This window comes from Oppia nitens, unplaced genomic scaffold, assembly GCF_028296485.1.
Source record: "Oppia nitens isolate AA-2021 unplaced genomic scaffold, nextdenovo-longstitch-racon4-pilon3 scaffold7_pilon_pilon_pilon, whole genome shotgun sequence".
NCBI classification, from domain to species: Eukaryota; Metazoa; Arthropoda; class Arachnida; order Sarcoptiformes; family Oppiidae; genus Oppia; species Oppia nitens.
Genome location: NW_026533251.1, coordinates 4,147,524 through 4,202,332, shown reverse-complemented (window position 1 = coordinate 4,202,332; position 54,809 = coordinate 4,147,524). Strand labels below are relative to the sequence as shown.

Genomic DNA, 54,809 nt, shown 5'->3' with positions numbered 1-54,809 from the left:
ACTAGCCAATCACCAAGTAATTCAACTTTTTTGCCTAGTTTTATACGAAAGTTAGATAACTTATCGTATTTATTAACATTGCTAATTAACGTTATGTAATCACTCATTATTCACAAAGTTTAATGCCTGTAATATTGTCAGTATAACAGGTCCAAATTAACTTTTCTTTATCTCTCAAAATAAATAATGTTATTATAAATATAAATAACAAAATAAAACAATATCTGTATTAATAAACAACTCATTAAAATAAAAAATGTTTTCTTTTATAAAATTTTAAACTACAATATTGTCTTTTATTAATTTATTACAGATTTTTAACTTTGGATTAGGCATTATGTAACCTAAAGTGCTGGTAAGTATAATTGTCCATAAATTACTATCACCAATCATTAATGTTAAGTTAACTAAACTTATTATTATGACTAAACTAACTGCCGTTATTTGTGTAATAAATAAAATTAAATCTGATTTACATATATTTTTAATTGTAGACATTTTGTATATCAGTTACCCAGCTATTGTATGTATCTGGATAGTTTAACCATTTTACATAATATTCTCTAATACCATTTCTATAGCGAGTTTTAATTACTCGTTCAATTCGATAGAGGTCATCATTTATTTTTTGTATTTCTTCTGGATAAAATCTTTGTTCAACAACATTACCTTTACCGTCTTTTAATCTAAATATATATTGTTTATCTCCTTTTATAGTTTTTTCAACAGTGAATACTTGATCTGTCCAATTAGGATAATAGCCACGATCCATTTTATTGAAATCATATGCACGACGTACTTTATCACCAATTTTTAATTTAGGTAGAGGTATATTTTTGACTTTATTATATAGGTTATCATACACTATCTTAGTATTGTCATGAGTGACGTCAATAGGTTTCATTTTTATTGATCTATGATGTGATGAATTGTATGCAGAGATGAAGTTTTGTAGCACATCTATGTATTTCCGAGAACCACGAGAAGTAAAATACTTAAACATACGTGATTTTAATGTCCTATTGAAACGCTCAACAATAGCACACTTTATTTTTTGATCGTTTGAGTGAAAGTAATTGATACGATTATGTTTTAAGTATTGTTGAAAATCTTTATTTAAAAATTCTTTACCCTTATCAGTTCTTAAAGATAGAGGGCGACGCTCATTAACAATAGTTTTAAATGCATTAGTTATACTAATACCAGTTTTAACCTTTAAGGGTACGGCAAATGCATACTTTGAAAAACAGTCGACAACTGTAAGTATATAATTATAGTTATTATTTTTAGATGAAAATTCTCTCATATCGACCAAATCAGCTTCCCATTGTTCATTGATATTAGAAACAATAATAGGATTTCTTTTAAAAATCTTACGTACAGGTTTATGTAATGTGTATGTTAATTGAGATGATAGCCAATCTTTAACATTATCTAATGTAATATTACTATCGATATCTTTAGCTTTATCATATAAATTTTTTATACTGCTAAATGAAGCGTTATTGATAGGGTCATAATATATATCTGATAATAATTTGTTTATATTTTCGTCCATTTTATTTTTTGTTTTTTAGTAAGGTTTTTATTTTTAGCTTTTTTAATTGCTTTATTTTTTGTAATCTTATTTTTAACTATAGGTTTAATTTTTTTATTTTTATATTTTGCTAAAGATTGTGACAATATTTTATTAGATTTAAAATAATTATTTTTTACAAGTATTTTATTAACTATATCTTCTATTATTTTAAGAAAATTTTCATTTAAATTGTTGTCTAATAGTAGATTCTGTTTAACATTATTGTTATATACAATGTCATTCTTATCTCTTATAGACTTAGTAAGCATAGTTGAACTCTGAAGTTGTTTAACTGGTGTATTACTAACCCCATCTGTTGTTTCTGTATCGCTATCTACAGACATTAATTCAATTTTTCTATAAGACATTATGTAATCAGGTCATACACTGTTTTTAATAACGGTACTAACCAAAACCAACCACCTTTTTGAATAACTTTTTTACAGTCACTTAGTGATTTTTTAGACTTAAATTTGTTTAACAAAGTCTTTTGCTTTTTAGACAATATTACATTAGAAATGTTTCCTTCTATAATATTAATACCTATTTCTTTTAAAGCTAAATATACATTAGGGTCTTTGGATAAATACTTTAACAATTGATTTTGTGTTTTTTTACATTTAATTTGTGACACAAATTCTAAGTCACGAAAATATCTTTTTAGGTTATCAGACATTATTTAGGAATGTATGCTATTGGTCTTAAGTTATTATTATTATTAGGTAATATATTTGTTTGTACTCTATATTTTTCAGGTGTATCTTGTTTTAAATCAACTCTTATATAACCATATTGTATGGAAGTTGCATCATTATAGGCTTCTATAAAATATTTACTATTATTAGGGAAAATCTGTGATGCTAATGATATTATTTGTCTTTTATCTCTAGGATTTTTTAATAATAATAAATAATGACAATTAATGCTTATAGTTCTCATCTGTGATCCCTGATGAAAAATGTTTTGTGAAACAAATATTACACTTATATTCATATGATGACTACCTTTTGTAAATAGATTAGCTAATGTTACATTATTACCGAGTTCAGTCATTAGGTCATCAATAACTATCAAATGTGGTGTTATCTCTTTAACCTCCTCTTCATTGGGTAAACCTTCTATATATTGTATATCACAATCAACAATGTTTACTTTATACAGGTCTTGCCATTGACCATAAGCCCATATTACTTTTAATTTATTAGGTATATCTTTAAAATAAATTGTTTGTTTATAATTATCTAATATTTTTCTTAATAATACTGTTTTTCCACTAGATGTCGGACCAGCCACCATACAGGTAAATGGATGTTTGAAACATAAATGTTTTTTATCTACACGTGACACTTGCATCATTAATCATGTGAGTTAATATTGTCAAAACAAACTGGATAGATCTGGTTATATCTGGTTATATGTAGTTACCTTAGTTAATCCTTTAATCCCTTTTATAACATTTGTGTATTAGGGATTGACAATTCTTGGAAAATGCTAAGATTAAAAACAAACATTGAACACTAATCCTTTAATCCTTTTATGTTGACTCAATAAACTGGATTGACTGCTTAGCTGTCAAATGCTATAAAAGCAGTAGACCATGAGTTACTCTGGTTAGTCTGCTTATGCTTACCTTTGTGTCAGTAAGAGCTCTGCTTAGTATTTGCTATTGCTTTGTGATTTAATTATTATTATTATTGCGTTTATAATTATTATTAATATTATTTAATAGTTTTGTTATTAGTGTTTTTTATTTTATTAATTATTGGTAAGTGTTATATATTATTGTATATTAATTTAACTTTATGTTATTATTTTAGGTTTTTATATTTAATTATGTATTATATTTTGTTATTTATTTTAACATCATTTTTAATTTTATTATTTTATTATTTTGATTTTATTAATTTGATTTTTTAAAATTTAATAGTGTTAGTGAAATAATGGATAACTACGACAACGCACGCCCCGAATTTGTTGATGATGACATCCAACCAAACAACAGCCAACAGGAGATTGTTGATGACGTCTCTCAAAACTTCAACGACCATCAGCCGGAAATAATTGACAACTCACAGCCCGACAACAACAATGCTCAACCGGAATACCCCAACATTGGCAATCACACGGACAATCAAATTTGGAGACCATGGCTTACGACTTCGGACAGTGATCAGACAAATGGCTTCAATAACAATGACGACGAGTTTAATGAACTGTTTTATTTAGTTCATGGACTTTACCCCAACCAAAATGGTGGTAATAATGAAGTCACTGCTCCAGATGATGACAATGAGACAGATCAGTTGAATGGAGATCTGTCTGAACCGTTATCTCAAGATAACAATGGTTCAAATCAGATGGATATTGATCCGTCTGATAATTCAGTCATCAAATATCACGTGTTGAGCAGATCTGATCACGTGTATCCAGAATTTCACAGAGATCTTGTCCGACAAAATATAAGATTTCATCACAATTTGAAATCAATAAAGGATTTGGATCAATTGGATGATGAAATCGCTGACTTGTATAACTCATTAGTAAGTCCTGTGTTTAACGGTTGTCGAAGCGAGGATTACTATTGCGTCATCATTCGGGCAAACGGATTAAGTAATGCTCTATATTTAGGTAAGTTTATTTATTATTTTTACTTAATTTATTATTATTAATTACTTTTATATTTAATTTGCTTTATTAATATAACTATTTTATTCATTATAGGTGGGCGTAAAATATCAGAGTTTAACAAATATGAGTTTGGCAAAAAGTTGTTCAAAATTACGCAATCAAATCAGGAATTTTTAATGTCAACATTCGAGTTAAGTGTTTATATAACACGTGCAGTCACCGGAAGCGGTTATAAGCGCAAACGCGCACCTGAAACAAAAGATGAGAAAAGTAAACGTAAGCGATGTGTTGTGACAGTAAAAAATAAAGGTAAGATTAATTATTATTTAATAAAATGTCCTATAATTATTAATTTTTTATGTAGACTGGGACAACAGTCTATTTCTAACAACAAATTTTATCTTTAATGTGTAAAATGTATTACTTGCTCAGATAATACTATAATTAATTACTAATAAACAATAATTATTACTAAATATATGCAATGACGGTCTGAAATTTATTTATAACACATTTCCATCACCATATGGATACACTAAAAACTATTGATCACAATTAACTTACATTAATTATTGTTACCATATCTAGCAAAACTAATTATTACTTCATAAATTTCTAACACAACAGTCTATTTCTAATAACAATGTGTATAATGTATTACTTGCTCAGATTATGTTATAATTAATTACTAATAAGCAATAATTATTACTAAATATATGCAATGACGGACTGAAATTTATTTATAACAGATTTCCATCACCATATGAATACACTAAAAACTATAGATTACAGAAGTAACATAATTATTGTTACCATATCTACCAAAAAACCAAAATTACCAAAATTATTACTTCATAAATTTGTAAATATTCTATGTTATTTATGTGTAATATCAACGACAAGTAATTTTTATCAATCATTTTTATTGTATAACATTTTTTACACAAATAACAAAAATAAACAGTTACATAGTTAATTAGTTTACTAAAACACTAAAAAATAACAATATTATTTTATACTCATACATAAACATTGTAAAACAATTTAACAATTCAGAAAAATTATATTAAAAGTAAGAGCACAATTAATCAAATTAAGTATACTTGCAGTAAATATAGTTAACTTTAGTTAAACTTACAGTTATATGTGTGTACGTGTAATGTCTTTAACATAGTTATATTGATATCTAGTTTAAAAGTTATTTATTAAATTAAAAAACATTGTTATCTGTAATATTGTTAACATCATAGTCTAAGTTTATCGTAATATAGTGTTATTACTACAATATAGCATATTGAAACTGTTAGAAATTTTAAGTATTGGGGAACATAGAAAGGTTATACTGTCATATAGTATAATGGTAGTGCTATATATAATAATTATATTTTAAATTTGTCTAAGTTTACTGAAATATATAGTGTAGTTATAGTGCTTGATGATGTAATAAAAAATTTACATTGTTTGTTAAATAAATGTAGTACAGTATAGTAAATTAATATTAATTATATAGTAATGTTTAGTAAAGTAAATGATGTACAATGTATAGTATTTATAGTGTATATTAGTTTGAAGGTAGTATAAAAATTATAATGTTAAGTTTAAAGTATATTTTAAATATCAAATTAGCATAAGTTTAGTAAAATTTAACGTAGTTATACCACAAGCTAGTTACAATAATAGTAATCTAATATAATGTAATTATCTTATTAGTTAATATAGGTATCACAATATAAAACAATTATAGACTTAATCAGTGTAAATGCACTGAGTTTAGATTGATACATTATAAATTAATCTAGACGTAAAATATAATAACTATATAGTAATTTAGTGTAAATTTATTATAATAAAAAATTAAGTTTTAATAATTTGCATTAATATAGTTTTATAGAACAGTTATACTGTTAACTAATGTATGACTTGTGATGTATAAAATAATTTTATTGTAAAATAGTTTATTTCTATTGCAATTTATTTTAATATTACTGTTAAAAAGTGTATAAATTATTAATTAGACATAAAAAACCTTATTATGTAGCGTAATTTTAATGAATATAACATAGAAATATAGTATAATATTGTAATGAATGTATATGAATTGTGTAATAATCCATTATTTCACTGTCAGCTAATGAAAAGTTAAAGTAATATATTATAATTAATTGTAATAATAGGTAATAATAGTAATGTATAATATTTTTAATATAAATTAATAAAAATATAGTTGAATATCATTTAGTTATATTAATAATTAATATGATCATAGTGTAGTATAATATACTTATACTGTATATGAGTTAAATAATGTAAGTATATATTATATTTATATAATTGTTTAGTTAAATAGTGTAAAAGTAGTTAAATATAACAAAATTATATAATAAATTAATGTAAATGTAGTAGAATATATTAGTTATAGTATATATTTGTGTAGTAAAATAAAGTTGTACTATTATCTAGAGTTGGTAATTGTAATGTACTATAATGTCACGATAATGCAATCTAGTGTGAGTGTAAAGTAGTATAATAATGTTATACTGTTTAAAAATCTAAATGTAATACATCATACATAATGTTAAGATATTTTTAACTAATATAGTGCAGAATAGATTACTATTTTTGTTAACAAGTGTATAGAGAATTGATTATAATAACATTTTTAATTAGTATAGATATAGTTATATATAATAAAGTTATATTATATGATACAATATAACGTATTATAAAGAAATATTTCATTGCTATGTCGTAAATTATTGTAAAGATACTTTTAAATATACATAGTTATAAAGTAAAATATAATAATATTTATTATAAATATTGTGCTATAACCTATAATTATATTAAAAATTAGTTGACTATAGTGTAGGATAATAAAGTTATACTGTTTAAATGGTGTAAGTATACTACATAATTGTGTTTAAGCTAGTTAGTTATAGATCAAATAATTTAGATGTGTAATAGGATTAAACATATTTTTTTTATTAATTATAGTATTATTAATTAATATAAATTAGTTTGTTGAGTATATTTCAAATATTTTATATTATTATCAAATGCAAACCCAATAAATTATAACGTTATATTAATAATTACTGCTTTAATTAAATATGGCATGGTCATACTGTTTAATGGTATAATGTAATACAGTATAACATAAATATAAAAATAACATTAGATCTTTAAACTGTATTATCTGTTTGTGTAATTGTATAGGTAAATGTAATTAAACAGTGTTATATAGAATAGTCAAAATATAAATTAATATAGAAATAGTGTAAAATAAGACAGTATTATTAAAAAACAATATAAAATCGTTATTTATTTTAGTTATTGAATATAAAAGATATTATGTATAAGATTATTAATAGTATATAATTATTTATATATTATAATATGTTAAAACAGTCATAATGTAAATTAATGTTTTAGTTTTCGTTGATCATAATAAAGAAATATTATTTAATATTTAAAAATATATCATAATGTTTAATTAATATGCTAATAATATATCATAGAAATATAGTAAAATATATTGTAATAGTTTAATATATTATAATTATTTGTAAAATATCATACTAGTATAATATAAAATCACTAAAATGTAAAATAGTGTATTTGTAATATAATTTATTATATTTTTTATAATAAATTTTAACTTCTGTAATTGTAATATACCAATAATTTTTAAAATAATGTTTTAAAAATGAATTTGTTATATATAATAAAAAATTTATTTTTTTAATTATATTGAATAAACAATAATAAAATATAAATAAATTAGTGTTTAATAATTTTAATGTATTAATATAATAATATAAGCTTAGTATAGTCAAATAATACAGTAATAGTGTAATATAATTTAGTTATATAACTTAATAATACGAATTGTAATATGAAAAAAGTAATACTGAAAAAAAAGATTTAAATAAATTAAATAAAATAGTATTATTTAAAAAAAAATTATGGTAATAAAATTAATTATGAAGTAAATATATATAATTGTACTAAATAGTCTATTAGTATATAATCAAATATAGAGATTAATTATTCCAATGCTACTATATTACAACAATAATAGTTAAAAATAATAGTACAATACAATGTATATTATGACATAATAGGGTATTATAATGTATAACTAGTAAAATTATAAAAATTAGTATAATATATGCTAGAGTACAAAAAATAATAGATATATTTTAGTAAAATGTACAAATATTTAAAATTAATGTAGAAATATAAATATATAACATAATAGTAATGTATCTTTATAAATTTATAGTACAATATTATTTATTTATAATACAAAATAAAATAGTTTTCTTTTAAAATAATTTTTATGTGTGTAATATGTTTTAATATGTTAATAAAATGCATTGTGTATTATTAATTTTAAGTTAATATATTATAAAATAAAATAATATTAGTATTTGACGGTTTAGTCTGTCATATAGCCTTAAAGTGAATTATAAGTAAAATTTACAAAACAATAAGTAAAGTAAAATTAAAGTAAAGTAAAGTAAAGTAAAGTAATGTAAAATATATTTTATAAGGAACTGTAACGTAATTTATGAATTAAAAGATTACTTATAAAAGATTAAGGGGTATTGTCAATTTTTATAGCTTACCTATTACGTCACAGTGTATATGAATGACCCATTTGAAGTTCTGTTTATTGATAGCTGCGTTATATATAACTAATATTATTTTGAAGTCTTGTATCTGTCTCGGAGATGGATTACTGATCCGAAGATCCGGAATAATGACCAAACGTTCTTACATAGTTAATGTAATTAAAAGTTGACGTAGTATAATATTTCAAAAATAGTATATGTTTTGGTACAATATATCATAGATATATATTACTAAAATGTAAAAATAATAGAATATAATGCAGTAATATTAATATTGTACTCAGTATGATATTATTATAACATTATAGATAAATTAATAGGTATTTTTTATAGTACAATATTTATAATTAATAAAAATTAAGATATTATTAATAACAAATTAAGTAGTAGTTTAATTATCACTTATATACAGTACATAGATTTAATATAACCAAGTTACTCTTTATTTTATATACTTTACAAGTTACTATACAGTATAATATACTTAATATTTGAACAAAACACTATTATATTTTTAATATATAACTCAATAAGAAATTTTTTATCAAAACTGTCTAAACACAAATATATATATATATATATATATATATTAAAAACCACTAGAGAATACCTGCCATACGTCAATATATTATTAATCCGTATTATAAACAATATCTAATACATACCTTATTAAACTTATAGCTACGATATATATATTTATATATAATGACAATAACTAGGTTTAGCAATTTATTATTTTTATCTATATTTTTTAAACCAGTAATAACCTGTTCTTTAATCATGTGATTGCGTCAACATTAATAAACCGGTTTGAAGCAGTTATATTGCATCAACATTTAATAACCGGTTTTTGCGCAGACGTAATACAAAGCTCAACTCATTGCAAGTATTGCATACAAACTATCATACTTAATATTTAGTATTATTCTATTAGATTGTATTAACGGATGCACTTAAGTTATATATATTAATTAATATATAACTAATTGTTAAACTTGTAATAAACAATTTTAATTCACAGTATATTATAATTATTTATAATAATAGTCTTTAGTGTAATAATAAGAACTACTGAATTTTGTATACATCATTTTTTATTTTAAATAATTTTATCAAAACTTACTTCAATTGTAACAAAAAAATAATTTTATTACTTATTATACTAAGTTATAATAAGAGTTAACTACTATTCTAGTGTTATGATTATTTTAAGTAAAAGAAATAATAGTAATATATTAGTGTTAATAATAATATCAAGAAACTTATTGCATCATCTATAATTATATATATTTTTTGATAAACATATGATTGCATCAACATTTATGCATTAACAGCATTTACACTTTGTGCGCAGGCTTAATACATAACACCACATATTGCAAGCATTGCATAGCAGTTAACGCATTTCATTAGCTTTGCATAGCTTTAAACGTTCACTTCATTTAATTTATCTTATTATACATGTTATAAACAGGTAATATTATAAGTATTTTAATGTTTTAAAGTACTTTATTATTAAATTATTGTTAGTTGATATATAACTAATACTAAAATTAATAGTATGTTAATAATTTTATTATAATTTGTTATTTTAAATAATATAATATATAAATATATTATTTATTTTAGATATATAATAATTATAACAATATCTAATTGTGTTATAAATATTAATAAGCATTGCATCATAAATAATTATTTTATTTATACGCAGGCGCTTAATATAGCGCACAATAAATTGCAAGCAATATATACTTCAATCTCAATAGATTATATATTATAGTGTTATTAAAACGTATTTTTTATTTATTTTTACGTGTTTGTAGTCTTAGAATATCATTAAAATATGAATTTTAACACCGGCGACTCAAAAAAATTAAATCACAATCAATTGAAATAATACCTGTTGTGAATAATCAAAAAGAGCAGTTAATAAAAAGTTTTAAAAAGCGAAGTGTTATCACAATTAATTGCAAATCTTATTCATCTGGATATCATGCTATTTGGATAGGAAGCGTCTGGCATTATTATGGCTTTGATAAACAAAAACTATCCAATAATCTTCATTGGTTTAAAATTATTGCTGCAAAGGGATATAGTCCAAAAACTCAAACTCGTGGTACACAAAAGTTATGTCGCTTAGCTTGGGTCAATTATAGTGAACAATTAGGGTCACACAATTGGGATATAATGCAAGACTATCTATTAACTGTAAATATAAAAGGTAATCTAGGGTTACAGTTGATTATTATAAACTCGGATAATAATGAGTATATTTATCAACGAGAATGTTTAAATAATTTATCATTGAAAATATATTTAGAATTTATACCTAATAAATCAAAATATAATTTTATTAAAAATAAAAACAAATACTTTTTTGTTAAAAAATAATACTGAATAATTATTATGAGTAATAATTATAATTACCAAATTAAATTATTATATTAATTATATTATACTTAATTGTAATTAATTTTTATTTAATTGTATTTAACTATTTAATTGTATTTAACTATTTAATTGTATTTAACAATCTAATAGTATTTAACTTGAAATATGATAAATAAATAAATTTAATTAATTAATCAAAAAATAGAAGCATAATTAAAAAACATTTTTTATTTCATGTGATGCAATATGTCATGTGACATATTGCATAACATCATTTTTACACATTTACATAATTTATGAATGGTCAATAGTACTACTACTACATGTAGTAGTACTATTTCATTCATAACTTTTACGCACGGACTGATCGGATTAACTGATAAGAGGATTAGTAGGGGATTAAAGGATTAAAACTATAGGAGGATTAAATCGCGCCTATAACCCTATATATACTACTATGCATTTATAGTATAGTTTTGTTGTTTATTTGTTTGTTCAATAAAACTAAATGTATTGATTTAAAAACAACTAAACATTATTAGTTTAGTTTATAAATTTGTTGAGCAATACTTTACTATTACTGTACAATTGTACTGTAAATTTCGTCAAGCATTATATAAATTTATATTTATCAATTTTACAATTGGGGGGATGCAAGCAATCTTGAAATTATAGTTTTGTGTTACAAAAAAAGTCAAACAACAATATAAAAGTAATGTCAAAAATGATATCTAATAAATGTCTATATATTTTATTATTTTAATTTTCACGAACTCCTGCAAGGAGTACGTATCTGGATTCTATATGTTCGTCCGTCCGTCCGTCTGCATTTGATTAAATTTTTAAATTTTGACTTCAGATTCGGAAAAAGCATCAAAATAACGTATAGGGGATCAGCATTAAAATTTTGATATCTCTTCGGTAACATAGAAAAAATGGCGACAAAAGTAAAAAAATTTTAGGTAAAAATTCTAAAGATAAGTATTTTATAGAATATTAAAAATAAGGTATAATAAATCGATTATTTTTTGAAAAAATAAATGCAAAAGTATACAATAAAATTAATTTTTATTTTGACATACTGAATCATTTAATACCCCACATAACAATAGTTGAATTTATTTAGTCATACTGATCATTTGATACCCCAAATGACCTCAATTTTTAATTCGGATTAGGAGTTCTGATGGAAATGCTTTCTAGCATTCTCAACTGGTATTAATTAATAATCGAATACTCATGTTGACTATACATTATTAGTCACATTGTATCAATTTATATATCTATTTATGATATATCATATAAAATCAAATTTATTTATTAGTATTAATATTTTTTAAATAAAATAGAAAATAATTTAATAAAAATATTTTTTTTTTAAATTTATAATAAAGTAAATATATTAATTATATTTTTATTTTTTGTTAAAAATGCTTATAAATAGTTTAAATTATTTATGCATTTATAGTATAGTTTTGTTGTTTATTTGTTTGTTCAATAAAACTAAATGTATTGATTTAAATCTAATATATGAAAACCATTATTTTGTAAATCAATTATATTTACATTTTATTGAATCCAATGTAAGCCATGAATGTAAACAAATTGTTGATTATTTGGTTAAACATCCCAACGACAGGACAACACTTAAAAGTATTTCTATTAAAAAATTAATTATTTATTTATATAAATATTATTTTATCAGTGATTGATTCGAGTGCTGTCATCGGCTCCGGTATTATTGAAGGAAACTTTCAATATATGGGTCAATACAGTGAATGTATTGGCAATAGTGCCGACATTATGATTGACAAACAATTACACAGATTTAATGGACAGTATTGTACTTTGAATATGAATATTGATTATATATTTGATAAAATAATATCAAACAAAACGGTTAATATTATTTTATTATATTTATTAAATTTACTTTTTTTAAATATTTATTAATTATTAAAAACTATATTTTTATGTATTATTTGCAGAAACTGTATAAATATTATAGAAATAATTATAAATCAAAGATTGGTATATGTTTTCCAGATTCATGTAATGAACACGATTTTAACACAGTTTTTCAATTATGTAAATATATTTTGATTTTGAAATTTAAAAATATTGAAAAATTATATAAACCAAAAACTATGTGATTTATATAATATTTTAATAAACAAAAAAAGTTAATTATTTTCACAATAGACAAAGTAAGTCTCTGAAAACATATATATAAAATCCATATAAATTATATGTTATCTATATTATAGATACAGTATTATAGCAAACAGTTTACTGTTCACTAAATACATTAGTTTTTTTATGATTAACGATGTTTTTGTGATAATTGGTTTTTAATTATATGTTGAAACAACAATAAATTATTGAAATTAAATATATTTTATTTTTGTTTTTCTTAATTTTAGTTTACAATAAATCTGCTATCAAATTACTTATTGATAATTGTGATAGTGTTAATCATAATTACAAACTAATGTGGTATCACATACTTATTATGTAAGTTACAAAATATTTTATTTAACCTATTAAACATAACTGATAGTAATATAATAAATACAATGTTTAAATCTAATTAAAATTATTTAATTTTATTTATAAAAAGTTGTTGTTTTACTTTAACTGGTATTTTAATAATTATCGGAACATTTATTGATTGCAATTGTAAATTCAAATTAAGTATTTTTTTAATTAATAGCTTAAAAAACAATGTTAATTAATATTTTTTATATTATCTTTTATAACCAGTATTAAATTCATCCAACAAATTGATTAAATCTTTGGTTGCATTTTCATTGTACACAAATACCAGACAATTAGTAACAGTTGGAAACCAATCGATAAATACAATCAATTGTTTTCATGGTTTACGTGTTTTCAGTTTGTTTTTTATAATATGTAGTCATATTAATGATTTTTTTGTTGATAATAGTAAGTTTATTTTTTAAAACACTTTTTAAAAATAATTTTAATTTATAAATAATATGCTCACTAAAATATAAGTTTAGATTAAAATAAAAATATTATTATATAGATATTTAATAATAACTTTTTTAATATAAAATTTTGACATTTTATTTATCACAAATAGTATTTTATTATAATATAAATGTAGATTATTTATTTATTGATAAATCACCATTTTATCACTAATACCATAGCTTATTATTTACTAAAAACTATTTTTAATATATATATTGTGTTAACAGCTGGCGCTCAACACAACATCATAAGCGGCAGCATTGCATTATTTCAACGACTCTACCGTTTCCGCAACAGTAGTAGTCGTTTAGCTTTCACAGCGTTTAGTCGCATATTTTATATTTAATAAAATCGTTTGCTTTCATATAAAAACGTGTACTTATTTCGTATACTTAACCGAACCCGAGTTATTTGCCGCCTGATCAACGGCCACTCAACTCAATTGGCGCAGTCGACTGAGATACTTACCTCGCGGATATCGAAAGTAAATCGACTTCGACGACCTACTCACCGAAGACTTTTGAATTCAAAAAACAACGGTTTTTTGTCGCCTTAACGGCTCTCATCGATTCAACGGTTTTTCGTTAATAAAGCGTTTTAAAGAAACGATACGAAGACAACGATGTCTCAACAATTACGTAGTGGCCGAACACTACCGCCATTCAGTAACGAACTTAATGTACCGACGGGTCCGAACGGGTCCGAACGGACTCAACCCGACTTCCGAAGACACGAATGAAGACTTGTCGTCAATCGCTTCAGACTTAGAAGCATTGTCGCGCGATATGGCCGACGACCCGACACAGGATGGATTAGCACAACGTTTGGCAACGCTGACCAGAGCTGCTCAAGTGGCCGCCGCCGCACGAAATGTGATTAACAATCGCAATACGGCATCGAGTTTATCGACTACAAGCGTACAGAGATTGGACTCCGATGCCGATACCTTAACAACACGACCGCATAGTACCGTAAAACACGCATCTAAATTATGTGAACCATTTATAGGCGGTTCCTCCGTAACTCCTATCGACGAATGGCTCGATGGCTTCACCGCTTTGACATACGATTATAACGACTACGAGAGGCTGCTTGCGCTCGCCAAACACTTGACCGGCGATGCCTTCAGCTGGTATTGTCGTGAAGTCGCCCGAAAACTTCCAAACCTAGCCTGGGCCGAGTGCCGATCTCTTATGATTGCGCGTTTTGGTCGTATGGTTGGTCACGGTCTTGTCGAAGCCTCCGACCGAAAACTCAAAGCTAATGAGAGCGTACTCACGTATTATCACGAAATGCGCCGCCTTCTGGACGAAGCGCGCGCCTCCGACGAACAACAGATAGGTCTACTCACGAAGGGTATGCCCGACTACTACAGGCCGCTGATTGCCTGTCAACGACCGACAACGCCTCAAGAATGGCTACAAATAGCGCTTCTCGTCGAAGAGACACGAAAAAGAAATAAAAGTTTTAACGTTAACGCTATCGACGACGAAGACGGCCAACCCAAACGTAATCGTTGGAAAAAGCGACAGAATGGTAACAATGATAGGCCACCGACTCCATGTCCACGATGCCGACGACACGGCATAACCGAATATCACTGGATGCGCGTCTGTACGAGAACAGAACCGAAAAATCCGGATCCAGTGGTTAACGCTGTCTCGCATACTGAACGATATCGAGACATACGAATTAATGACAAACCCGTACGAGCTTTCATAGATAATGGCGCCGACATTACTATCTTATCGAAGGATGTCGCAAAACAAATGAAACTCCGACCGGACGCGCGACATAAGACCAAAGTAGGTACCATCGCCGGCGATAAGTATACACTCGGTGTCGTCAACGTTAAGATTCAAATGGACGGACACACCGAATACGTAACGATTCACGTAATGGACATCGCGTACGATGTTCTCGTTGGACTCGACATCGCAGAAATGAAGACAACTGTGCGCCTGCGAAGTCAACGACATATCTCGAATAAACCGAAAGTCGCACATATGACAGTCAAAAAAGTCGGTATTGTCACCGAAAATAATCGCATTAATCGTAAAGACAATCGTAAGTATGACATACCGCCGACTCCTTGTCCTCGATGTCTTCGACACGGTTTCACCGAATATCATTGGAAACGTCAATGTCGACGACAGGAGCCGATCAAATCGCATAACAAATCGTTTAGGTGTTCCGGCAGTAGTCCGCGAATACCTCAAATTGGTTTGTTTACCGTTAAGCGTGATATCACAAATTACAGCGAAAAGAAACATCCACTAATACGACCACCTGCGACACCGATTGGACGTCTACCACAAGACAAACACCGACGGTTTGATGATAAACAAGACCGTAATCACCGAAACACATCACCGATTGATGTACGTGATCGCATTACCCGAAGGTCGCAAAATTCGGACAATATACGCAGTTTCGCGGCCGGGGAGTGTGTTAACAGCTGGCGCTCAACACAACATCATAAGCGGCAGCATTGCATTATTTCAACGACTCTACCGTTTCCGCAACAGTAGTAGTCGTTTAGCTTTCACAGCGTTTAGTCGCATATTTTATATTTAATAAAATCGTTTGCTTTCATATAAAAACGTGTACTTATTTCGTATACTTAACCGAACCCGAGTTATTGGCCGCCTGATCAACGGCCACTCAACTCAATATATATTTAGAAACTTAAATTTAAATATTTAAAAATTTAATTAATAACTATTTATTTATTTACTTACTTATTAAATATAATTAGCAACAAATTTAAATGACGTAATACAGTTGCGTTCATCATTTATGATGCAAATTATAACAAACGCTATGCTATGGGTGGATATATTTTTCCTGTTATCGGGATTCCTGTGTGCGTACAGTGTTTTACGTGAAGTCAAACAAACATCTGTTCGTAAATATGCCGGAAATATCTTATGGAAAATAATTCATCGCTATATTAGACTCACGCCATCATTGATGGCAATGATCGGATTTTCCATAATATTGGAAGTGATGTCTTCGGGTCCGCATTGGTATCAATACATAGATTTATCTCAACAATCGTGTCATAAGAAGTGGTGGATTAATATACTTTATGTAACAAATATACCGTCTGTTTATACATCACTTACAGAAATAGTAAAAAACCATCAATTATTTGCTAATCTATTTATTTTTTAGTTTGAAATTTTAAATACTATATTTTTAGTCAAGTTTATATACTATTTAAAATTTTCAACAAATACATAAGATATTTTTTATTAGTTTATCATTTTTCTAATTACTATAATATATATATATATATATATATATATATATATATATATCAGTGTTTGGTTCATACGTGGTATTTGTCAGCCGATATGCAAATGTTTATAGTGTCACCCATTTTTATAATACTATTGACGTGCAATGATATTAGGTATTATACCGTATAATTATTTTTCATGTATTTTAATTTTATTTTTCTAAACCTTAGAAAACAATATTTAGGTATAGCAATAAATATAGTTGTAATATTAGCATCATGGACAATTATTGCTATAAATTTGGTTAACAATCATGCTGTACCTGCTGATCTTAAATTTTTATTGTATGAGTATTCAAATTCAAATCAATTAAATACAAAAAAATAAAAGAAAACAATTTTTTATGTTTGAACAAAATAATAAAATATATTAGACTAATATACACTGTCTATACATTATAATATATAACAATTTTTTATATACAATTTATTAATAATTTAGTAATTAAAAATTAAACTAATAATAATTATTGTTTTTTTATAGCAATGATGTACATAATGTTTTATATCTTTTAACATCCTATTGTCGTATACCTGCCTATTGTATTGGTATATTAATGGCGTATATCTATAATAAATTTGGCAAATTAAACATCAATTGGGTTTAAATGATTTTGTTATTTAAATTTTCGTTATTTATTATTTAATTTTTCTAATATTTAGATAACTAATATACTATTATGTATATTATGTATTGGCATAAATGTGGTCATTATTTACTCAACATATTTCTGGTTTTTGGGTTATAGTTATCACAACTTTGGTAGTGTATTGTATGGTACTATTCATCGTACCGTTTGGTCAATTTGTTGGTCATATATACTATATGCCTGTGCCAGTGGACGGGGAGGTATTATCAATCGGATACTCTCGTGGTCAGCATTGGTGCCGTTAAGTCGACTGTCTTTTCAAATTTATTTGTTTCATTTTGTTTTAGTATTAGCAATAAAAGCAGCTCTACGTCAACCATTATATTTTAATTCTTTAACAATGGTAATTTTTAAATATTTATATTTTACTATTGTATTAACTAAAAATTAATAATATTGTTAATTGTCCTAGGTAATGTTGTATTTTTCAATAACTGTGTTGAGTTTATTTGTCAGTTTCTTGGCTTATGTAATGTTTGAAATACCAATCGCTAAAATCGAGAATATTATTAAAAAGAAATAAATATAATTATAACAATTATAACAATATATTTATATATATTATACTTTTATTGTTTATATATCTAATAAATAAAACAATATTTATTGCTTTGAATCTAATATATGAAAATCACTATTATTATAAACAGCATGATGTATTTGTCTATATGTATAATATTATATGTATTTTAATATAATAATAATGAATTATTTACAATTAAAATGAAATAAGTTTTAATTTTGTATTATTAACAATGAATCTTTTTATGAAACTTATTATTATTATTATGTACTATTATTAACTTATAATTTTATTCAATGTATTTATTTTTTAATCTAAATAGTTTATTAGATATATTAATAGTTTGTAATTTTTATTTTTTTTAACTTTTTACAATAATTTTGGTTGATTTTAGTTTATGAGGTGACCCTTGTGTTATTATTTTGACGTTTAAAATATGACTTAATTTATTACTACTATAGCATATATACAGTTTATACTGTATATATAGTAGCAATTTTGTCTTATATAATAATTTATTTATTTTTGCCGGCTTTTACTGTACAATACTTTTAACTAAAGGCAACATAAACGTAATTGTACTTAAGTTAACCTTGATGGATATTTAACTAAATATTTTATGTAGTACTGTATAAAATTTACTGTTTGCTATGTATTTAACCAATTTCTATATAGTCATACAGTATTTACAATATATACTGTATATATAATAAATAATATTAATACAAATCTACAACTAAGTGATACTTATTTTCAAATATATTAATATTATCAAGGTTGATTATTAGATGTGCACTTAAATAATATACAGTAAGATATATAAAAATACTTTAGTGCAATGTAGTACTAATAATAAAGTAACATTTTTATACTTTATATAAGTAAATTTTTAAAATAATTTTTTTTATAAAAGTAATAAACAATATATATTTTGATTTAATAAACAACAACAAAATAGTCAAATGTTTTTTATATATTAGTTATGTTTAAATATCTACATTAAATTTATGACTACATGTAGTCAACTATATTGTATTAATACAATAAAATAAAATAATAATATTGTATAATAATAATAATTCAAAATATGAATATAAAATTATTAGTATTGTGTTATTTAGTTCATAACATTGTGTGCACCGATAATAGCAAACAGTCTTTGGATGTAACCACCAGTTCGGGTGTAGTGCGAGGACAGACACTTCATATACTTAATAAAAATGTTAACCAATACTTGAACATACCGTTTGCCGAACCACCGGTCGGTAGATTAAGGTTTGCCAAACCCGTACCATTAAAAGTAGCTAAAAATGTAAGTATATATATAAGATATCATAAAAATGTTTTTTTTTAAATATTTCATTATAATAAAAAAAATAATCAATTAATGATTAATTATAAAAAATATATTGTATTTAGGATATAATTGACGGTAAAAATCCAGGCTATAGTTGCATACAAAACTTGCCTCCGGGTTATGAGGAATTGTTTGCCGGACTCAATCAAAACGAGGACTGTCTCGTGCTTAACGTTTGGTCGCCAGACCATAGTTTGACAGATAATACCGGTAATAATAATCAACTTAAACCGGTAATGTTTTGGATATATGGCGGCGGACTATCAATGGGATCCATATTTCAAGACATGTATAATGGATCCGTGTTGGCGGCCACCGGTGATGTGGTAATAGTTGCGGCCAACTATCGAGTCGGTGCTCTCGGCTTTCTGTACGGTGCCGATAATAGTGCACCGGGAAATGTAGGACTATATGACCAACTGTTGGCACTCAAATGGGTTAGAGATAATGCTCAGGCATTCGGTGGTGACAGGGATAGGATAACCATATTTGGTGAATCGGCTGGCAGTATGTCCGTATCGGCACATGTACTGTCACCGCTATCGAGTGGACAGTTTCGTAGAGCTATTATGTTTAGCGGTTCCGTTATGTATAACAAAGACCGGCCTATTATTGATACAATAGAAGCACTGGAAAAGTCAAAACAAAAAGCCAAAGAACTGGGATGCGATCCATACGACTATCATTGGTTGGACTGTTTGCGAGATATTAGTGATCCGAAACTATTTAAAGATCCGCCCGTCAGTAACGGTCTTTCTTCGAGTATTTTTCCCGTAATTGGTACTGAATTTTTGCCACAATTACCGCAAAAAGCATTTGAACTGGGTCAGGTTAATACAGGTATAGTTTTATTTATTTATAATCTCTCTCTCAAATATAATCTCTCTCTCTCTCTTAGTGAGAGTTGGATTATATTTTTCTCTACAGTTAATACCATTACTATACTATTTATAATTACTTTGTTTTGTAATTACTATTTTTAAAAATAAATGTAATTTTAATGTATTTTATTAAATATTTATTATTTTAATTATTATTATTTAATTTTATACAGATATAGATATACTGTCGGGTACGACAACACACGAGGGACTATCAATGGCATTGATGTTGTTTCCGGAAACAATGGGTTCACAGTTAACAGTTGAACAGTTTACCACAATTTTAGCTAAAGTTGATCAATCGTTTCATAACTTGGATATTGCAAATATAACAAAATATTATCTCAATAATGTGGACACCACTAGTGTACATGACATGCGTATGGCACTGGGAGATCTAATGGGTGATCTATTTATGGTGTGTCCAACGTTTAAGTTTGCAAAAACATTTGCTCAAAATAGTCGAAATAATAATGTCTACTATTATCAATTACAATATAAAGCTGAAAATAGTTTATCAGCACCGTTAGATAAAGCACTGGGATTAGATGCCAGTGTTGTACATCATGGATCGGATATTGAATTTATATTTGGCATACCTCTACTCAAACCGGAAGGTTATAGCGAACTGGACTATGATTTTAGTCTACATGTAATGCAATTGATTAGTAATTTTGCTAAATATGGGTATGTATAATATATTTGTATTTAAATTATAATTGTTTTAATTAAATTGTTTTTATAAAAATCTAAATATATTATTATTATTAAACTAATTAGTAAACCAGATAATGATTGGCCAAAATTATTGGACACTAACAGTAAAGATAGCATAATTGTGACCAAAATACGTGCGCTAACACCGCACGACTTGACAAGTATTATAGATAACCCATTTGATAGCACGTGTGGCGATGTTTGGAAATATTATTTTTAAAGTAAATTTGTTATTTAAAAAAATAAATAAATAATAATTATACAAATTAATATTTTTTAAGTCAAATTTATTTGCATTAAATATTATATAAAAATAATTATAATTATAATTATAGGATATTAAACTAAGGTTTAAAGTATTTTTAAAAATTAATAGATATATATATTTATATAAACTTATTATAATAATTGATTTATATGTTAATAAAATGTTTACTTCATTTAAGTTATTATTTATCCGTACCCTCCAGTCTAGTCTCTCTCTCTCTGCACAGTTAGATGTATGACCTGTTGATCACTTGTAATGTTATCCAAAGCACCCGTCAATTGATTCAAATCTGTCAGTTGTGTCTCGTTTACTGTAGTTATAATATCATTCAATTGTTATGTTTATTGTATGTATTAATAAATATAATATAATAATAAAGTTTATACTGTATTTAAAATTATATACTGTAATTAGTTAACTGATTTAATTAAAAAAAAAGAAAATCAATTCAAATTGAATATCAGTTTAATATAAATATCTAACTCATCTAACTATCGTATTGTTAATAGATTTAATTAACTAAACTCTTTGAGTACACTGTTTGATTAATAGTAAATTCATTTATAATATAATATATTTTATTTATTATAGTACTATGGGGAACTACCTAGTTATATAAAAAATAAACAATAAATCTATATAAGGCTGTTCTATAGTATAGCTCCCACTTGTTGAGCACGCGATTATTATTTCCATATATTTATATGTATTTTAATTTAGTTTAGGTTAGGTTAGGTCACGTGCGATTCATAAATTTAACGTTAAAACTGTATTAAATAATAATCGCGTGCCAACAAGTGGGAGCTATACTATAGAATCCCCCTATATAATATAAAGTTTACCGGTTATGCAAATATATATATAAAGGAAATTACAATTATTTCTATAAATTTTATTAATAATTTTGATATTTATTATTATCATTAAATATAGGAATGGATTTCAAACTTATAAATCTTGAGGAAATAGAAAAATATATAAATTTACAAAAGACATCAATAAATTGATGATATTATTCGAAAGCATTACTAAAATAAAATTATATCGTAAAATAAGTAAATTAGGCTAATTTAAAAAAAATTAAAATAAAGTAATTATAAATATAACAATTCAAAATCAAATAATTAAAAAAATCAGATTTACTAACGGTATTGAAAAATCCCAATTACCTAAACTTAAACCTGTTTTTCAAATTAATTAATTATATTTTTAATAAAAATTAATAAATAAAAAATAATTAATAAAAAATTTTTATTTTTAATTAATTGTTAGTATCTATTTATTTATTTATCTATACTACTATATAATTTTGAAATGTTTGTAGCAAATATCTGTGACGCAAACAATTACTTTTGATGTGTCGCGCGATTATTAATAATTTTAATTTATTAAATACAAAATAAATTAAATCTACTTTTTATAATACACTGTATATTAGATAGCGCGTGAAAGCATTGTTTAGTAAAGAGATAGATTGAGAGATAGAGAGAGAGAGAGAGAGTGAGAGAGAGAGAGAGAGAGAGAGACAGAGACAGAGAGAGAGAGTATTGTTGCACGTGTTAACTATTGATACACATTTTATTACATGGATCTAGTATTATAGATTACTAGTATTTTTAAAAATTTAATTTTATACATTATTTATTATTGTTTATTATTTTTTTATGTATTATAATACGCGCGCTTATAATTTGTATATTGCCTTAAATTCTTTATATGTTATGTAACTTTATGTTAGATAATCTCGATTAACAATAAATAATCTTTTAATTTCTCTCTCTCTCTCATTTTTGTTGTAATTATTATTTATAATTTCTATAAAGTTATGAGATTTTTATATCGAGACCTAATAATAAAAAATATTTATTATTAAGAAATATATTTTGAAATTTATGAAATAATATTTTTGTAAATATTTGTTGTCCACTAGAATTTGTTTATTATTATTATTATTATTTTTTGTGTGAATATTAATACAGCAAAATAAAAACTTGTCAGTGATTTTTATATTATGAATCGATTGACACATAAATATCAATTGAAAACATTTGTAAACTGGTTAGTGATTTAATTTGTCTTAAAAATAAAAACAATTTTATATAAATACATACATTTGTTTCAGTATATATAGCTTACTATCATCGGTTGGACCAACTGATAAATATCATAGAAGTTATGGTCAATTGTGGTCATCAGTAATATCAAAACCATTGCAATCATCAGCACCGGTACTATGTCTGCTTCGAACGGTTTGCATGGATACTAGTGTCAAAAATTTAGATAAACTTATCAATGATTGCAGTCAAGGGATTTTCAAACTATATGTACCAAATAATCTGTTGACAAAGTGTAGGGAAGGCACTGGCTTTATAGTGGACAGTCAGTTGGGACTGGTTGTCACCAACTATCATGTTTTGCTCGACAATCAGAAAGTGATTCTAAGATTTTATGACAAATTTATTGAAAAAGATGTTATTCAGGGAAAACATTCATCTAATAGTACTAATCTGGTCGACATCCTAACCGGTCGAGTGATTTATGTTGAACCGCAATACGATTTGGCGCTCATCCGTATCTATAACTATGTGTCCAATTCATTGTCCAGTTTAGTCATGTCAACAACCGATGCCAATGTAGGCGACAAATGCATATCAATTGGTTATATCGATATCGAAAATACTGTACACTATGGCTATGTATGTTCAATGTCCTGTCGTATACCCTTAAATAGGGGTAGTCTAACCAATACTATCGACAATTATTTCAGTAGTCTTAATATGGTTACCGTTCATTCGGCAACTGCTTGGCCCGGTTCGTCCGGCGGTCCCCTAATCGATATGGACTGTCGTGTTGTTGGAGTACTTACAGCTATAAAAACATATAAAACCAATATTGCCATAAAAGTCAGTGACGTTAAGGGTAATAATTAATTAATTATAATTGTGTTATCTATAAAAAATAATTATTTCTAAAAAACAATCATAATTTCTATATATTATGTGTATTGAAAAACAAAATTAATTACATAGCATTCATTCAAAGAGGACGACAATATATGGAAAATGATTTTATAAAAATACAAAATGATAGACAAAATCGATTTAAAAGATCATTCAGTTTGGGCATCATTTTGACGGCATTTATAGTTAAAGGTTTTACATATAATACAACACAAGCCAGGTATGTATATGTTTTGTGTGTGTGTGTGTGTGTTATGGGTGGAAGTGAAACACAATATATTATTATTATTTTATGTTTCATACATCAAAACTAATGTAAAATTTAATTTTTAATTTTTTGTTGAAATTACAGAATTCTTTTACAATTGAATGACTTAATAACATCAGTAAACGGAACACAACTCACAGATTTGGATCAATTGACGGATGCTTTGGATAACATTACAAGTGATGAACAGGTTATACAACTAACAGTGCGAAGAGAGACTAGACTGGAGGGTACGGCTAAACGATCACTAAATGAAGTCAACGTTTTTATTAATCCAAAAATCAATAATAATAATGAGTTTTATTTTTAATTAATTAATTTTGTTTTCATCTCAAATGTGAGATTTAATTTTTTTTATATTACAAATATTAATTACTATAATATTAATTTATAATAAATGACTTAATAAAATAAAATAAATGATTTATTACTTTTATATTGAATAGTTACTATTTATATTCAATAGTTAAAGTTATAGTTAATTAATTTATAACTTTAATACTAATCATAACTTTACTAATTAAAATTTATCTACAATCTACTAAAGTTGTAATACTAATACTATTGATAAATTATAGTTTATAAAATACAATATAATAAATATAATTTGAGAGAGACTAAAATCAATCATTAGTTATGACTTTTAATGTAATATAATTTAATGTAATGACTCATTACATTATAATATCACTCAATATATTTTTAAAATTATTATTAGCTTAGTTATTATGAATCGATTGCCTCAGAAATATCAATTGAAAAATATTATAAACTGGTTAGTGATCTGTTTAATCAACAAAATAATATTAAATGAATTTGAATTATTAAATAAATATATTTATTTATTTTTTAGTATCTATAGCTTACTATCGGTTGGACCAAAAAATAAAAATAATAATTGTAGCCTATTGTGGTCAACAAAAGTATCAACAAAACAACTTATGAGTCCGTCAGCACCGGTAACATGTTTGCGAACGGTTCGTTTGGGTGCCAGTGCCGAATATATTCAACAGCTCAACAACTACTGTAATACATGGGTTGTCAAAATAAATGTTATGTTAGATTTGTATGGAAAGGTATCGCAAGGAACCGGGTTTCTTGTAGACGGCGAGCGGGGACTGTTGGTCACCAACTATCATGTTGTAGCCGACAGACAGAATGTGATGATTCAGTTTGCAAACAGGTTTTACGAATCAAATGTTATTCAGTGAAAACATTTGTCCACTCATTCTTTTTTCATACTAACCGGTCGAGTCGTTTATGTTGAACCGTAACACGATTTAGGACTTATACATATGAATCAATATGTGGACAACTCGTTGTATTATTTAGTACTGTCCGATAGCGATGCCCAACCAGGAGATGAATGCATATCAATAGGTTATTCCGATATTTATAGCACATTAAACACTGGATTTATCTGTTCAATGGCCTGTATTAATGAACTAAGTATAGGATCACTAATGAACATTTCAGAAAAATGTACCGATTCTTGTCATACGTTAACCATTCATACGTGCACTGGTAATCCCGGTTCATCGGGTTGTCCCATCATAAATATGAATGGTCAGATTATTGGTATACATTTTGCTGCCAAAAACAGTAAGATCAACAGTGCCACTAAAGTAACTGATATTTTTAGATAAATGATTGTTTGATTTTTTTTGTGTAAAAAACAATATCACAAACTATACAAAATATATTTATATATTTTTCAACAACAATTCATAGCAGTCATTCAAAAAAGGTCGACAATATATGGACAACGAATTCATAGAAATACAAAATGATAGACAAAAACGGTTTAAAAGATCATTTAGTTTAGGCGTCATTTTGACGGAATTTATAGTTAAAGGATTTACATATAATGCAACAAATGTCAGGTATGTATTTGTTTGTGTGTGTGTGTGCTTATATATAAATAATTTCGTGAATATATATATATATATTTTGATTGTAAAGGTATTTTTTTTGACTAAAATAAAACAGACAGCTATTACAAGTGAATGACATTATAATATCAGTAAACGGAATACAATTGACAGATTTGAATCAATTGACGGGTGCTTTGAATAACATAACAATATAAGTGATCAACAGGTCATACAACTAACAGTGCGAAGAGAGACTAGACTGGAGGGTACGGATAAACGATCACTAAATGAAATCAACGTTTTTATTAATCCAAAAATCAATAATAATAATTAGTTTTATTTTTAATTAATATTAACTAAATAGAAAAAAAAAATTTTTATAATATTATTTATTTAATTTAAAAAAATATATAATTATTGTTTTTTATATAATATCTATAATATTAAAATTATAGTATATGCAGCAGTATATGTATTTTATTAAATTATATAAATATTTGATTAAATAAAATTTATGTTTATTTTTTAGTTATATTTATATATAATATATGATTGATTATCATAAATAAATAATTTTTTATATAATATAATGTTATTTATTGTTAATAAGTGAATAGTATTATTAATAAAAATGTTAAATAGTCTTAACAAACAAAATTAATTTAATCAAAATTAATATAAATAATTATTTTATATGTAACTAATTAATAATAATTAATATTGTATTTACAGAATATATATATATATTACTAGAAATTATTAAAATTGTAGTTAAGTTAACTGTAATTAATTACAAATAAAATTCATTATTATTATTGATTTGTGGTTTAATATCAACGGCTAAATCATTAGCAATTGACACCCTTTGCACAGTTAGATGAATAATCTGGTTATCACTTGTAATGTTATCCAAAGCACCCGTCAATTGATTCAAATCTGTCAATTGTATGCCGTTTACTGATTTTATAATGTCATTCAATTTTAACGATTTTCTGTTTTATTTTATGTTAAAAATTTAAACATATATCAAATAACAAAAGTTAATATAAACTGATTATTCACTGACACACACACACACACACACAGTATACATACCTGGCTTGTGTGGCATTATATGTAAACCCTTTAACTATAAATGCCGTCAAAATCACGCCTAAACTGAATGATCTTTCAAATCGTTTTTGTCTATCATTTTGTTTATCAATGAATTCATTGTTCATATATTGTTGACCTCTTTGAAAGAATGCTTTGAATTTTTTGATAAACACATACAGTATATAAATATACAGATTATAATAGATTTTGTTTTTAAAATATCAATTTTTAATTAATCAAAAATTTATAATAAATGTAATCATCATTTACCGTAAACATCAGTTGCTTTGGCGGCAATATTTATCTTACTGTCCTTACCAGAAGAAAGTACACCAATAACCAGTCCGTCCATATTTACGATGGGAGCACCCGACGAACCGGGCGAACCGCTAGACGAATGAACGGTAAACGTTTGACTCGGATCAAGATATCTATCACAAGCGCTCACTAGACATCCGTGACCCAAATCTACCTTACAGGGCGCTGAACAAACTAAACCGTAGTCCATTGTATTGTGGATTTTAGGACAGCCTATTGTCATACATTCGTCGCCGGCTTCGGCATCGGTTTCGGACAGATCTAAACTGGACAATGAATTAGACACATAGTGTGACATACGTATGAGTGCCAAATCGTATTGCGGTTCAACATAGACTACACGACCGGTTATTTTGTTATCGACCTTATTTGACCACATTTTCCCCTCAATTACATCCGATTCGTTAAACAAATCCGCAAAACTCATGATCACATCCTGTTTGTCGGCCACCACATGATAGTTGGTGATAACCAGTCCCGTCAGGTAGTCAACAATAAAGCCGGTGCCTGCCTTTCCTATTGGTTGATTATTTAATTCATATAAGGGTACAAATACTTTGACAACCCATGGCCTACAGTAATGGTTTTGCCGTTCAATATCATCGACACTGGCATCCATGCGAACTGTTCGCATACATATCACTGGTGCTGATGTCCACAATCGCCGACGATTAAAATATTTATCGATTGGTTCAACTGATAATAATAAGCTATACATACTAAATAAAATTTGCATTTATTGAAAACAAATGTTTATTATTATTATTATTTTCTTTGATTAATTAAAACAAATCACTAACCAGTTTACAAAAGTTTTCAAATGATATTTCTGTGCCAATCGATACATCATATTATACTGAACTACTTATTAATTAATTATTTCAATTAAAAATTAGTCACAATTTAAGAAATGTATAATATTTAAGTTAATAATAATTTTTAAAAAATATATTAAATGATATTAAAATGTAATGATTGATTTTAGTCTCGCTCACATTATATTTATTATATTGTATTTTGTAAACTATAATTTATCAATAGTATTAGTATTATAAATTTAGTAGATTGTAGATAAATTTTAATTTGAAATTTATGATTAGTATTAAAGTTATAAATTAATTAACTTTAACGTTAACTATAAAAGTAATAAATGTTTTATTTTATTCAATTAAGTCATTTATTATAAATTAATATTATAGTAATTAATACTTGTAATATTGTGTTGTGTTGCCGTCTTTTCTGTCCACTATATGCGCTGTTAGTCCCGGACCATAGTAGACACACACAACCCGAGATCCGTCCGCTGATAGATCTCGCCAATGATCGCTTGTTGAAAGTCTTAGTAATCCTTAATATCACAGTTAACACAATGAAGTAATCCGAATAATGGTACACACATTATAATAATTAAAAGTATTGTTTATTAATAATTGATTAAATATAAGTATACATCAGTACATAAAATATAACAACCCTGCACTGCCCGGAACTGCTGACCAATGCTATGCAAGTTTATGCATAGCAAAGGCCTGCCAGTCCAGGCAGAGCTTTAGCTACTTTTAGAGTTAACTGTTTAAAGTCTAAACTCTATAGCTCTTGAGCTGACCAGTTTAAGTCTTAGCTCAACACTTGAGTGACTCTTCAATGAGAAGTACCTCAGTATTTATATGCTTTTGAATCAATAGGTCTTATTGTTTGCAGACGACACCAATGAGTGTCGTGTGCACACAAGCCTTACTCTACAATATATAAGTTCCCCTCACTTAGACATTACTATATAAATTCCCATTAATAACAAAGACATTACATTTAACTACTTAATATTCCCACTAATATTCCCTAATATTCCCGTTTGACTACAACCCTACTTATAATAGTGTAACAATTTTAGACGGGATAATTCCCGGGTTTACTCGGGTAATTATCCCTTAATAATATAAGTTTAACTTTTTAATCACGTGACTCCAGGTTTGTCCCGTTGGGACTAAAACAGTAATCCCGTTTACAACTCTATTGTATGTGGTGTCGATACCCATCGATAGATGGCAGTACCGGCGCCACAATACATATACATCATTGCCTGACAGTAATTATACAACAACATAACAATAACAATAACAATAATAATAACTATAATAGATAATAATTATAATTATAAACAGTATTACAAAATAGTATTTACCTTTTAGTATTGTTTACAATGTATTAACAATCAGTATTAATAGTATCATTTAATTGATATACAGTATTACAATTAAAGTCAGTTTTTGCACTACACTAGTCACTACTACTTAACAATATTATTATTAAAACAGTATTACACTACACAATATAAAAATCAGTATTATAACCGAAAAACAATTAGTATTTTAAAAATATGTAACAAAAAATAGTATTAATAATATGTATTTCTATGTAAAAGTATTAGTAAATAAAAAGCCGTAAACCTATAGTATTAGTTAACAGTATTTTTTTAAGTGCAAAATTACATTATCAGTATTTAATATATTTTTAAAGCCTAATCAGTATTAATAAAAAATATTAAATATTTGCATAGTATGCAAAACATATATCAGTGTACTGATATAATGCAATATGAAAATAATTTATAATCTCATATTTGAGATGAAAACAAAATTAATTAATTAAAAATAAAATTCATTGAAATTAATTTGTGGATTAATATATACTTGTATTTCATTTAGTGATCGTTTAGCCGTACCCTCCAGTCTAGTCTCTCTTCGCACTGTTAGATGTATGACCTGTTGATCACTTGTAATGTCATTCAAAGCACCCGTCAATTGATTCAAATCTGTCAATTGTATTCCGTTTACTGATATTATAATGTCATTCACTTGTAATAGCTGTCTGTTTTATTTTAGTCAAAAAATATAATTACAACCAATATATATATTTATATACAGTATATATAAGCTCACGCACAAAAATATACAAATACACACACATACACACACAAACATACACACACACACACACACACATATACATACATATACACACATATACACACATATACACACATATACACACACATACACACACATACATACCTGACTTGTGTTGCATTATATGTAAATCCTTTAACTATAAATTCCGTCAAAATGACGCCTAAACTAAATAACCTTTTAAACCGTTTTTGTCTATCATTTTGTATTTCTATGAATTCGTTGTCCATATATTGTAAACCTTTTTCAATGAATTCTATAAATTATTGTTGAAAAATATATAAATAATTTTTGTATAGTTTGTGATATTGTTTTTGTTACAAATAAAACAATCATTTACCAAAAATATCAGTTACTTTTGTGGCACTGTTGATCTTACTGTTTTTGGCACCAAAATGTATACCAATAACCTGGCCATTCATATTTATGATGGGACAACCCGATGAACCTGAACTACCAGTGCACGTATGAATGGTTAAAGTATGACAATAATCGGTACATTTTTCTGAAAAGTTCATCAGTGATCCTAAACTTAGTTCATTAATACAGGCCATTGAACAGATAAATCCATTGTTTAATGTGCTCTCAATATTGGTAAAACCTATTGATATGCATTCATCTCCTGGTTCGGCATCGCTATAGGATAGTACTAAACTGGACAACGAGTTGGCCACATATTGATTCATATGTATAAGTGCTAAATCGTGTTGCGGTTCAACATAAACGACACGACCGGTTAGTTTGTAAAATAATTTAGTAGACAATTGTTTTCCTTGAATAACATTTGATTCGTAATACGTGTTTAGAAACTGAATGATTACATCCTGTTTGTCGGCTACGACATGATAGTTGGTGATCAACAGTCCCCGCTCGCCGTCTACTATAAAACCGGTTCCATGGGTTACCTTTCCATATATATCTACCGGAACATCTATTTTGACAATCCATGTTTTGCAGTCGTTGTAGAGCTTTTCAATATGTTCGGCACTGGTATCCAAACGAACTGTTCGCAAATATGTTACCTGTGCTGATGGACTCATAAGTTGTTTTGTTGATACTTTTGTTGACCACAATAGACTACAATTATCATTTTTATTTGTTTGTCCAACCGATAGTAAGCTATAGATACTAAATAAAAAATTAAATTAATATATTTATTTAATAATTCAAATTCATTATATATTTTTGTTGTTGATTAAACAGATCACTAACCAGTTTATAATAGTTTTCAATTGATATTTCTGTGGCAAACGATTCATAATTACTAATCTTTAATTATTTATGACTTTCAATTTAACATTAGATACAATAAAAACAAATATTAAATTCAAAATAGTAAATATCTAATGATTAAATGAGATTAAATAAAAATAATAAATAAGACTCGCTCACATTTTATTTATTAATTACTATAATACAGTTTGATTAGATTATAGATAACATTGATAATAATTATCTTTATTTTGCAATATTTATAAATTATTATAATAACATTTTTAGTTAAATTATATTATTTTAATGGCAATTCAAAAAATTATACATATAATAAAGTTTATCAATTTAATACCATTATATAAGAATATTATTAATAAATAAATTAATTTTAATATATTATTTAAGTTTTATTAGTGCAATATTACTGTTTTAAAAAAAATATTGCATAGCCAAACAATAATTTTACTGTATTTTTCAATGGGATATTAGATACACTTTAACATAAATAATAATAATAACTGAATTATTGTTAATTCAAAAAAAAAATTAAAATGTATTTTTATTAATTACTAATTCACAGTTTAGTTTAGTTAACTAATATAATAGTATTATTACAGCTAAATACAAACTATAATGCAAGTACTTAATTTAAATATGATACTAATTAATTTTTTTAAATCTCTCTCTCTCTCTCTCTCTCTCTCTTATTAATTCTTATTTAAAAAAGTAATAATATTCATAAAATGTTATCAAAAAAAAAAAAAAAATAGTCTCATATTGTTATATTAAAATTATTATTAATATTAAAGTTTTAAATTCATTTACTATAACTCTATTTATAATAGTAATAAATATTTTATTTTATTTAAGACTGTCATCTATTTTAAATCAATAGTAAGTTAATAATAATAGGTTGTAATATCAATATTTAAAAAAAAAAACTTATACAGTATTTTATATGAAAAATATGAATGTTAATTAATCAAAAATAAAACTCATTGATATTAATTTGTGGATTAATATAAACTTGTATTGTATCGAGAGATTGTATAACTGTAGCCTCCAGTCTAGTCTCTCTCTGCACTGTTAGATGTATGACCTGTTGATCACTTGTAATGTCATTCAAAGCACCCGTCAATTGATTCAAATCTGTCAATTGTATGCCGTTTACTGATATTATAATGTCATTCACTTGTAATAAATTTCTATTAATTAAAATATATAATTTGAATTTTTAATATATATATATATATATATATATATTAACAATTAGTATATACAGCAACACATACCTGGTTTGTGTGGCATTATATGTAAAACCTTTAACTATAAATGCAGTCAAAATGATACCCAAACTGAATGATTTTTTAAACCTATTTTGTCTCTCATTTATTATTTCATTGAACTCATTGTTCATATATTGTCGACCTCTTTGAATGAATGCTATAAAATGTTTAGCATATATATATATACAGTAAATAAATGTATTAAAAAAATCAATTGATAATTTTAATGTATTAATCATTTACCTAAAACATCAGTTACTTTTGCAGCGGTATTAATCTTACTGGCTTTGCGAGCATAATTTACACCTATAACCCGGCCATTCATATCGATGATGGGACCACCCGATGAACCGGGAGCTCCTGCGCACGTATGAATGGTAAACGTTTGACAACAGTCGGTAGATTTTTGCGAAAAGTTTATTAAAGATCCTATACTAAACATATTAATACAGGGCATTGAACAAACAAATCCGTTGTTTAATGTACTATCAATATCGGGATAACCTATTAATATACATTCATCGCCTGGTTGGGCATCTCTATCGGACATTACTAAACTTGACAACGAGTTGGCCACATATTGACTCATACGTATAAGTGCCAAATCGTATTGGGGTTCAATATAAACCACTCGACCGGCTATTGTATTGACAAAATTATTATTAGACAACTTTTTCCCCTCAATTACTAGTTGTTCGTTAAAGTTATAATAAAACTGAACGATCGCATCGTCAATGTCTTCCACTACATGATAATTGGTTAAAACCAGTCCCCGATCGCTGTCTATAACAACACCGGTTCCTTCCAATACACCGATTCCAGTATATTTAGGTACAGTTAGTTTAACAACCAATTGCTTACAGTTATTGTAGATTTGTTCAATATGTTCGACACTGGCATCCATACAAACAGTTCGCAAACATACTACCGATGCTAATGATGGACACAATTGTTGTCGACAATTATGATGTTTATTGATTGATACAACAGATGATAATAAGCTATAAATACTAAAAATAAAAATTTTTATTTAATAAGTTACATATAATAATTTTTAAATATTTTTTTAATGATTTATTTGATTTATTTTCAAAACATATCACTACTAGCACTACTAGCACTACTACTACTACTACAACTACTAACCAGTTTACAAAAGTTTTCAATTGATATTTCTGTGACAATCGATACATCATATTATACTGAACTATTAATTAATTATTTATTTTAATTAAAAATTAGTTATAAATTAAGAAATGTATAATATTTAAGTTAATAATAATTTTTAAAAAATATATTGAGTGATATTAAAATATAATGATTTATTTTAGTCTCGATCACATTTTATTTATTATATTGTATTTTATAAACTATAATTTATCATTAGTATTAGTATTACAACTTTAAAGTTATGATTAATACTAAAGTTATAAATTAATTAACTTTAACGTTAACTATAAAAGTAATAAATGTTTTATTTTATTCAATTAAGTCATTTATTATAAATTAATATTATAGTAATTAATACTTGTAATATGAAACTAATTTATAATCTCATATTTGAGATGAAAACAAAATTAATTAATTAAAAATAAAATTCATTGAAATTAATTTGTGGATTAATATATACTTGTATTTCATTTAGTGATCGTTTAGCCGTACCCTCCAGTCTAGTCTCTCTTCGCACTGTTAGATGTATGACCTGTTGATCACTTGTAATGTTATTCAAAGCAACCGTCAATTGATTCAAATTTGTTAATTGTATTCCGTTTACTGATATTATAATGTCATTCACTTGTAATAAATTTCTATTAATTAAAAAATATAATTTGAAAAAAATTTAATATAAAATTTATATATATATTTACAATAAGTATATACACTGTATATTATAAAGCAACACATACCTGGCTTGTGTGGCATTATATGTAAAACCTTTAACTATAAATTCCGTCAAAATGACACCTAAACTGAATGATCTTTTAAACCGTTTTTGTCTATCATTTTGTATTTCTATGAATTCGTTGTCCATATATTGTCGTCCTCTTTGAATGAATGCTATAAATTGTTGTTGAAAAATATATAAATATATTTAATATAGTTTGTAACTTTGTTTTTACACATAAAAAATCAAACAATCATTTACCAAAAATATCAGTTGCTTTTGTGGCACTGTTGATCTTACTGTTTTTGGCACCAAAATGTATACCAATAACCTGGCCATTCATATTTATTATGGGACAACCCGATGAACCGGGATTACCAGTGCACGTATGAATGGTTAACGTATGACAAGAATCGTAACATTTTTCTGAAAAATTTGTTAGTGATCCTAAACTTAGTTCATTAATACAGGCCATTGAACAGATAAATCCATTGTTTAATGTGCTATAAATATCGGAATAACCTATTGATATGCATTCATCTCCTGGTTGGGCATCGCTATCGGACAGTACTAAATAATACAACGAGTTGGCCACATATTGATTCATACGTATAAGTGCTAAATCGTGTTGCGGTTCAACATAAACGACTCGACCGGTTAGTATGAAAAATAAATCAGTCGATAATTGTTTTCCTTGAATAACATTTGATTCGTAAAACCTGTTTGCAAACTGAATCATCACATTCTGTCTGTCGGCTACAACATGATAGTTGGTGACCAACAGTCCCCGCTCGCCGTCTACTAGAAAACCGGTTCCTTGCGAAACCTTTCCTTTCAAATCTAACATAACATCTATTTTGACAACCCATGTATTACAGTAGTTGTAGAGCTGTTGAATATATTCGGCACTGGCATCCAAACGAACCGTTCGCAGACATGTTACCGGTGCTGATGGACTCATAAGTTGTTTTGTTGATACTTTTGTTGACCACAATTGACTGCGATTATCATTTTTATTTGTTGGTCCAACCGATAGTAAGCTATAGATACTAAATAAAAAATTAAATAAATATATTTATTTAATAATTCAAATTCATTTAATATATATATTTTTTGATTAAACAGATCACTAACCAGTTTATAATATTTTTCAATTGAAATTTTTGTGGCAATCGATTCATAATTACTAATCATTAATTAGTTATAACAGTCAAAAACAAATATAATATAATAATAATATATTTAATAAAAAATATTTTAAAAATTCAAAATAATAAATATCTAATGATTAAATTAGATTAAATAAAAATAATATAATAAATAAATCACGCTCACATTACAGTTTGATTATTATAACATATAAGTAGATTATAGATAACATTGATAATAATTATCTTTATTTTGCAATTTTTATAAATTATTATAATAATATTTTTAGATAAATTATGGCAAATAAAACATAATAGAAGGTATAGTATTTTAGTAGTAAAAATTGTTAACTTAAAAAAATTATACTTATAATAAAGTTTATCAATTTAATACCATTATATAAGTACATTATTTATTAATTAACTAATTTTAATGTATTATTAGTTAAATATATTACTGTTTATTAAAAAAATTGAGATTAATAAATAAATTTAACATTAAATATCAATAAATTAATTATATAAACTGTAAGTCAATCAATATTTTTTAGTGTGTCGTCTATTATCTTCTTTGATCATTTGTGAGCCTTTTTCGGCAATCATAATAGTGCCGGCATTGATATTACTATTGACTATATCGGGCATTACCGATGCATCGATTACCCGCAAATTGTCCACAAATTTTACCCGCAATCGTTCGTCTACTACAGTATCGTCGCGTTCGGGATCACCCATACGACAGGTGCCGCAAAAGTGATGATCATTGGCACCAATCTCGCGAATCAAACACTTAATATATTGGTCGCACTGGTGTATGGGTTGATCGCGACAGTACTGGCACCGGGGTATAGCTCTGAGAGTACGAATACATGACATGAAATAAATAGTTTTAGAGTATAAATTTATATTTTAATTTAATTTAAAAAACTAACCTTGGTATTTCTATATAATTGCCAAACGGTGTCTTCTCCAGTATGTAATAAACAAATTTTATTGCCTCTTCCAGTGCTGACATATCGTCACTGTTGGACAGGTATTTCGGATCGACCAACGGATTATCAAACGGATCGGTAGATTTTAATTTAACATTGCCTTCACTTTTGATTCTCTTCAAAACGACTAACGGATAGAAAATCTGGTGCCCGACGTATGGCCTATAATAGGCATCCCATTCCTTGCGCACAGACCTATCGAAACCTTTTGTCCAATCAGTTAGACTTTTTATAGGTCGTTCCATTCTTGTAAAGATAGCCGTGTCTGGATATTCATCACTGTCCTCATAGATATCAGTGCCATAGTAGTGAACAATCATCGTGCTAGGCATCAGTGGACCGCTCCGGTCGACATAAAACTGGTATAACTGGTCGGGTGTTAGTTCCGGTCGTATGGCCGGACGGGTATCGTTTTTAAGTAGAAAATATAACGGTACAGCAACGTGATCTTTTAGATATGAGCCAACGGGCAGATCGGCCAACACTGGTATGTCCAGTGAGTTTAGATGAGCCTCAGGTCCGATGCCAGACAGCAGCAGTAGTTTTGGTGTTCCAATAGCACCTGTATTTCATATGAAACACATTAGCATTTGTAAAATTTGCTAATTTGTAATAGTACTAGTCATCGATATAATTGATATTACTATTCAAATATTTTACACATACCGGCGCTTAATATAACTTCATTGTCGGCAAACACCTCATATCGGTCGCCGTTTCTCATAAACTCTACCCCAACAGCTATTGTTCCCTCAAATAAAACACGTGTCACGTGAGACATGCAAACAATATGCAAGTTTTTCAAGTGTAGATTAGGCACCAAATAGGCATTACTGGTACTCGATCTCAGATTAGTTTCTGAATTGATAGTAAACTGCGACAAACAGATACCCGATTGACTGTTGCCATTGATATCAACTGTAGGATAGCCCAGTTCAGTGACTGTCCGATAGTAGGCGGCCATCGATTCGGTAATATTTGTGTAGGACGTGACTGACAGGGGACCAGTCGTTCCGTGATATCCTTGATTTTGGCCAACAATCTGCGGATCGCTATTGTTCTCGGATTTCTTAAAATACGGTAACACTTGATTGTAGGCCCAACCACTAGCTCCATATTCATTGGCCCATTCATCATAACATCGTTTGTTGCCTCTATTGTAGATCATAGCGTTCAATGAGGCCGACCCACCTACTACTTTACCGCTATTTAATATCTGTTCACGATTTATGGCCGATTGTCCGAGAAATTTTTGCGGTACACTCGTATACAGCCAGTCGTGTTGGTCAAACCAGTCCGAATTGTAAACTGCCAAATCGGTAGCCAAATTGGCCGGACCGCCGGCCTCCAACAACAGTACACGTATGCGTGGATTTTCGGCCAAACGTTTGGCCACTACCGAACCGGCCGCACCGGCGCCGACAACAATATAGTGATAGCTGTCCAACCATTCCGATCGTTGACAAACTGATTGTTGCAATTGTTGCCGATATAAGACAAACGCCAGAACCGAATAGATCATCGACGACAGCGATACTGCGGTTTCGGGATTAGGGTTTGGCATAAATTTTAGCAAACTATCCATTTTTATTAATTAATTAATTATTAAAACGATTTACAATAATTATGTTAATAATAATCAAATAATTTTTTTTAATTTTCATTAATCATTATGACTATAATGATTATTAAAGATAATATTTTACACTTTTTTAAAAAAAAATCTTACATTAAACTACTATTTAGTAAATCTAATCTAGCAAGTCATATAATTATTATTTTTTGTTTTTTTTAAATAATATAAATTAAGTTTTTAAAATAAAAACTCATAAAACTTGACATTAATATCAGTTTCTATTTTACTGAAATTAATTAAAAAATAGTTAAAATTAAAAAATAAAATAAATATTTTTGACATATTTATGTCACTGTATTTGTAGAAAAATATGTTATATTATAATTTTTTTTTAAACATATACTTAATATTTTTGATTTACAATTATTTAGAGCATAACTTTGAAATACATATTTTATATGACATATAAATGGACTAAATATTTTACAAACAAAATCAAAATAATAGTAGAGATTTAAAAGAAAATATTATAACACTTTAAACTTTATTTTTTGTTTAATAATAAATATGCTAACTATCATAATATTAAATAGTAAATAAATATAATATATCTCATCAATGAAAGTTTTTATAAATTATGTATATAAGTATTATCTATAACTGTAATGTATTAGAAAGAAACAGTATGTCTAGAAAACACATATATATATATACTGTACATATACAGTATGTAGTTATGCATTAAATAACTGTTAAAACTTATAGTAAACACATTTATAACTAGTGTCTTGATTTCCAACTAAAAAAATTATTTTGTCGGTTTAACGCTTATAACTGGGACTTAGTATGTCCACCGAAGTTGACCAGTGGACGCTATTTCCGAAATTTTATTATAACTATAAATAACTATTTGTTAGGTTAGCAACTATAAAAACTTATAAATAACTATTTCAGTTATTTTGAAAAATATAAGCATAAAATTGTAAAATATTGCACAAATATATGTAAAAACAAAAAGTAATAGTTATATAAATTATATAAAATGTATAAACTGTTATCAACTCATATTACCTTTTTAACAATAGAAATAATTAGTTTATTTATATAAATCATTTTTAAAAATATGCTGAAAACAAGTGAATTATATATCAGTTGAAATATTTATAAGAAAATAAATAACTATTTCAATAACTATTTGGCTTTTTTGTCAACTATATACAACTATTTAATACAGTTTAAATAACTATTTTAACAACTATTTAACGTTTTTTAGCAACTATTATAACAACTATTTAATAGAGTATAAAAAATTATTAATCAATACACTATTTATAACAAACCCTATGTATAATAATGTATTTGAATTGATATTTTTAATACATGCGCTTAATGTTTAAGTGTTTAATGCTATGTAGGCGGGGCTTAAAGTGTTAATCAGTTATTATACACATTATACATAATATACAGATATAATCTATGGTAATTATATACCGGTATGTTTCGCGTTATGAGTATATGTAGACTAGAAATATAAATTGGATAACTTTTCGGAACCAAACCGAAATAATAATTATAAAGACATAATTACTAATCAATCCGTTTTAATAATTAACAATTAAATGTTATTTTAAATGAAGTTTTAAAAAATAATTTTTGTATTATACATGTAAATGTTGTATTATATAAAAATAAACAAAACCGAATACAATCACAGTTTACATCTCTAGTTGACACTTATAATAAAACAATATAAACAATGATATCCTACCCATTAATATATGGTAATAGTATTTATTAATTAGATATTTAAGTATTTTCATGAAATACTGTTTTCTAGACATACTGTATATTAGAGTTATATATATAAGACTTTTAAGCCATTAATTACGACCCGTTTTAATTAAATCAAATCATAAATTTTTTTTTATTATAAATATTATATTTTTATTCAAAGATAGTATTGAGACAATAGTGACAAATAATTTAAAATATTAGTTTTGAAATGTTATGAAAACTTTGTGTAAGTGTGATATAATCTTAAACAAATAATAGTCGACTGCATTTATCTGGCAAATCATACAATTAATTAAAAAATGACCAATAACAATTTTATTAATTTTAAAATTATCTACAACATTAGCCTTGGTCACTTTTTAATTCAATGTATTGTTGACCATATAATTGTAATTAATATCATCTCCGCCGCCGCTGTTTAAGACTCTATGAAAGTGTTGCCTAAAATGTGATGCTATGTCTCACACATGATATCAATGCTTATAATGTGTTTAAGTGTGTTATGTATACATTGTATGGCATACTGTAGCTCATAGTCACACATATAGTGCTATACACACAAAGCCAATCCTATGTGGGGGTCGGTAATGAGGGTCGCCTACTGTCCTTTATATACCTGTATATACCATTGGTATAATAAAATCAATAAAAGCTAAAAATAAATAATTCAAGATATGATACTAAATTAATAGGAAATATATTTTTATTAATTAGTTAAAATTAATTTGTAAAGTTTAAACAAATAAATTACAAATTAAATATTTAACTTATATTTAAATATTAAGATAGAAACAATAGATTACTAGTATTAACATTTTGATTCAAATAATATATGATTTAACTTTTTTTGTTAATTGTTTGTTGTGTTTGCATCATTAAAACTGTATAATTTAACATAAATGCAAATATCTAAAATATAGTAAAAATCAATAAAATAAAATAATTAGTATATTATTTATTTTGATTAATTAAAAAATCAATACAAACAGCAATTAGTGTTGATTTGTTGAGTCGGGCGTAACCACCGATAGTAAAGCCAATTGTATTTGATTTACGAAACAATTGGTTAAACATAAGCCACTCCTTGTAATCCAATTCAGTCAACTGACGGGCATTAAGTTTGTCCAGTGTTTTGGACAGTCGGTCACAACTGGTGTCCCAAACGGAACCACATATTAGACAAGTAATAATCATCTGTATCCACAACGATCCGGCCGTAAAACTTAGTATTTTTGAAAAACCAATAATAGCGGGTGATTGTGATATTTGTGACAACACAAAGATTGATACCATTGACCCAAACACTGTGTTTATTGTGTTAGCAATCATTAAAAACGATAACTGTTTGTCCACTTGTTTGATGAGTTCGGTAATTGTAGTAAACATTTGCTTAAAATCACGCAAATTATGTTCACTATTACGGTTGACCACTAAATCATTGCATCGATTGCTAACATAATTATTATTTGGAATTAATTTTAATTGTTTATCTATACAAAAAAAATTATCAAAAATTACTTATTTATAGTTTTACTGCTATTAATTAAAAAATAAAACAAATATTCTAATTACCATGATTGTTTGCATTTAAATAATTGATACTGGATTCAATTTGTTTGATATAATTTGAACATAACTGTGACAGTATCCATGTTATAATCGGTGGTAGCCATAGATAATAGATTGAAAATATAAAGTCCAGTGTCATTATAAATATAGATATTGTAACACCTGTGCGACTTTGATGATAAAGCATTGTTTGCAAAAACAGTATATCCAGTATAAGTTTATGTAGAATAATGGCCAGTATTGTTGCCAACATTGACCAGTTTAGCGGACTCAACAATTTAGGTAGTCTGGTAAAATACTCATGGACAATTTCAATAAGTTTATATCCGGTCACATTAACGTAATAGACTATCAACGATTTTTGCAGTCTCGACACATAGGAAACTGTAAACATCATATACTGTATATAATTGGGTACCTGTTCTCGTATTTGTTGTGATTGTGGATCCAAATACATCATAATGTTGTTTACAATATTGAATACTACAATATCGACCATCAGTATCAGCCAACCGAATAGACGCCAAAATTGATTGCGACACAATTTACCGGTTCGCTGGTCTATATCCAAACCGCCAAATGTAGTACCCTGTAGCCGAAGCCACCATATACACAATTTTGTCAATAATTGTGCATGCTTATTTAGGAAAGCCATTTTATAACTTGCTATAAAGTTGTTTAATAACAATATTATAGAAAAAAATTATACAATTTTATAAAAATAATATTTTATTTATGAATTATACTTATATTTATTTACTGTATTATGTATACTAACATGAATTTATTTTATTATAATAGCTTATATTTTTAGTACATATATTATATTGATTTATATACATATACTTATGTACAGTATTTTATACCTATTAAACAAATATAATTAATTTGTCGTAAAATATTATTATAAAGTATATGTAATATAGTATTATAATACAATTAATATTTAATTAAAAAATTTATTAACAATGTATTAATATTAAAACATTTAAATCACTTAAATATACATGTATAATAATAAACAAGTAAATTATTTAACATTTATTTAAATAACATATAAATAAATTAAATAAAAATAATGAATACAAAAAAATAATTAATTAGATTTTAATATTATATGATTTAATTATTTTTGTTAATTGATTGTTGTGATTGCATCATTAAAACAGTATAATTTAATATAAATGCAAATATCTAAAATAGATTAAAAATAAAATAATAGTTAACATATTTTTATTAATAATTTTTTATAAATAATAAATTCAATGATAAAAATCAATACAAACAGCAATTAGTGTGGATTTGTTGAGTCGGGCGTAACCACCGATAGTAAAGCCAATTGTATTTGATTTGCGAAACAATTGGTTAAACATAAGCCACTCCTTGTAATCCAATTCAGTCAACTGTCGGGCATTAAGTTTGTCCAGTGTTTTGGACAGTCGGTCACAACTGTTGTCCCAAACGGAACCACATATTAGACAAGTAATAATCATCTGTATCCATAACGACGCGGCCGTAAAACTTATTAATTGTGCCCAACTGGCTATTACTGGTGAGTTTGGTATTTGTAACAACATATAGATAGAAACCATTGACACAAAAACTGTGTTTATTGTGTTAACAATCATTAGATACGATAACTGTTTGTCCACTTTATTGATGAGTTCGGTAATTGTTTCAAACATTTGCTTGAAATCACGCAAATTATATTCACTATTACGGTTGACAACAACATCATCGTAATGATTGTTATTACTGTTAATTAACTTTAATTGTTTATCTAAATTTATTTATTATAGTTAAAAAAATTATTTAATTATAGTTTTACTATTTAAAAAAATAACAATAAAAATTACCATGTTGATTTCTAGTTATATAATAGACATAGGACTCAATTTGTTTGATATAGTTTGAACATAGCTGAGATACTATCCATGTTATAGCCGGTGGCAGCCATAGACAATAGATTGCGTAAGTAGAGTCCAGGATCATTGTAAATGAAAATATTGTAATACCTGAGCGACTCAGGTCACCTAACAGTGATAGCAAAAACAATATATCCAGTATTGTTGTCAACAGTGACCAGTTTAGCGGACGCGATAATCTAGGTAGTCTAGTAAAATGATCATGTACAATTTCAATAAGTTTATACCCGGCTACATTAACGGCATAGATTATCAATGTTTTTTGCAGTCTCGATATATAGGTTGTCGTCAACATCATATACTGTAAATGATTGACTATATGTGCCCTCATTTTTGCAGATTGTGGATCAAAATACAGCATAATGTGGTGGACGATATTAATTACAATAATATCAATTACCAGTGTTAACCAACCGATTAGACGCCAAAATTGATTGCGACACAGTTTCCCTGTTTGCCCGTCTATATCCAAACCGCCAAATGTAGTACCCTGTAGCCGAAACCACCATATAAACATTTTTGTTAGTAATTGTGCATGCTTATTTAGGAAATCCATTTTATTAGTCATATTAAATAGTTGTTTAATAGAAATATTATACAAAATTCTACAATAATATTAATAGTTTATTGAGAAATCATAGTAAACATACTAATGTATTATATATAATATAATATTAATATTATGTTTTGTATACATTGTATATTACCTTAAATTTATTTTGTTGTAAATATTAGCTTAATTTTTAGTACAAATAAATAAATAAATTATAATTATTAAATTTACATTTATATTGTAATAAATATAATATAGATATACAGTATATACAGTATATATGAATAAATTAATCTATCATAAAATATTATTTTATAAATAGTATTATAAATACAATTTAATATTCTTTGCAAATATTTTATTTCTTTAGATTGTATATCAAATACAATATTTTAATTAAAATATTGATTTATTATATACTGTATAAACTACTTATACATAATAATATATAGGAATAAATCAATATTTTACGTTAATTGAAATAAATAATAATAAAATAATTATAATAATATATATAAAAAAAAAGTTTTAATATTTTACAAAATAAATTAAATTTTATTAAGTTTATAATTTAATTATTTTTGTTAATTGATTGCTGTGCTTGCATCATTAAAACTGTATAATTTAACATAAATGCAAATATCTAAAAATATATTAAAAATCAATAAAAAAATAATAATTAGTATATTCTTTATTTTAATTAATAAAACTCAATACTAACAGCAATTAGTGTGGATTTGTTGAGTCGGGCGTAACCACCGATAGTAAAGCCAATTGTATTTGATTTGCGAAATAATTGGTTAAACATAAGCCACTCCTTGTACTCCAAATCAGTCAACATTCGGGCATTAAGTTTGTCCAGTGTTTTGGACAATCGATCACAATGTGTGTCCCAAACGGATCCGCATATTACACACGTAATAATCATCTGTACCCATAACGATGTGGTCGTAAAACTTAATAATTGTGTCCAACTGGCTATTATTGGTGTGTTTGGTATTTGTAACAACATATAGATAGAAATCATTGAAACAAAAACTGTGTTTATTGTATTAACAATCATTAGATACGATAACTGTTTGTCCACTTCATTGATGACTTCAGTAATAGTTTCAAACATTTGCTTGAATTCACGCAAATGATATTCACTATTACGGTTGACAACAACATCATTGTAATGATTGTTGTTATTGTTATTAATCAACTTTAATTGTTTACCTAAATTTGTTTCTTTAATAAAAATTATATACTTAATTTTTTTTACTAATATAAAAAATACACAAAAAAAATAAATTAAAAAAATTACCATGTTGATTTCTTGTTATATAATAGACATTGGATTCAATTTGTTTGATATAGTTTGAACATAGCTGTGACACTATCCATATTATAACCGGTGGCAGCCATCGACAATAGATAGAGTAGGTTATGTCCAGTGCCATCATAAATGTTGTAATTTTAGTACCAGTTCGACTATTTTCATCTAACAGTGCTTGCAAAAACAATATATCCAGTATAAGCTTATGTATGACAACCACTGCCATTGTTGCCAACATTGACCAGTTTAGTGGACGGGACAATCTAGGTAGTCGGGCAAAATGTTCATGGACAAATTTGATAATTTTATACCCGGCAACATTAACATAATAGATTATCAATGTTTTCTGCAATCGCGTAACATAGCTAAGTGTCATCATTAGGTACAGCTGATGATCGGGTATTTGTGACCACATTTTATTCAGTGATGACTCCAAACTCATCATAATATTGCTGCCGATATTGAATACGATAACATCAAACACCAGTGTTATCCAACCTAATAGACGCCATAATTTATTGGTACAAATTTTACCGGTTAACGGATCTATATCCAAACCACCAAATGTTGTACCCTGTAGTCGTAACCACCATAGTGATAGTTTTATTATGGATTGTGCATGCTTATTTATGAAATCCATTTTATGGGTTATAATATTCAATATGTATTACTGTCTTATAAAACTACTATTTTTTAAAATAAAAGTTTATACACTTACATATTACAATATTATTTAATTAATTAAGTATACTATTCATTTATGTATTGTATTTCATAAATTTTATATTTATATTAGTATTATTATATTATTTATTTAAGTTTTATTATTATTTTTATTTATATTATATAAAGAAAAATTGATAAAATATACAAATACACTGTATGTTATACTTTATTATGTAAATATGATTTATTTGGACTAAATTATTATTATTAAAATATAATAAATATACTGTACTACACAAATATTGATTTCATTATTAATTTACATATTTAATCAAATATCAGTTAAAATTAATAAAATAGTATATTTACTTTATTTATAAATTAAATTATATTATTTTGGTTTTTAAATATAGTAAATAAATTAAAACTAAAATAATATATTTTAATTTAATATTATAATCAGTGCTATTATAATGTTTACATACAGCATCTTTAATTACAAACATATGCACAACAATAATATATTATAGATTACTTATAAAAAATTAATTTAAAAAAACATGAATAGATTTAATAATATAAATTACTATTATTTGGTTTGCATCAATAATACGGTATAATTTAGCATAAATGCAAATATCTAGAAAATAATTTAACAAAAAAATAATTATTAAAAATTTTATAAACTTATACATAACTAATATAAAAGTCAATACAAACAGCAATTAGTGTTGATTTGTTGAGTCGGGCGTAACCACCGATAGTAAAGCCAATTGTATTTGATTTGCGAAACAATTGGTTAAACATAAGCCACTCCTTGTAATCCAATTCAGTCAACTGTCGGGCATTGAGTTTGTCCAGTGTTTTGGACAGTCGGTCACAACTGGTGTCCCAAACGGAACCACATATCAGACATGTAATAATCATTTGCAGACAGAGCGATACGGCTGTAAAACCTATTATTTGTGCCAAACTTTGAAGTATAGGTATATTTGTCAGCTCTGACCAAAAATATATGGATATCATTGTAACGTAGACTACAAGTATGACATTAACTATCATTAATATCGATAACTTTTTGTCTATTTGTTTGATAAGTTCGACAATTGATAGAAACATTTGTTTGAATTCACGCAATTGATAGACATTAACAATTGGCTTAAATGGATTTACTAAATAATATATATAATTAGTTTATATAAATTAATTATTTATATTATATTATGCTTACACTTGTTGTGATGATTTCTAATAACATTATTAAGATAAGTATCTATATGATTGATATAGTTAATACAAATTGCCGATACAACCCAGGTTATGTTTGGTATTAGCCATCGATAATATATTGAATAGGTAAAGTCCACTGTACCGGCCAGTGCCAGTAAACTGTGCGGGCTATTTGTTTTGAGCATGGTCATAACTAGTATCATATCCAAAATTAACATATGAATTGTACATAGAAACATAATACCCAACATACAACCAGTAATTGATCTAGTTAATTTTGGTAATTTTTGACAATTTGTTTGTACAATTTTAACAATACTATCACCATGTACATTAATTAGATAAATGTTAAACATTTTTTGAAATCTTGATACCATTGATATCGATATAAACATATATCGAATATGTTTGGGCATATTATGAGCCGGATTATTAAAACTAGTGCCAAAGTGTGATAATAAAAGCATCAAGGTAGCCAATATAATGTCCAATAGTAGAATTAGATAGCCATAGTATTTCCAAAAATAACTGATAACTATTGTACCATGCTCGTTTATGTCTATGCCACCTACTGTTGTACCTTGCAAACGTAGTAGCCATATATTTGATTTAATTAAAAATCTATAATGTTTATTTATGTAATCCATTTTAAAAAATAATAATGAAATTATAATCTTTTTTAATGTAAATTATTAAAATTAAAATCTAGAATATGTTTAGTTAATGATTAGTTTTTTGTGTTACATATTGTTAGTTATAAACATTTTCACATTTGACTTTAATTATCTAAATAGTATTTATTTAGCTATAGCTAAATAAGTGCTATATTTAAATATTTATATATTTATTTATAGAAATATAAGTTGTATTAGCAAAACATTAAAAATTATTTGTTTGTTTATTTTGGTAACCTTATGTAAAATAAGTATAATCAATAATATTGATATATTTTAAGCAATAAATGTATTAAATTTATGATTAATAATATAAATTTTTGTAATATTTATGTTTTATTAAAACATGCTAATGCAATTTAATAAATAAATTGTGTTAATTTTTTTACAAAATGATAATTTATAATAGTAATATTTATATACTATAAAGTTATAATATTGAAATTTCAATCAATTTTGTATTGTACTGTACATATAATTAATAAAAATAAAAGATAAACATAATTGCAGATCAGTTGTTAACTATTGACTATTCGGTCCCCAATTTAAATTAAAAATATATATCGCTATTTATAATTAAAATTACTAACAAAAAAATAATTTTACAAATATAATATAACAATTTTTTAGGTGAAAAATAATTTTAAACTAACGAAAAATTTTATACATTTTTATTTGATTTTAGATATTAAATAATAATTATTTATTTTATATAAATTTTAGGTTAAGTATTTTTATAAAATATTTTTATAAAAATATCAAACTTATAATAAAAACAAATTTATTTATTCAATGAAACACAATTTAATATTAATTAATAATAATCAAAAAATTATTGAGTGTAAATAGTTTATTTACTAGTTTATAATAAATGTTTATGAGCAATAGCTTATTTGTGCTTGGTAATATTGTATTTTTTAAAATTACTATAAACTACGTAAAAAATTGATTTTTAAAAATATATTATGATAGATGCTATAGTTTTGTAGATATTTGAACAATTAATTTTAAGATGATTGTGTTTGCATTAGCAAAACAGTATAGTTTAACATAAAGGCAAAAATCTAAAATAAAATATATTTAATTTAATATTTTATTTTAAATATTTTTTTTAAATGAATACAAACAGCAATTAGTGTGGATTTGTTAAGTCGGGCGTAACCACCGATAGTAAAGCCAATTGTATTAGATTTACGAAACAATTGGTTAAACATAAGCCACTCCTTGTAATCCAATTCAGTCAACTGTCGGGCATTGAGTTTGTCCAGTGTTTTGGACAGTCGTTCACAACTGGTATCCCAAACGGATCCGCATATCAGACAAGTAATGATGATCTGTATACACATTGACACTGCAGTGAGGACTGTCATACTGAGCCAACTTTTAATTAATGGCAAACGATTTAATTGAAACATCATATAAATTGAAATCATTGAAACAAATACAGTATTAACTGTTTTTATGATTAACAAAATTGATAGCTTTTTGTCCATTTGTTTGATAAGTTCGGTGACTGTTATAAACATTTGTTTGTAATGTCGTAAATGATATTCACTTTGTTTGTTAACAAGCAATTGAAAACCTGAAAATTTTTTTAATTAAAAAATAATAAAATATTTAATTAATTTTATACCTTGTTTATCCTCATCAATGCTATTATTGATGTTTAAATTGATGTGATCAATATATTTTGCAGCAATCAATGATACCATCCAAATAATAATCGGTGTCAACCATCCACAATACATTGTATACGTATTTTCTAGTACACTAACTATTGGAAACCAACTATTATATCTAAGCAAACTAGTTATTGTTGAAATTAACATTATAAGCAATGTTAAATTATGCAACCACCATAATAGTATCAAAATGATCATGTACCAATTAATTGGTTGTTTTAATCTGGGCAATTTTCTCAAATGAGCCAGTAGAATTTCGACAATCTGATAGCCTTGTACATGTATAATGTACATAATCAATAATTTTTGTAGTCTAATTTCAATACCCATTATCATCATTAATATATGATATTGTTTGGTTACTTTGTTAACTAAAGTTTGGAAACTAATATCATAAATTGGTGCTAACATAATAATAATATTAATTATAATTAGATCAATTAGAAATATTAGCCAACCATACAGTTTCCATAGTTGACTACGATATACCAAAATAATTGTTTTATGATTATTTACATTATTATTATTACTATTATTATTATTATTAATGGCTACGCCACCAAATGCTGTAAAATGTAAACGTAAAACCCATATATTCAATTTAATAAATAATTCAACATGTTCATTTATATAATCCATAATGTTTAATAGAAAATTTTGTTTATCTCATTTGATTTTTATTATATTCACTAATATATATATATAGTTGTAACAAAATATTTCTTTCTACTAATAAATTAATTTTTTTTGTTTAGTTGTTTTTAATGTATATAAATATTTTCTAATTTATATTTGCAGTCTATTCTATTGATTTAATGTATTTCTAATAAAATATTAGTAAAATGTAAATAAAATTTTGTTTATTGAAAATAATTATTGATTTTTTTTTATCTTACATTATATTAAAATAAAATTTACAACACTTAAAATATCATATTAATATAATTTCTAAAATAATACCATAAATATTTTTTGAAAATATAAAATTGTAAACTTAAACCTTTTAAAAATATAAATCTAAAAAAATAATTTTAAAGCAAATTTGAAACAGTTGTTAGATAATTAATTTTATGATGGACGTGTTTGCATCAATAAAACAGTATAATTTAGCATAAATACAAATATCTGTAATTTAAAAAATATTAATTTTTTTATAAATTATTTTATTAATTATAATTATAATACAAACAGCAATTAGTGTGGATTTGTTGAGTCGGGCGTAACCACCGATAGTAAAGCCAATTGTATTTGATTTACGAAACAAATGGTTAAACATAAGCCACTCCTTGTACTCCAATTCAGTCAACTGTCGGGCATTGAGTTTGTCCAGTGTTTTGGACAGTCGGTCACAACTGGTGTCCCAAACGGATCCGCATATCAGACACGTAATAATCATTTGCAGCCATAAAGACAGTGATATAAATACTGTAATATTAGTCCAACTTTGAATAAATAGTATACTTTTTAATTGTAAGATAACATAAATTGATATCATAGACACAAATACAGTGATTACTGTATTTGTAATCAACAAAATAGATAACTTTTTGTCTATTTGTTTGATAAGTTCAATAATTGTTATAAATAATTGTTTGTTTTGTCTTAATTGATATTCATGTTGTACTCTATTATCTAAATAAATTTGAAAATTTATTAAATAAAATATTTTATTAAATTTTTATTTCATTAATTAGTTACCATATTTATTATTATTTTTATTAATAATGTTACTAATATTAAAATTTATATTATCAATATGTTTTGAAGCAATCAATGATATTGTCCATACAATTACCGGTATCAACCATCTACAATATATTGAATATGCATTTTCCAGTATATTTATCAATAAAAACCAACTGTGCCAGCTAGCTAAACTGGTCAAGGTAAATACAAGCACTAAGAAAAGTATCAAGTTATGCAACCACCAGATTACCATCAAGATAACCATTGACCAGCTAATTGGATTATTTAATCTGGGTAATTTATTAAGTTGTGCCAGTACAATTTTGACAATCTGATAGCCTTGCATATGTATCATATAAATTATCAGTAATTTTTGTATCCTAGTTCCAAAACCCAATATTTTCATAATCAATTGAAAGTGTCCAGGTACTTTACTGATTATAATTTTTAAATCATTATCGTATATTGGTAATATTATGAAAATCATATTGACTACCAGTATGTCAAACAAAAATATTAGCCAGCTAATTAATTTCCAAAATTGATTTCGACATACTATACCATGTTGATTTATGTTTAGACCTCCAAACATTGTAAATTGTAAACGCAATAGCCATATGTTAAATTTAATTAATGATTGAGCATGTTCATTTAAATACTCCATAATTCTAAATTGTATTTTTTTATATAATAATTTTTATACATGTATTGTATACTTTATTTTGTAGTAGTTTTAAACCAAATGAATAATTTTTCTAATATTTATAATAGACAAAACATTATAGTTATTTTTATTTATTTTATTTAATTAAATTAATGTGTTTATTATAAATTTACTATTATTTAGTTTGTTTATTATTATTATTGTTATTTAAAAATATTTATTAAATAAATAGATAGACCATTCAAATAACAAACAGCATTAACTATAAGTAATATTAAAATGTATTAAAGTGTATTAAATTGACATTAATATCAATTAATTATATTTTTTATATTTTTCTATTAAAGTCGACTTGTCTGTAATAATATAACAGTATAGTTGAGTATAAATGTCAATATCTATTACAATAAATTTTATAAATAAACAAAAAAAATGATATTAAAATATGATATCATATATTATATATGCTTATACAAACCGCTATCAGTGTAGACTTGTTTAGTCTGGCGTAACCGCTAATAGTGAATCCAATGTTTGAAATGTTGGCTGCAATTGACTGTCTAAACATTGACCACTCTCTAAACTCCCGATCAGTTAACCTATCGGAGCTAATTGTATCAACAATTGTTGCCAATTCTACTACTTTATCATCAATTGATCCATTAATATAGCATAAAATAACAAATTGTATACTATATGATAGACATGCCATTGACAGTACATATTTCATATCGTCCAGCGATTTGGTTGAATTGATTAAAACCATTGAAAATATTGATACCATAATATTATATATTGTACATAATGTATTAACTAGTATTAAGCTAGCTAACTTTTTATCCATTTGGCGCGTAACGCGTATCAAATCTAAAAAATGTTGCCGGCTATTTTTTAAGGTGAATCGTGCATGTTGAAATTGTATACTAGCTATGATAATAATAATAATAATAAATAAAATATTTTAATTATTTTTTATTAAAAAATATTTAAATCTAACCTGTTTTATCAATATAGCTGTGCTGTATGTTTGTGATAATTGTATCCAGATAGATATTTAGAAAAATGCTTAATAAACATAAAATTAGCGATGATATCCATGTAGTATGAAATAGTGAGGTAAAACTTAGCGTGGGCAAAATAGATATGTCAAATATATGGCATGCTAAACTATAGATAACTATTGAAACTAGCAAAATTGCATGAACCAAGTGTACCATGGCCAATTTGATCAATGTCCATTGTGATTTACTATTAATATGAATACTATCGATATTATTATTATTATTTATTGAGACAAATAAATTGATAAACTTGTGGACAGTCGTATACAAGTGACAGTTAATAAAGTAGACACTATAGATACGTTGAAAACGTTGCATAAACATTGTTAGCGTAAAAATAATGTTTATGTGAACCTGATAATGATTGTCCAGGTAGGCGCTGATCTCATTGAAATATATGATACAACAGGCCACTTCATTTACTATGGCTGCACCAATAGCCAGTAGGCCATACCATTTCAGATATTTG

The 54,809-nt window shown here is 26.0% G+C and overlaps 7 protein-coding genes across 8 annotated transcripts; 3 read left to right on the top strand and 4 right to left on the bottom strand.

The window, feature by feature from the left end:
* The first annotated feature begins 17,023 nt into the window (after window positions 1–17,023).
* Window positions 17,024–18,712, top strand: LOC128963740 (nose resistant to fluoxetine protein 6-like). Its single transcript, XM_054310254.1, has 5 exons — window positions 17,024–17,370; window positions 17,562–17,653; window positions 17,711–17,798; window positions 18,233–18,532; window positions 18,602–18,712. The coding sequence occupies exons 1-5, from the start codon at window positions 17,035–17,037 to the stop codon at window positions 18,710–18,712; spliced, it is 927 nt and encodes a 308-aa protein (XP_054166229.1). The 5' UTR covers window positions 17,024–17,034.
* Window positions 18,713–20,247: 1,535 nt separating this feature from the next.
* On the top strand, window positions 20,248–22,885 carry LOC128963049 (cholinesterase-like). Its single transcript, XM_054309503.1, has 4 exons — window positions 20,248–20,909; window positions 21,124–21,637; window positions 21,731–21,888; window positions 22,869–22,885. The coding sequence occupies exons 1-3, from the start codon at window positions 20,306–20,308 to the stop codon at window positions 21,885–21,887; spliced, it is 1,275 nt and encodes a 424-aa protein (XP_054165478.1). The 5' UTR covers window positions 20,248–20,305; the 3' UTR covers window position 21,888; window positions 22,869–22,885.
* A 1,305-nt stretch (window positions 22,886–24,190) lies between these two features.
* LOC128963739 (probable serine protease HtrA1) lies at window positions 24,191–26,374 on the top strand. The gene is made up of 4 exons (XM_054310253.1): window positions 24,191–24,854; window positions 24,965–25,115; window positions 25,248–25,460; window positions 26,017–26,374. Exons 1-4 carry the CDS (start codon window positions 24,191–24,193, stop codon window positions 26,372–26,374), a joined length of 1,386 nt encoding a protein of 461 aa, XP_054166228.1.
* A 1,421-nt stretch (window positions 26,375–27,795) lies between these two features.
* On the bottom strand, window positions 27,796–30,408 carry LOC128963076 (probable periplasmic serine endoprotease DegP-like). Of its 2 annotated transcripts, none has more exons than XM_054309541.1 (5): window positions 29,660–30,408; window positions 29,251–29,314; window positions 28,403–29,169; window positions 28,133–28,283; window positions 27,796–28,029 (listed from the first exon to the last, which is right to left on the bottom strand). In XM_054309541.1, the coding sequence occupies exons 2-5, from the start codon at window positions 29,298–29,300 to the stop codon at window positions 27,828–27,830; spliced, it is 1,170 nt and encodes a 389-aa protein (XP_054165516.1). In that variant the 5' UTR covers window positions 29,301–29,314; window positions 29,660–30,408; the 3' UTR covers window positions 27,796–27,827. The 2 variants fall into 2 exon arrangements, with proteins under 2 accessions (XP_054165516.1, XP_054165517.1); XM_054309542.1 differs by having other exon boundaries at window positions 29,251–29,311.
* LOC128963738 (serine protease HTRA1-like) lies at window positions 29,653–32,456 on the bottom strand. Its single transcript, XM_054310252.1, has 4 exons — window positions 31,757–32,456; window positions 31,522–31,672; window positions 31,173–31,318; window positions 29,653–29,798 (listed from the first exon to the last, which is right to left on the bottom strand). Exons 1-4 carry the CDS (start codon window positions 32,454–32,456, stop codon window positions 29,653–29,655), a joined length of 1,143 nt encoding a protein of 380 aa, XP_054166227.1.
* A 1,890-nt stretch (window positions 32,457–34,346) lies between these two features.
* LOC128963737 (probable periplasmic serine endoprotease DegP-like) lies at window positions 34,347–36,835 on the bottom strand. The gene is made up of 5 exons (XM_054310251.1): window positions 36,064–36,835; window positions 35,825–35,975; window positions 35,580–35,725; window positions 34,404–34,850; window positions 34,347–34,351 (listed from the first exon to the last, which is right to left on the bottom strand). The coding sequence occupies exons 1-5, from the start codon at window positions 36,761–36,763 to the stop codon at window positions 34,347–34,349; spliced, it is 1,449 nt and encodes a 482-aa protein (XP_054166226.1). The 5' UTR covers window positions 36,764–36,835.
* A 652-nt stretch (window positions 36,836–37,487) lies between these two features.
* LOC128963115 (L-sorbose 1-dehydrogenase-like) lies at window positions 37,488–39,523 on the bottom strand. Its single transcript, XM_054309592.1, has 3 exons — window positions 38,609–39,523; window positions 37,883–38,504; window positions 37,488–37,803 (listed from the first exon to the last, which is right to left on the bottom strand). Exons 1-3 carry the CDS (start codon window positions 39,504–39,506, stop codon window positions 37,488–37,490), a joined length of 1,836 nt encoding a protein of 611 aa, XP_054165567.1. The 5' UTR covers window positions 39,507–39,523.
* Window positions 39,524–54,809: the final 15,286 nt, after the last annotated feature.

Bases quoted from the DNA above. Each gene is read 5' to 3' on its own strand.
- LOC128963740 (XM_054310254.1), top strand. From the start codon at position 17,035: ATGATGCAAATTATAACAAACGCTATGCTATGGGTGGATATATTTTTC. The intron at 17,654-17,710 runs GTATTATACCGT...TCTAAACCTTAG, and splicing joins TTGACGTGCAATGATATTAG to AAAACAATATTTAGGTATAG. The intron at 17,799-18,232 runs GTACCTGCTGAT...TGTATATTATGT, and splicing joins ATTTGGTTAACAATCATGCT to ATTGGCATAAATGTGGTCAT.
- LOC128963049 (XM_054309503.1), top strand. From the start codon at position 20,306: ATGTTTTGGATATATGGCGGCGGACTATCAATGGGATCCATATTTCAA. The intron at 20,910-21,123 runs GTATAGTTTTAT...AATTTTATACAG, and splicing joins ACTGGGTCAGGTTAATACAG to ATATAGATATACTGTCGGGT. The intron at 21,638-21,730 runs GTATGTATAATA...TAAACTAATTAG, and splicing joins AGTAATTTTGCTAAATATGG to TAAACCAGATAATGATTGGC.
- LOC128963739 (XM_054310253.1), top strand. From the start codon at position 24,191: ATGGATACTAGTGTCAAAAATTTAGATAAACTTATCAATGATTGCAGT. The intron at 24,855-24,964 runs GTAATAATTAAT...TTAATTACATAG, and splicing joins AAAAGTCAGTGACGTTAAGG to CATTCATTCAAAGAGGACGA. The intron at 25,461-26,016 runs GTTTTATTTTTA...TTTATTTTTTAG, and splicing joins AAAATCAATAATAATAATGA to TATCTATAGCTTACTATCGG.
- LOC128963076 (XM_054309541.1), bottom strand. From the start codon at position 29,300: ATGATGTATCGATTGGCACAGAAATATCATTTGAAAACTTTTGTAAAC. The intron at 29,170-29,250 runs GTTAGTGATTTG...AATTTTATTTAG, and splicing joins TTGAAAACTTTTGTAAACTG to TATGTATAGCTTATTATTAT. The intron at 28,284-28,402 runs GTAAATGATGAT...AAAAATTCAAAG, and splicing joins CAAAGCAACTGATGTTTACG to CATTCTTTCAAAGAGGTCAA.
- LOC128963738 (XM_054310252.1), bottom strand. From the start codon at position 32,456: ATGAGTCCATCAGCACAGGTAACATATTTGCGAACAGTTCGTTTGGAT. The intron at 31,673-31,756 runs GTAAATGATTGT...AATAATTTATAG, and splicing joins AAAAGTAACTGATATTTTTG to AATTCATTGAAAAAGGTTTA. The intron at 29,799-31,172 runs GTACGGCTAAAC...TGTGATATTAAG, and splicing joins AAGAGAGACTAGACTGGAGG to GATTACTAAGACTTTCAACA.
- LOC128963737 (XM_054310251.1), bottom strand. From the start codon at position 36,763: ATGAGTCCATCAGCACCGGTAACATGTCTGCGAACGGTTCGTTTGGAT. The intron at 35,976-36,063 runs GTAAATGATTGT...AACAATTTATAG, and splicing joins AAAAGCAACTGATATTTTTG to CATTCATTCAAAGAGGACGA. The intron at 35,726-35,824 runs GTATGTGTTGCT...TTTAATTAATAG, and splicing joins TATAATGCCACACAAGCCAG to AAATTTATTACAAGTGAATG.
- LOC128963115 (XM_054309592.1), bottom strand. From the start codon at position 39,506: ATGCCAAACCCTAATCCCGAAACCGCAGTATCGCTGTCGTCGATGATC. The intron at 38,505-38,608 runs GTATGTGTAAAA...TATGAAATACAG, and splicing joins TGAAGTTATATTAAGCGCCG to GTGCTATTGGAACACCAAAA. The intron at 37,804-37,882 runs GTTAGTTTTTTA...TCGTACTCTCAG, and splicing joins AATTATATAGAAATACCAAG to AGCTATACCCCGGTGCCAGT.